The sequence below is a fragment of the Dreissena polymorpha genome, chromosome 10 (assembly GCF_020536995.1).
Source record: "Dreissena polymorpha isolate Duluth1 chromosome 10, UMN_Dpol_1.0, whole genome shotgun sequence".
NCBI lineage: Eukaryota > Metazoa > Mollusca > Bivalvia > Myida > Dreissenidae > Dreissena > Dreissena polymorpha.
This window is the reverse complement of record NC_068364.1, coordinates 5,447,870-5,519,958: the sequence shown is the minus strand read 5'-3', so window position 1 is coordinate 5,519,958 and position 72,089 is coordinate 5,447,870. Positions and strand designations below refer to the sequence as shown.

The window sequence follows — 72,089 nt, the reverse complement described above, 5'->3', positions numbered from 1 at the left end:
AAATCTGTGATACTAAATTGGCGTTTAAAACGTGAGATTCAGAATAATGGTTTTAAATTGACAATTTACTCCCAAGTTCGTACCACTTTCAGCGAAAGCGGGGTTGGGGGAGGGGGTTAAAATATACATTTGCCCTTCATTTTACGATCGTTTATCCTTTAAGTATTTTGTGTCGCGCGTTATTGGTTAAATACTGGTCCGTTGTTTTATTTTTTCGACATTACCGCGGTGATGGTCCTTTTTAGCACAAAATACCATTTTGAACTTCTATTGAATGTAACTCGAAAGATATTGCTGCATGACTGATGCAAGCTTCACAAAAGATGTTAACTAGCATGGGAAATTTCACACCTCGGTATTTTTATGCTCTCTGATAGAATGATCGGGGGTATATTGTTTTTGGCCTGTCTGTCATTTTATGTATGTGTCTATGTGTCTGTTTGTCTGTGTGTCTGTCCCAAAACTTTAACCTTGGTAACAACTTTTGTAATATTAAAGATAACAACTTGATATTTGGCATGCATGTGTATCTCATGGAGCTGCACATTTTGTGTGATGAAAGGTCAAGGTCATCATTCAAGGTCAAAGGTCAAATATATGGCTTCAAGACGGCGCAGTAGGGGGCATTGTGTTTCACGAACACAGCTCTTGTTTATATATTTCATACAGCGACTGTGGAGTTTTAAAACAAAAGTGAAATGTGGAGTCAACGATGTCCTACGGAGTTACGTCTTACTATTCGTTTTATTTTCGGATGGTTCAAAATGTTAGGCAAATATTTATTTGTGATCACATGTGGGGCTGGAATTAAGATGTATCTTGTTATCCTTGTGGAGTTTCACGTAGTTCATATGCACTTACGGATAAAAACTGTGGATCAATCTAAGCTTTATTTGCAGAATGTGTGCTTTTTGGTGCAATTATATGTATTTTGTAATATTTAGCATGTTTTAATTCAAAATAACAATAATATGAGAAGATAGATAAAATCTAAATTCTGGGTTTATTTGGGATGCCCGAACACGCACAACATATTACCGAGCCTCTGTAAATAAACATATTTTTTAAACCTAAACCTTATCTCTAACTTCACATAAAACCTTAGTGAACTAAAACGAGAATAAGGATAACAAAACAATCTATATATCACTTTTTTTTTCTTTTCTATAAGAACTGATGAACCAGCTGAACATGAATATTGTGAAGGTGTTGAATGAATGAACGAGGAAAAAACCTTTTAGAGATAAAGCAAAAAATAATATTTACTTTTATGTTACTCACAATTGTAACGCCCTACTCTTTGCATAGTGTAGGATGTCTGGATGTCGTTCGTTTAACGTACAAGGCCATAATCGAAGTAACATAAACATTTCTTGGAATGTTTTGTATGCGTCAGTAATGGACGGGATGATCTTTATGATAAAATAGGTTGAAATTGCGGAAGTGTGAACTTTCCGTCAATCGTTGTGTTGCTTTGTATATTAATCTTCCTAATAACAAACAGTTTTACATATTCTTCCGTAAAGGAAAATGGGAAGTTTATGCAAATAAACTGGGATTCCTTGAATCAACCTCGATTTCGCAACAGCATCACCATGTATTGTATTTTTTAATTGTCTACGTCATAAGTGCGTATATTTGATTTGAATTGATACGGTTTTTTCATTTCATTTTATTGGGATGCTTTGTTTCGATTCTCGAAAGCTGTTATTCTGAATATTGGTCAAATTGGATGCTTTAAACCGCTTTATTTAGAAATTGTTATCAGTAAAATAGTATAACTCAAAGTATATTTTACTTTTCAGGTTTTTACATAAATATACCGGAAATACGGTCAATACGTCTGCATAGTTACATGATGCCATAAACACACCTTTGTATTGATATAAAGATTGGTTATTAATATAAGAATACGACTGTTTATGAAGAAATAATAGATACGGATACTTCAATAAAGTGTGTTAAAATATGTGGAATGAAATCCGATATAGAAATCTATGATATTAGCGTTGAAACACGATTGATATCCAAAGTTATATACATATGTTGATCTGTTTAAAACCTCTGATAATTAATTGTATAAATAAATACAAAAGTTAACAATCAGTAGTGAAAAGTATTTGTAGAAATAAGTGTTATTTCAAACCTTTCTAAGAGCAAACAAGTGTTTGAACTTACCAGAATAAACATTGTTAAAAAATATATATATAGTGAACAAAAAAACGCTTCAAATGGCTGAAAGTGACAAGCCGTTTGCCGAAATAGACAGTATTCGGATTAGAATCGAACATTTAAATCTTAAGTTTAAAAAACTTAACTTAGAGGCGTTAAAGGTGTTTCAAAAAATAAAATCTATGGACACGGAACTTAATGAAGCAGAGCTGGATGATGCGCTGAAAGCTTTGGATAAGGTAAGAATTGTCTTCATAATCTATGCATATAAAGCGGATAGTTGTAGGTCTATTAACTTGTAAAATTTGCAGGATTTTTAATGAAACTGAGTATATACAGAATATTAAGAATACGAATAGAAAGTTGTTTTGGTAACCCGACTAATACTTATCTGGACCATGAGTCGTGTGTTAAATACGTCAGTAGTTTTTGATGCCCTCGAAAGAAGGTCTGTAGTATTCGCATAGTTCGTCCTTCAGTTCTACGCCCTCTTCTTATGAAACTTCCAATAATGAAATAAGTATTTAATGGAAAGTTTAGAGTAAAGTACATGTTCATTACTCTTTCCTTATGAGTTAACGAGTAAATGACATAAAGCTTTTTGTGTTGTCGATTACTATTACTATCGAATGTATTTTAATAAAACAATTTGTAAACAATAATTGCGCACATTAAAGGAAAGTACAGGGAAAAAAAAGAACTACGAATATATATTATATCAGTATACTGGGACGTTTGTTCCTTAGCTTTTTTGCATTCACAATCTGTTTGTTGTGTGGAGCTTATCTTTATATTTAGTACATGTTTTAAATGAACGATAGCCGAATTTAACAGAAAATGATAAGTACACGGACAATACTTCTCTCTCTCTCTCTTCAAGTTTTGCAGAGCTTTTGTCATTCGTTCATTTTGATGGTGATGGCGATGGAGATGAACATTGCCTGATTGTGTTTTTTTTTTATTTATTTTTTGTGTGTTTTTCAATGCAAATCGCATTTATCCGCAAAAATATGTAATTACTAGCTTTCTATGCTTTATGCAACGAAGTGTTTCAGATTAATTGAATTTATTTTGCTATGATAAATGATTATTTACACGTAAATGTCTTAGTGCAAAACATCTTGACTAGGTGTGAGGCGCCTTAACGCCGGTTTAAAACCACATGGCCACTTTTTGCAATGCATGAAGGCGAACGTGGATTTGTGGATTTGTGTTTGCCTTTGGCTTATTTCTAATTACATGACACTGGGTCACTTGCCTTTAACAAAAGACCTCGCAAAAAAATTACCTCGGAGTGATTACACAAATAATTTTCCGTTAATGCTATCGGAATTAAACTTGTTTTATACTTATAGTACCAAGCGGCCCAAGATGATATAAGCAATGAGGCCAAGAAGTATATGGACGGTGTCAAAGATCTGAAAATAAAACTCCTTCAAGAGCATCGACAAGTCCAAATTCGCGAACAGACAGGGAGAAAAAAAGGTAAAAAAAAAAACACAAGTTATGCACCTTCTTTAAGAGTAATTATGAGCATGTATATTTGCCCTTATCCGTCGTTCGAGTTTTCGTATTCTTTTGCTAGATGTAGGGTATTTAACAACTTAAAATGCGCATAGCTCTTACAGGATTGCTGTTAAAATGATGCAATTTAAAACAGCATATACAATAAGTTTCGTCGGTATATTGCTGAAATAAATCGACACCTTTGGAGAATTGAAACAAACAATAATACTGCACTATGGACAAATCTTATATTGTCTGTGTTATCATTAATTAAAATATCCTTCAAATATATATAAATATATATAGATATTGATATAATTCTATAATTACACAAAAACAACACACGAATACTATTACATTTCAGTAACTGACAGTGGCATTGGATCAGCAGGTAACATTTTGCTCATATCAATATTTATTGGAACTTCAGGTCATAGATTGCGCATATATATATGTATTGGACTTAAAGATAATACATTGCACACATCCAATACTAAAACAAAATCCTAATCTGCAATTTCGTGGGATGATTTTCTTCGTGAATTAGGCCTTGTTATAATGTATTTATTTTATTTTTTATAGCGAAATAAAGGAAATTTCATTGTCAACGCATGATTTTTGAAGTTATTGCAATATCACATTTATATCGACAAATATCTTTTCAGGATTTGTCGGTTCAGTTGGGATTAGTGCGGAGGTAAGGTTTATGCTTTTAATTAGCCAAATTAAATGAATATGAAAATGCGAAATCGAACATTAAATTTCAAGTTCTCAAAGAGACTAAGATTTGATTGAGGTCTACCTTTTTTGCTTGTTTGCATTAATTGCATGTAAATATATTTTCATGCCTAAAAAAACCGTGGTAACGTGATTGGTTTTAGCTACTTGTAAAGTATTTTGTTATATTGAAAAGGAAAGTTAAAGTTCGTTTATAATTTTCCATTAGTATGATTCAATTCTCAGTACCACTTATTCTAATAAATCATTTATGTTTTTGCATACACAAGTAGTGTATGCTATGAAAATATTCACATGGTAAATGCTTTTTTGCGTTGTCATATCGCGTTTAATCATACATTCAGACGTACATAATTCTTCCAAATATGCGTGATGTCTGGTTCGAATAGATTTATTAATATTAAAATAGTCTCCCTCACAAACCATATAAGCCTTCATACATAAAAACCAAAAAAAACAATATGTCATTGTATTCTTGCGGCATCTTGTCGCATATTTTCACTTAAAATAATAAATATACTATCAGCTAGCTTATTCTCATACAACGTGTTTTTATATTGAACTTTTTTGCACTGTGTCCTCAGCGCCTATCTGTACCGGTTCAAACGACAGATGAAGGTCAGCAACCGAGTCTTATCAGCTTGTCAGGACCATCGGGCTTGTCCCTGACTTCCCTGGTAAGTTGTGCAATGTTTGTTGCCTTACAATGTGCGACAAATAAGTTGATAATACCAACGACCCGATAAGTTCACTCTAGCTTGAATAGAATGTTATTGTTTGACCATTTCCATTTGACTTTATGCAAGATATATTAATATTATTTTATTCACAAAAGATTTATAACCTTAAACACTAGAAACAAATATAACCAGTCGTTATAAACAGATGGGGTAATCACGTGATAGTCAATATGGCGACGTCAACGCCGTTTTATACTTTTTATTACTTGCATTAAACGTTTAAATGCCGCTCACTTTCTAGCCATATCAGCAAGTTAGTAAAGAGCGTTTATTTCGTGTTGATATTCGCTCTTTATCTGGACTTTTCACGCTGCGAAATTTCTTAGCGGGGTGACCTTATAAAAGCTACATTAAGAACATTGTGGGGAGTAAAGTCGAAACACAAAGCGAATGTTAATATGAAATCAACGCTAATCACATGTTTATTGATATGGCTGGAAAGTGAGCGTCATTTAAAAAATAAACAACAGCAATACATGGTATAAAACGGCGAAAAGTAACTGTCTCGGCGTGGACGTCGCCATCTTGACTATCACGTGATTGTTCCCTCTGACAAAGCTACAACATTTCCGATACCAAAGTTCTGTTTTAAACTATAGCAACAAGCAACCGCCACTCGTTTCATATGATGTAAAGATCATACTTTCTTAAACTCAATCAACAAATATCGTTTATGTATTTATATTAACAATAATATTGTTAAGTTGCAACAACGAATGACGCACAAAAGAAGGCAAAAACAATAGTAAATATATCTTTGTTTTTTCTGTAGATGAAAAAACAACACACTGTTCGTTCAAAGGATTTATTGTTTTAACATTTTGTCAATCAAAAATAAATCAAAATTCCATGTTATCTGTCAAGTTGTTGTTTTTATTTGAACTACTTCATACTTTTCAGAATAGTAATGCAATTTAAAATGCTTGTTCCTTGCAGAATCTAAATCGAAATGGTGATGATGACTACACTTGTTAACCTGGAGTCGATTTGCGTGTTTTTTATTTGGCTTCTTGAACACTTGAAAGAAACAAGATAGTCAACATAATGATATGGATAAAGGCAGTGTTTGCATTAATTAATGGTTTTGCATTATTGACTCATAATAAGTGCCTCGAAACTTACAAAAATGCCGCCATTGAAACATATTTCAGGCTTCCAGTATCCAACACTTGGAAGTGATTTCTTCTAAACGTTTCAACAGTACAGATAACACTTGTTTTATAAATCAAAGGTGACAGGACATCTGGAAAGAAACAATATTGTTGGGAGAAACAATATTGCCATACTGATTCAAGAAATTATGTTGTTTGTGATATATGTAATCTAGTGTTTTGTTTTGCGAAATTTGTAAAAACTTCCAGGAGGTTTGAGCCAAACTTCTAGAGCATAGGCCAAGAAGTTATGACTGTCAGTTTGCAAAAAGAATGAAAATCCCGTAAGTGACGTGGTGGATCAAGATATTTGTGTCCTAATTTGTGTTTCTATGCAATTAAAAATTGTGAAATACATTACGATATACAATATGACTTCATTATTACAACATACACTACAGGATAAAACAATTGTAGCCTTTATGTATAGTGTTTTTGACTGCGCTAATTTAAATATTTATTTTGAATGCTATTAGTATCAACAACATGTATAACAAACAACAAGAACGGCTGTATTTGGTATATATCGCACTTCTTCCATAATTTGCGTATAATGAAAATGTGTTAATAGATTTTACATATGTTACTTAAATATATCAACACATATACTAGTATGTACTTCATGTCACCAACATGAAAATATTAATTAAAGTTAATTTGTGGTTATTTTACTCAGATATAGATTTGTTCCTACCTCTACAGTTATAGCGCTGCAAAGATTTGTGAATGACACGATTGTATTTCGATTGATCACTTAAGTTACTTGATTATTTTTTACATTATATTTTTTTACGAGCGTTCATATTTGGTTTTTGGGCAGTCGTGACTAGAAATATAAGATTAACGTTAACATAGGAATAGTATTAATGATTATTGCATATGTTACTATATTTTGTAAAAAAAATTGGCCGTTTTGTCGCGAATAACTCGTGAAAATCTCGGTATTGAGCAAGTGTGCAAATAACCGGTTACTGGCACACTGTGCCAAAATCGGTTATTTTCAAACTTCCGGTTATCTCGCAGCAACGGCGGATCGTCGGCACGCGTTCACGTTACGCAATTTGCCAACAGAGCGCTAAAACAAAATGGCGTCTGAACGGGTTTTGGAATCGCTTTTTTTTTCTCAAAACCGGCTTTCCATACTTGTATTTTTTCATGCAACTGATAGCGCAATTTATGACGTATGTTGTATGACGTAATTTCTCTGGTGAAACACACTAGTGTGAGTTAAACTATCTTGATTTTAAGGACATGTTGGAGGTGTTGTTTTTTAACAGTAAAATATTTGTTTAAATCATCGAACAAATGCAAAACGTATTTCGCATTGCGTGTTGATCATGCATAATTGTAAACTTCGATAGGAATACAATAAAACAGTTTGGTTTAAAATAAGTTTCGATAAAGAAATGGAATAATACAAAATGTAAGTGCAACTCATTACAAAATGTAAGTGCAACTCCTATCAAATTCATTGTTATAAATATTGATTTAAAGTTGTCATTGAGGTACTAAGCGTGTCGTTTATATTAAATTATGTTTTTATTCCGATATTAATTATTAATTTCGATATATACAATATTAATTATTAATTTCGATATACACGACATATGTATACACATGATGAACAGCTTCAATAAACAGGTCATTATATGGAGCAAGTGTGCCTTTAGTGGTTATTGGCACACTTGGTGTTTATTTGCACTCGGGCTAATAACTCACCAAGTGTGCCAATAACCACTAAAGGCACACTTTCTCCATATAATAATCTATACATATTTATTCATTGGTGTGTCTATTAGGACGCAGTGATATTCCTCCATTCGGAACGGAAACAAATAATATTTTATTTTAGGGCCCAACTGTGAAACAAAAACAAACAATTTCATTATTAAAAAAAAAACATTGTCTCTTTATTAAAATAAACTTTTCTACTTGCTAAATTTACTGACCCCATTGGTTACCAGAATGATTAACATCAATATAATATAAAAAGGACACATTATTAAGAACACAAATTTTCCCATCAATTTACCCGCAACTTATAAATGTTGTTGTATATCAACCTTGTTAATAATAATGTTGTTGCTAATATAGTGACATGCTGTTTATGACCATGCTGTGTTTTTTTGTTTAAGTGATTTTAGCCAATTAAGTTTGTTGATTTATAATGAAGACATACAATTGTGGAAACGATGGGTAAAATATAATTTCAGGTAATGGTCAAAATGGGTAAAATATAATATCAGGTAATGATCAAATAAAGATAAGTTTGTTTGCTGGACACTAATATATAATTTTCACTCCATGGCTCGTGGTTTTGGCTGTCTAACTCTCGAAAAACAAATGTATCTGAATTAATATAATATTATAATTCATTTCATCCTGGCATAATATATAAAATATTTCGTGTTTTTATTGTAATAATATCCGACCTTCAAAATGATTGTATATTTCTTATCGTATTTGACCGTTCGGTGTGTCATGTTGGCTTTGTGTGAGTGAATTGTGTTCATTTTATGTGTCTTCCATTTTTGTAAGATTTGTACTTTGACATAACTACATTTTGCAAATAGGTTGACTTCAGTTTCTATATGCAGTATGTACCCTAATGAAATTTCAATTTCGTACACATAGTTTTGATATTTTGTAAGATTCACATATAAGATTTTCAACAAATTGTTTATGCGATCTCTGACTTCAATATATTGCCACAACACCACGAAGGATTAAATTTCAACCTTCCTAAGGGCGACTGCACAAATATAGCTATGCATTTTTGGTTTTATCAGTACATATTGCGCGTTTCTTTGATTCATATTGAACAGCGAGGACTTATCCCAATATTGTGGACAATTCGAAACCAAATCGTTAAAAAAACATTTTTTGCACCTGATATTTGTATGTCAATAAATAATAGGTATGATGTACAAGTGCAAGTGACAAAAACAATTTTATAAAAATTAATGAAGATTATATCAGAAATTTATAAAAATAATTAATTGGAAAAATATCATATACAGTCATGTCGAGACATGTGAAGTCTAACCATTTTTATGTCCGAATCCATTTGTGTTAAGATTTTGATCAAGGTCTAGTGTTATTGTTGATATTCTGTGACAGCTCTTGTATGTTTTTGCTTCATTGGTTTCACACTTCTTTATGACATTCATCATCGTAATTTGAAGTATTCGAATTAGCAAGGCGTCCTGTGTCTGTATTATCGGTATCAAATTACGTGTTCAGTACTCTATAATGTTTTGTGATGTGCGACTGCCAATGTCATTAGTTGTACAGGGTCATTACTACAATTGTTCAAGTTTTTTTAATTACAATTGTAATTTGTACCTCTATTAGTCGGTGTTTAGTTATGTTGTATTGATGACAATTTGTTTGTAAAACTATTGAAATGTGGTGCTAATATTGGGAAGCATAATGAGGATATTTTTTACGTATATAGGTAGAAATCCGATCCTTTTGTGTCATATCCCATTCAATTCATATTTGTGAATGATGTTTATTTTAAATGTTCACGTTGTATTACATTTCGAACATTGAAGAATGTAGTCTGGAAAGTGTTTTACATTCAAATATCTTAGTGTGTATACATATTGTTTATATCGTTTCCAACATCGTTGGTGCATTGTAACTTCTTTGCGACGTACAGCTTGCCAAACTAGAATTGATATTCGTGAACTCAATGTACATTCATTACAGACTGTACTTGTATCCTCTATTTTGTGTATGCTTTATTTTGCGTTTTATTTTTGTTCATGTGTTTGGCAGTTTTAAGTATGTCATTACAGACAATTTACTGCGATGGGCTTTTTTTTAAGGACCTTATTATAATCCAGTACGAACAAACTCATATATTAATCGTTACTGTATATCTGTACATTAAACTATCTAAAATAACATTCAAATTCAAGAGGCATTAGCATGATAGAACTTCATTTTACCTCCGGTATTTTTGTGTGTTTAAGGTCAGTAACCATTCGTTATACATAATAAGATAATACAACACAACATAAACCATACTTTAAACAAGGTAAAGGACAGTAATATAAACCTGTCGTTAAAATGGACCAGATGGGATGCATTTTTAGGGTGGGGGGGGGGGGGGGGCTGATTTTCGAAATCGACTCACATTTTATGCCAACAAGAAGTTAAGAGAGCTGAAACGGCGAATTTATTATTATTATTATATTTGTTTGTTTGTTTAACAATTAGTAATCACTCTGCTATGCCTGGATTTTGTTTGGCTGTTCATCGAACTTGACCTTGATGTTATGTCAACAAACATCCGCAGAAAATTTAATGAAAACTGTATGAGTTAGATCGCGGAAATCGAAAATTTCATAAACATTGTGCAATATAATTATATATGCCCGGTGCGAATTAATCGGTTATAAAACCATGTTTATATTTAATGTCATTTAAAATTACTACAAGTTTGATGAAGATTCATTGACAAATAAACAACTTGCAGAGTAAAAAGCCGCCCAATGATCCATCCAACCATTCACCGCCAAGGGTATTCCAATACAATACACTTCGAGCGACGGGCGTATCGAAATGAAATGAACTGCGATCATCGCCTCGAAATGTTGGAGGAAAAGAATCGGATGTTCTATTATACTAAACTATCGACACCTGTAGGACTTATTTTTTAAACTTATCATCCCATTTTTCCCGAAGGCTTGTTATACAATTTAGACTGTTGTTCTGTTTTTTCTTGTGGATGTATAAATAGAGTAAACATTGGTGTTCACTGCTAAATCCCTGAAATATGATCAAGTAAGAGAAATAAATGCTGGGAAAGGTTTCATTTCACTAGAAAACGGCCGAAAAGAGAAGGTGCAAAAACAGTCGATTTTGATTTGTGTCGAGATTTTTCTTTGTTTGGACATAACATGTTTTTGTATTTTGTTTAACAATTCAGCTTAGAATTCCCTTTAAGCCAATGTATGTAAATGAGGGTCTCTATGTGCAAATAGTGGATTTATATTTGTTAACACTTTCCGTTTCATATTGAATTATATACGGCAAAATATGTTTAGTATATTGTGACCTGAAGATTTAAACCGTTTGATGGTTAGTTTTACAACGCTCTTGTCCATAATACATGTACCTATATTATTATCTGAATATTGCTAAGCTATACGTGTATTGCGCTGTTTGATAATGTTGAATGTGTTGCATGTTCTTATAAATTATTCAGGTGTCATTGTTTTTGCTTTTCATCGAAGTGCATGTTACCTTATGGATGGAAATTGATATTTAATAATATATGGTAAATATTTGTCCATATCGCATAAACGTTGCTTGATTATGAGAATATGTGTAGCTGTTGAAAGCATATGTAATATATACGATGCATATATTGTTTGGTATTAGTTATATACCGTTGACTGTTGTTATTATCTTGGGTACATCTGTGATTTGTTCGGAAGTTTGTTTCTGTTACAAATAAAAACTATACATGACTAAATAAAGTTGTGTGTTCTTTAACAGTTTTCAAGTTCTATTGCTTTTGCTTCTTTTAACTGCATGTTACATTATGAATGAACACCAATATTTGATAATATGTGGTGTCTGTTGGTGCAAATTTTACACAGATTGTTTGATAATTGGAACATATCTTTCAATACAAATTGTGCACTTATTTGTATGAATCAAGTGTTCCATATCATTTTAATGCATACATTTATATCAATATGCAGCAGAGTGGTATAGTGAATAGTGCACAGAGGTGAGTGATGCCAACCGAGTCTAAAATTACTCACCGTTGCTAGGGAGATATTTTATTGTTTTACCGAACAAGAGGACTGACTACTCGCAAGGGTACGAATTATACAAGCGCTCATTGACGTGGATTTCATACTTCTATATGTTTATCAGCGCCTACTGTTTGTTAGCGTGAAGTGATTTTTCTGACACTCAGTGTTACTTATGTCAATTAAAATCCTTTACAATAAATCTATATCTAGTGCAGCATTGCTCGGATAAAACTGTCACGCGCCGTAAAACAATGCTATTTTGTTTATTTCCATGAGTTTATTTTGATGTTATAAAACCACAACGGCAAAATAACAGGAAAAACAAAATACAAAGGAAGTGTGGAAACAGTGGCGTTTATTTATTCGGCACGAAATTTGAACGTTGTTTGTTTCACGTGTGAGTAGGACAAAGGAGAATTACTCTTTAAGTATTTACCAAACGTTCAGGCAGAGTTGTCGTTCTTAAAACGCAACCTTGCATGATAAATGGTATTTCATCAACATTTAATTTTATTTCATTCCCACATACTTAAGATGTCGTGATTAAAATCTAAGCAGCATTTGTATCATGCCAGGAATGCACTTTTATGACGCGCGTCTCTAGATTTCAAAGTCGTATATATCTCCTTTAAACGTAGATATTTCGACATATAAAAGCTGCATATAGATTAAAGGGACTTTTCACAGATTTCGGCATGTATTGAAGTGTGTCATCACATGCTTTATATTGAGAAATGTAACCATTTGATCTTAAAAGCTCCAGTAAAAAAACAAGAATGAAATTAAAGAAAGTAATCCTCAACTGGGCTCGAACCTATGACCGCTGGAGTAAAAGTCCATAGGTTAGACCACTAGGCCATCCGTGCTGATACAATGAGTGTATTTAATATTTTATATAAGCAATCCTAAAGTATCACAAAATATAACGACAACAACAGAACTCTCCAAATTATTCAATCATTTCGCGTTCCAACGCTTAATGATTTCAGGGTTTTAAATTGTCATAAGATGCATATGATAAATATTTTCGAGAATGATAAATGTTCAGTATTACTGTTTCCTCACAAATATCATAACTACAACAAAAAATTGCGAATCTAAAACATTAAAATTTGTGTCAATTTACCAAAACGTGAAATGGCCCCTTCAAGTGTCAAAAAATATCAACTAAAACATTCCTCATTTTATTAAATTTGAGTGTTTAACTTTAAAATTACGGTATTCATCCCATATTTAAATATGCAAATGGCAGGTTTCTTATTTTTTACTACAAAAAAGTATCGTTATTAACCAATCTTATATTTAACGAAAAATGTAGATCTCATTTTCTGATTTAAATTACTTAATTGTTTGTCAAGCATGGGCAAATTGAATTTTAAAGTTCGTATGGTCTATTCCTTCGTTTCAGAACTTATAACTTTTTATTGAGCGATAATCAACGACAAATCATTTACGTATTTCAATATTTGCAATATATGTTTGGTTTCTCTTTTTCTGGATATATACCTTTACATTACGAACTCGATCCGTTTATCTATGATCTGAACGTTGTGATCAAATAAATAGGCTACTTTGAACTTGTAATCGCTCGACTTCATAATATGCGATTAGGGCTACTTAAACTAGTATTTGTTAAATCGGAAATAAGACAGCCGAAAGTAAGAAGGATTAAGTCGCCACTTTCCTCACTTGCGGATCCTAATAGCGTTATTTATATCTAAGCTTTACAGCAGATTAAGCATATCACAATGGTTACTTTTCGTGTAACGTTTTGTATACGGGCATTTGCTTTTAAAATCATTTTACGCCGGTGCACATTTATTCAACGTTAAATGTCACCCGCAGAGTTGTATATGAAATATCACTTTTAATAAGTAAAATAAAAAATACATTCGATAAACTGCCTTATTGTATACATATACATGTGATTGTAAACACAATAAAAGCAATCCGATGTTGTAATTGCGCCTTATATCTTTTGTCCTTATATTGATGAGTTTTTCTTTCTCAAATAATACGAGTAATGGGCACTTAACCACAATGATTGTGTATTTTCAACCATTTAGTTTTTCATGTAATTGTTATGATATATTTGACATTATCGATACGACATTAGCGACAGCAGTTATACCCACACACAAATTAGCACAATTAACAACAACTGCATACATAACGAATTGTGAGGCATCAATACAACACATAAATTTACAAAAAGTGAGATCAAAACATTTCGCTGGATATAATTGTCTAGAGTGTTGAGCACGAGATTTCTTTACAACGATAAATAGAATAAATCTTTAACACACACACTAATATAGCAGATGTTTACCTTTTAAGCTATATATTTGAACGTACGCAATTTAGGGCAATTAAAATAAGAACGTAAATAGTTGTAAAATGCATTCGCATTTGACTTTGATGTTTAGCTTTGTGTCTGTACAGCAATATCTATAAATGTAATAAAAAAAAACTTTATATATGAAAATTCTATCTATTTATTTTTATTATGAATAAAAAATAGTATTTTTACATACCAATAAGCAGATGGCAGGTGATGCTATGTATAATACACGAAAATACACTACAATAAAATATATAAAATACAACACTTAAAGGGTCCTTTTCACAGATTTGTGGCATGTATTGAAGCTTGTCATTAAATGCTTAATATTGAAGAAAAAAATTGGACCTACAAATCTCTAGTAAAAAAACAAGAATACAATTAAAAAAGGGAAAAAAGTAACCCTCAACAGGGCTCAAACCACTGACCCCTGGAGTCCTGGAGAAAAAAGTCTCCGCTTAGACCACTCGACCATTCCATGCTCATGCTATGAGCGGATGTATTTTTTTCCAAATTATTCAATCGTTTCGCGTTGCAACGTTTTATAATTTTCAGGTTTTCAAATCGTCAAAAGATGCATATAATGGATATCTTAGAGCACGGTAAATATTCAGTATTACTATTTCCTCACAAATATCATAACTAACACGAAACTTTGCGAATCTGAAACTTTTTTTTATTTTGTCAATTTACCAAAACGTGAAACATCGCCTTGGAACAATTACTTAGTAATCCAGAATATTTGAAAGTTAGACAGGTTATCGCTAGAAATAAAAATATTATAACACATATGTAGGAGATTTTGGGAGATTTTGCTCTTCCCAAATATGTTTATCTATAAAATAATTCTTTTCTCAGTCCGATTTTATGATTACAGTTGGTGTCAAATCGACAGGTCAAGCCAAGGGCGTTGTGTTTGTCATTTATACGATAATTACCATAAAGAGAGCGATATAATTACTGGACAGTTAGAAAAAGTCATAAATTGACCACTCTCACATCTGGACAATAGGCGCACACAGGGCATTGGGACATTTGTATTAAAGGGACAATCATCTTAAAAGTAGTTATAAGTAGAAACTGGCTAACATTCGAATTGTGCATACACAATATATTAAAGTATCATAACAATTTCAAAGCGGAAAAGGTGAATACATAAAAATGATTAAAAGAGCATAGGAATTGGTTTAATACAATTCGGGAAATTAGAATTTATGTATTTTGTCCAGTTAAGTCTATAATATATGTGCATTATTTGAAAATCGAAAAAAAGTAAACCAGTGATATAGTAACCTGAACGTGCTTGGCAAATTAATTATTTTATTTTTGTCTACCAATATGTACTAAATCAATTGTAAATGTGTTGGGTGGTGTACCTTTAAGTCATGCTTCGAACATCGAATGTGTTAAAAGCGATATTGACGCAGCTTTAATTGGATATGCATTAGGCCAGAGTTTATAAAATGTAGTTACTCGAAATCGCCGGTATACATTCATTTTTATGACTTACAGTGGTTTAATTGAATGCCGTATTGCCAATAAACTTTGAAATTGGACTACATGTAACAATGGTTAAAACCTGGTTTCATTGTTAAATTTGGTGAAAAAATAACAATCTGGCATTTTCTCTGTTTAATTAAAAACACACCATTATTTCCTTTTCGAGAAATTCGCCGACACACCTATTCAAAATGTTAACACAAAAACAGATAATGAAAGAATTGAATAAAAGAAATATATATTTCGTTATATAATTTCATTTCTAATCATTTATTATCTTAAAAAGAATGCGTCTCTGAGGAAAATATCGAATTCTCTGAGTAATTGAGGATTACATAGACTAACAAATATCTTATTTTTGTATTCATACAAGAAAATACATAGGCCGAAACACTCAAGATAAAATATCCCACGCCTTAAATTGATATGCTTTATTGTTCAGAGGATCATGAGAAAATCCAGGATAAGTCGAGATCGTGATACGATCAACAGGAGAGAATACGTAGAGTTTGAACAATTATTGTGGAAACAGAAAGCGAAACACGCGGTTGCTTGTTTAAATGGACTTTGGGTTGCAACGTAAAAGGTAATCGAATATTTGTATCTATAATAATTGGGACGTTACAAATATAAAAAAAGATGGAGTGCTGTTCGATAAAAAAAAGTACTGAATCAAATTAAAACGTCGTCATTATTTTTCTATACAATAACGACAAAACTTGAATGAATGACATCAGTGGTTATAATCCAATTTCAACAACCGTTATGTAAAAGGTGTCAATGCATATGGGTGTCATAGAAACATAAAACAAATATTCATAATATTATGAAAAATCAATATCAAAATTATATACTTTCATAAAATGTATAAATATTTATCCGAATCAGAAGTGAAGTTTTTCGTCACGGAAGCCTAAATATTATTAACAGATGAACAATTCCGTTAAGTAAAAACATATATTATTGATTATTGAATTCATTATTTATTCAGCCAAGTGGTATCGATTGCAAACAATAGTTTACATTTGTTAAGCAATTAGCGATCATTGAACTCCCTGATCTCGATTCAAATCGCTTGATCAATTATACTGTGATATAAACTGCAAATACATACACATGATTTAACCGCTTCTTGAGCTTTCTTTACAACAATTTTTTTTGAGTTTAGTCGTATTTTCATAAACTCACTTGAAAGCCCGGTGATTCAGACTTAAGTTCATTTCAGGGTAAAGCCTATTTTCAGTGTCTAAAGACGAAAACGATGAATGTAACCTACCCTGTATTAAGATAAGATAAGATAAGTTTAATTTAAAGTCAGCAAGACATTAACATATACAAACATAAGCTCATGTGAGCTTTTGAACCGACTATTGTACAACAAGGGTATATAATAAAACAAGTGTAACTCAGCAACAATGTTAAGAATGTAAGTTACACAATGGATACACAAGCTGAGACACAAAAATGGGGAAAGCAATACACAAAGTACAGACATGAAACAAAAATATAAATATACAAGCAAATAAATATTAAGATGGCTGGAAAAACATGCGGCAAGAAAAACAACATACATATAAGCACATAAAAGCACGTTAAGTATGAACTCCAAGAACAGCTCGTCGGTGCTGGTGGTGCTCACCTACCCAGAATCACAGGCTATACATTTGCAGTCTTTGTCGCTCCAGGTAGAGATCAGGGTCTTAAACTGACCAAAGCTGGAGCAGGTTCTGAAGTGATCCGGGAGTGAGTTTCACAGCACCGGCGCAGCGTACTTGAAGGAGTTCTTACCATCAGCTGTGGTTCTAACCGCTGGTACCTTCAATAAATTCGAATATCTAAAATGAATACCTGTAGACTTTTTTACAACAAGGTCTCATAACACAGGAGGGGCAATGTTGTTGACTATTTTAAAAGTTTCTAGAGGTATGCTTCTCATCCGGCGGACATGCAGTGATGGTAAGTTTGCCCTTAAAAGTAACATTGTAATACTTGAGGTTTAATCATTGTAAACAAATCTACGTATTGGGCATGAACACAATGTTATCTTTAAATAATTACAACTTCCGTCACATTCATATGAATACTGCATTCTGATTGGATAATTTGATCACGTGACCGGTTTTTCATTTTCCGATGAACCCTTTTCGTATGCAAATTTTAACATGAATATTCATGGCGCTACTTTCTGGTCATAAACAAGTTGCAAAAATGACGTTATGTTTTGCGCGAAACGTAATGCCGTTGTTTTCATTGGTTAATAGCGAAATGACGTTATATTTTTTGCGCGAACTTTAACAATATACCCGTTTGACGGAGATGGATCCGAAACTAAAAATAGATTCATACGCTAGATTAAAAAGGACTTTTATGACCCTTACCACGATATAATTTCAGCTTTAAGATCATTTTGTGTTGTAATTATAAGAATTGAATAGCATTTTTCTGCATTTCATCGGTGTATGAACTGTCGGGAAAAATACACCTAATTTATGCATAAACGCCGTTGGCGTTTATGCAAATCAGGCGTAATTTTCCCGACAGTTCATACACCGATGAAATGCAGAAAAATGCTATTCAATTCTTAATTGAACGCATGCGGCATTCATTTTGTCGTCACTTAAGAAATTGTTAAACGCTTCACAATAATTTGGGACAATCGATTTAAGCAATATAAGTATTGTACAAATCGACAACACGTACAAATTTCATCTTTCATAATAAATTATTTTTGTGTTGAAGGTTTTATGAATTCAACAGCATCATCTGATGTAGTGAATCTTGTGAAGAATTGGAAGCGGAACCCGTGAAGGACTTGAAACACAAATCAGCTGAACTGATGGAAACACAAATCAGCTTATGGAATACGGTTTTAGGATTGAATTGTGCCCGTAATAATAAAGCTATGACACAAAAAATGACATTATTTAGTCAAAGAGTTTAAAACGTCTTGTATCATTCGAAATAATTATTGAATGACATAAATAATAATATAGTAATCGTCTAGACTGCAGAATAAATTGTGTCAACGTAAATGTGTCATTAATCGGTTAGTTTAGATGAATAAATAAATATTATTCATAATTTAAAAATAATATATGCAAATGTCTACTTAACAGATTGAGTATCGGAGGAATAAAGTACAGCGCCTTATAAAATAAATGATTATTGTATTCGCAAAACAATTATTGCGATAATGTAACACAATAACTCATTAATAGTGCCGAAAAAGCTTTAGAACATCCTACAAAAAGACAATTAAGACAAACACTTTCATAGCTGAATCATCAAAGGTTGAATAAACGACGGCCAAAGAAGTAACGAATGGATGAATTGAATAGGGCAGCGGACTACGGTCTACACGCGGCCAAAGAATGTTTTCAAATGTTGAAATACTCAGAAGGGCTCGTGAGACGTGACATTGACCTCGCTAGGATCCAGCTTGAAATAAGGTAACTACCACTACTACTGTTTCTGCCGTTTATGTTGTTTGTGCTTCATACACTGCTGCTTTTGTGACTGGATGTGCTATTTCTATTTCTAAACTGGTGCTACTACTGCTTAACATAATTTTTTATCGGCGCTAATGACTATGATAATTATCATATTTTGAAGCTTTTTATCCGAATGCATGCTCATGCAATTTCTTTTGCCGAGGTGTTTGGTACATGATGACGTTGACGACGATAATGATTGTGGTGTTGTTGTTGAAGATGATGATTGTGATGTTGTTGATTATGATAATTGTGATGTTGTTGATTGTGATGATTATGATGTTGTTGTTGATGATTGTGATGTTGTTGATGATGTTTGTGATGTTGTTGTTGATGATGATGATTGTGATGTTGTTGATGATGATGATTGTGATGTTGTTGATGATGATTGTGATGTTGTTGATGATTGTGATGATGATGATGATGATGATGATGATGATGATGATGATGATGTGATGATGATGATGATGATGATGATGATGATGATGATGATGATGATGATGATGATGATGATGATGATGATGATGATGATGATGATGATGGTGATGATGATGGTGATGATGATGATGATGATGATGATGATGATGATGATGATGATGATGATGATGATGATGATGATGATGATGATGATGATGATGATGATGATGATGATGATGATTGTGATGTTGTTTTTGATGATGATAATGATGATGTTGATGACGATTATTATTATCAGTATTAATATGATTAGTAGTAGCAGTAATAGTATTATTATTATTCAAACTTTGATGACGAGAATGAAGAAAATAAAGAGGAAGCAAGGTTATTGACGTTTTCTAGCATTCCAACACGTTCATTGTATTCATGTATGTATTCACAGGTTAAAGAAGCTGGAAGCACGATTACAAGCAGAGTTGCGGGATTTGGTAGAAACCGAAACATTTAAAATTGAAGAAGTGATTGCGGATATTAACGACACATTGCAAAGGTACTCGCATCGATAAAGTTAATAGTCCATAGCAATTAAAGCGACATTTCAAGATTATTGAAAGACAGTTCAAGAACATAATTTACAGATTCATGTAACCGGAGATAAATGTTCTAGTACTATAACAAGATATGAAGAACCCCTTCAGCTACAGCTATTTTTAGAAACACACTTAACATTATCGTATCATTTTTAGTTTAAAACTGTCCCGAATAGATGAATCCATATTAACAATAACTATGTCACCGTAGGTCATGGTATGTACAGTATGTGTCTATGTCTAAATGTTGAGAGGGTTCAGATTTAACTTCGTTTTATTTCACTGCATTCTTTACGTAAATATTTTTTTCTTCTTATGTGTGGCTACAACATGTCAACGTGTCAATGTTTGCAATGGTTACTTAAACCAAATGGGTAGGTCGCTTTCCGTACTATTTTCGTAAGGTGGAGCTTATTGTCGACTATTAAAACTATTTCTTACGCCTTAAGTATATATGTTGTCCAATAGTTCAATAAATTATAAATGAAAAATGAATGCAAAGAAAGCTGTAAAGGATAAGTGATGTGCCTTGAGCGTGCTGTGTTACAATAAACGTTTTTGAATATGTAACTTTTCTACATGTGTGTATTAGGACAACAAAATGAAACGCTATATTCGCTTTCACTATAAATAAAACATGTTCTCCTCATCCATTTCCACTATTGCATACCAAACGTCTTGCATATGTTTGTTTATTTCAGTGCAAGAGATATCAGTGGTGGTAAACAATACCAACATCACATTCAACGTCATACGCAAAGACTAAAGAAGGTTCGTCTGAAGTTTGAACAAAACCTCACCCTGTCCACACTTCTGGATAACGTGAATAGCATAGGATACATTTCATTCGTTCCAATTTGTGTGGAAGATAGGAACGGTGATGTATGGGAAAACAGCGCACAAGATACTGATGGACCTGACTCTAAACGAAACGCTGACATACAGTTACAGAAAGATGACCATAGAGCGAGGAATGGAATAGAAAGTAAACATACAAATGGCTTTTCAGACCATTCTTCGGACACAACAGACACTGATACAAAACAAGAAGACATAAATTGCGTTACAAAAAACTCCAAGTCTTTAGAAGTTGCAAATATTACAAATAAACCTGTACGATCTAGCCCAGAGGGCTCAAATTGTGACTTGGAGTCCAAAAACGACACGGCTGTTCATAATGTAGGTGAAGTCGATGATGAAATTTCTATTCCGTTCGAACCTTCTGCAGCATCAAATACATGTTCTGACAACACTCAACAGATCTTCAATGGATCTACAAATACGAACAATTCAACTAAAGGAAAAACCGACTTTGTGTTTAATACAAAATCTATTCACCAATATGCAACCAACCAAACAATGTCGTCTAAAAATACGTCAGGAAATACGACAACTGACATGGACAAATTGCTGGCAGATTTGAAAGCTACGGACCAGATTTTGTCACCTCAAAATAAACCAATATATGTTCTAGGTCTGTCAAGTGAACACAATAGATCAATTATACATTCTAAGGTTCCAGTAGCGCAACCAAAAAGCCCAGTGTCACGCAGAAGGACAAATGTAGGTGCGTCGTCAATTAGGAAAGACGCGCCAGACATAGGCATTTTTAGCAATACTTGTGAAGAAAATGTTGATAGGGAATATGCCAGCAAAGTCTTAACAGAGGATTTCGATCGTGAGATAGATGCAACTGTCACTAGTTTGGAACGAGTTGCAAAGGCAAATGAATTATGGTTTGGGAAGGTAAGGTCAAGACAAAGTAGGATAAAATCATATGATGACCACAAGACGTTTAGGGTAAGATCCCGAAGTGCTGATTCTAGAGTAAATGACGATAATGTTGAAGAAAAATACAATCGCAGTTGTGATTTCCAAAGTTCTCAAAACAAGACAAACAAAACTACATCGTCAGGTTTTGAATCCAATACGGGGAGACAAAACACTGCACGTGAGTATTCAGGTGGTACAAATGAAATCTCGAGAGAAATAAGTCAGTTACCGATTGCAAATTCAAAATGCAAATACAGTGTACAGACAAAGAGTATAAATGAATCAGACAATGTCATCGCAGAAAACTCTAGAACGTCCGAAAGGCCTAATCGCGATCGAAGAATCATAATCAGTAACAGTGTCCACACTAGGGAGGTAAAGAGAGATATTAAGGATAAGCGTCGAAGGAATCGAACAATATCTGGGGATGTTTCTTCCATTCTTCATGCTGCTCGATCGCCCAGTATTGACAATAGCAAAAGCTACAGCAGCGAATTATCGAAACCGATCGACGCAGAACATTCATCAAAGTTTGGTTCATTAAACAGATCGCAACGCAAGCCTTCCGGGGCAAGTGAAATATTGAAAACGTCCAGAAGCCGAACTGCAAGTGACTTGTTATATGACCTTCAGAAATGAAAAAAGAAACTATTTTGTCGTGCTTTACGGATGAGCTTTTTACTGTTATTTTGCATGACTCCCTTGATGTATTGATGATCTTATGTCAACATATTTACGTATAAATAAAATGGTTTGTATTTGATGTTTGCTATGCATGGTGTTTTAAAAAATAATATATGTGCGCTTGCATGAATTCACTACTCTTAAAAGATATGTCTTCCTGCTTGTATGATATTTTTATTTCATATGCCTTCTTTTTATGTTGTTCTTTTAGGGATGCTTTGTTTACTTTTGATGTGTATGGCTTCCTTAGTGGTTTGATGACTCAGTTGAAAGTGTTCACCACTCTATAAATACAGCATGGTGCCGATGTAGTCGGTCATAGCATAATACACCAGATGGTTGTGGGTCAAATAAAGAAAGATAAAACAATACATTTAACAAACAAGATGTGTTTGTCAAACACTATTTCCCTTCCATATATATTGACCTTTGACCTTGAAGGATGACCTTGACCCTTCACCACTCAAAATGTGCAACTCCATGAGATACACATGCATGCCAAAATCGAGTTGCTATCTTCAATATTGCAAACGTTATGGCAAATGTTAATGTTTTAAGCAAACGAAACAACAAACAGACAGGGCAAAAACAATATGTCCCCTTGTATAGACTGGGGGGACATAAAAATATTTCTGTATGCACTTGATACACTTTCCGAGTTAACGAATTGATTAAAATGGTGCGGATATTATTGGTTTAGTCATTAAAAGAAGTTTGTCTTGATGCAGCAATTCGGTAATCGTTTCATAAAAACAAGGGATGTAAAATATTCAATTGCATCTCCATCAACGAGTCTGACGCATTTCCATCAAAGAGTTTGCGTTGACACGAAATAGTCCGTCCACGTCATGCATTGACACGAAAAAGTTCGTCCAAACCATGCATTGACATACACTAGTTCGTCCTAATATTTACGTGTAATAGCCCATGCAAATATTTTATCAACATAATTTAGTCCGTCCAAAGTTTTTACTGATTGGACACGTTCAGCGGATAGTTCCGGTTGCTTGTGAGCTATTATACTCATATTAAGAACAGTCTATATATGATTTTATGTCAAACAAAATTTTGATTTAATTGTTTGTATCCATCTACGGGCGTCCTTTCGCTGGTTTGTCCCAAATGTAATCCGCAAAAACTGAACAACGTATCCAACTAATAAAATACTTCGTCGAACATTTGCATAGTGATAAAAGAGTCGGCTAATATATTGGCATTGACATTAAAAGTCCGGCCAAATGTTTCAATTTGACATAAAATAGTAGCACTTCCAATGACCGTGTACTGTTATTTACATTAAAAGATCCCGCCAAAGGTTGGGCCGATCAGAAAATGGAAATCAAGTCTTCTAATACATGCGTCTGATTTTTTAGGAAAACAAAACATTCCTTCATTCAGCACTTAACTTTATTACAATAAATTTTAACACGTTTCGACACCCAAAGTTCGCAATTGTATCATAGATACATGCGTCCAAACCATCAGAGGACTCAGAAGTTGCAATGCACGTGGTTGCCCTCGTCCTGGCCAAGCGCGGCCCCACTGGACTTACAGAAGCTCACCATGTATGCTCTCTGATCTGGAGGATTGTGTATGTCCGTAGCGGTTCCTGCAGAGAGAGAAATTATTTTATTTCGAAGTTAATTAGAGGCTTCTGAGCCAACGGCTGATTTGTATTGTATCCAAGGGATTATAAATATTGCTGATACTAAACTTGCATTTGTGAATAAACATTTACACCAACCAAACTTTAATATTTTGGATGGTTTAAAATAATTAGCAACACCAGAAAAAAAGTTTTGCCTTCCTAGAGACTCTGACCTAGGACATCTAGCAGCAAAAGCAAATGCACTACCACAACCCATATCAGACAAGCCTTAAAATCAGGGTCATTTAAACACTTGGTTAGTCATACGTGTGTTTTCAACATTATCGACGAACAGCGTAAAAACTCTTTATTACTTTACTGTTTTCTTTATTACTTTACTGTTTTCTTTATTACTTTACTGTTTTCTTTATTACTTTACTGTTTTCGATTGGTGCTCAATACAGAAACCGATATTTCTCTTGTTTTCATTATTTCAATGCATATTACAAACATTTGAGTCTGAGACAAATATTTTGAAAAGTGTCAGCGAACTAGTATTTTTGTAGTAATTGGACTGAATGATGCAACACTATGCCACTAGCTACCAATAAAGTATAAATCAAGAGTCATACAGCTCAATTCTTAATAGAGCTGCGGTGGGTTAATCGGCCGAATTATGTCACATAAATGATACAACAACAACAAACACAATCCCCTTGTACAAATAAATCTTTCCATTTGCAACATTCAACTGTATTTTCTAGTCGTACCTGCGTAATGTGCGGAGTGACAGCTGTGACAGCCTCCTGAGAGCTCGTTGATCTGAAACATAGTTTGTATATACACAGACTACTACGTTCGAGTTTAGAGAGACTATAAGATTAGAAAGAAAACCTGGAGCCCTACAGCACTTTTTAATTTACGAAAACACATTTATTAAGTTAATCAAATACAGTAGAAAACAAAATGCGAAATTTGATATGAATAAAAACGGTAAAAACAATATACACCAAGTGAATTTCGATCACATTACGTAAGAACCATGCAAAGAATTAAAAGTAAACATCGGTTTAACAAACTGCGCAACCATGATTCGTAAATAAACCAGTCCAACCTAGGGATATATAGTATGCTCACAATAAAGAACTAAACATGTAAAATTAAAAAGGATAAGAAATATTCCTTATTTGAAGAAATGTTTTATGTCAATGCATAAACTATTTTCGTTTTACATATAGCGAGATGTAGCCCTTAGTTTATGCTAAAATTAGTGTATTACTTAAGCTGCACCAGCAGGAGCGAAACATTATGTTAGCATGTTTCTTTTATTCCTGGCAAAAAACTTAATTGCGAAACAATGAGATATAAACCAAATTTACTTGAAAAGACATGCAAATACATCATATACATCAAAACACAAACACGAATGAAACTGTGGTCGACGACTTAGAACAATCTTAAAGCTCTAGAGATATAGTGCATCATATAATTAGGAATGCAGATCATCGACATCAATATCAAAAAGAAGCCGTGATAATGATCATTCAGGGTGCATACTAACATGGATGTATCCAAAGTGACTGTGGAGATCCCAGAGGTATTTCAAGATTTTGGCGCTCAAACACACGTGGCCACCAGGGGCGTGGCAAGGGCATCCTGAGTCCTGGTAGCTGTAGAAAACAATAACCGAATGTAACATTTAGTTTAAATGTTCAAGTGGTTTGACTTATCATCATCATCGGTGTATTTCTTATGATAAGCATGCATTGTATTTATCAGCCACTACATTGACCACTTTATCAGTAGATTGAATGACCTACTTCTGTAACATTTGACGTAATTATATTACACACACACATACCTAGATCTAGCAGCGGCACGGCCCGCGCATGCGTCCTGGAGGTTGTTATAAGGGTATGCATTGTCATGCATTCCAGAAGCATGAGCCTTGGCGGCTGCCATGGACCCTGAGTTGACGGCTGCAAGCAGCTTGCAAGCATAATCCTTGGCGGTTGCATCACTGCAAGCACTGCCACCTGTTTAATCATAACGTCACAATCAAGATACTATATACTAGATAGGACTTAATAATGTACAGAAACGTATGAATAATGACGTCGCATGCGAAACATAAAAATTAATAAAGACGCCACTATGAAGATATATAATATAGATAATGGAATAATATATGACGACACAATTTATAAAGAAATAACTTCACCATGTTTTCATAGAGTTGTGACATCATTTCAACTAGCTCATTACATTTTATGATAGTTAAATAAAAATAGTTATCGGTTTACAACAGAGTTGTTATATATATCACAATTGATAATACAACCTTCATTGTGATCCAATGAAAACCTTCGATTGAACCTAGTTGAAATGCTCAATAATTAAGAATGCGGACTAAATTTTTTTTTTTTTGGCCTTTGAATGGTTGTTTTAAATAGAGCCTCCTCGGAATCTATCGTGTATATAATCCTATGTGTACTAAATCTTGAAACATATTCAAGTGATGCACATTTGCAAAATATCAAAGTGTTGGTCATATTCTTACTTATCTAAAACATTGTCGCTGCGCTCGTTCCGCCCTTCTCACCTAATATGATTTTACTAAATATGTTGTAAATTTTACACGAGTCATGTTAATACAACACCATCGTCGGCATCGTCGGATACCCACGTTCGACCCATTCCGCTACTCTCCATTCATCGTCGGATACCCACGTTCGACCCATTCCGTTTATCGACCGTGGGACATTACGAACTCGTTTCACCGTTTTAGGGTGTGTCAAATCCAGTAATTTCATTGGTTCCCTCATGGTTGCATGAGGATATTTTTTACCAATGATAAACCTCGTACTTTAGAGACTTCGGGTTTGTTGTCAAAATGGCGTCGTCCGTAGAAATGGAATTTCGTCGTGCATGTGAATACTTTAAAATTGAGAATTTAAACGAGTTTCAGAGTAAAAGTATCTCTAGTCTCTTACATGGGCGCGATGTGTTTGATGAAAGATTTCTGTAATTTTTCCCTTTTATAATGATACAACAAAACACACATTTATTTTCTATGGCGGCCGCCATTATCCAGGCGAAGCATTGACACCTCTAAAGCGAAGAGTATTTTTTTATAAACTGCGATTTTATTGGTCTACTGAATGGTTAGAGTTAAGGTCAAAACGGCGTGTATTGCTTACATTGTCCCACGACTAATGCTGGAGAGTAACGGAATAAATTAGTCGTGGGTATCCGACGATGATACAACACAGACAGACAGCACATCACCTTGTTTATTATGACGTCACAGTTTATGCCAGGATAAAGCAATATAATATAGACATGACGTCGCAGTATATGGCAATAAATTTGCATTGTTGTTATTGTGCTTTAACGTCACAGTATGTGTCATTTGTAATACCATAGAAAGATATGACGTCACCTCTACCTTTTCCCAATCAAGTTATGTTGGTAATGCAATCTGAAACACAAATATATTCACGACTAACCTGTTGACCCTCCTGTCGAGGACGTGGTGCATTGCGCTGCCGTGCCAATGCTCAGGAATGTTCCGGCAACCCATCCTTTCTAAACAAAAAGATAAAGAAAAAAAAATATTTATTCAAAATTACATTCTGATAAAAGCTAAGAATATCGTAATTTAAAACTGACTTTGTATCTAAATATCTAAATATTATGAAAAAGACCTTTCTCTGTGTTTGGTTTAACTCGTGATTTTTGTTAAAGCGTTAACAAAACTTGCAGTACTTCGATCATGTATGTAACGAATTGCATAGCGTGTTCGGTAATACCGTATTATATATGTCCTTACACATTGGCGAATCCGTTAAACGCATTCTTACGAATTATGGATGTATGCGTCACCTCGGTGCATTTGTACCGACAACCGTGCTGAATTGTTTCGCATATAAATAATCGTAAACGTATGAAACAATGTGTTATGTCTAATGAATTATAACCAATTTGACGAGCTGTGAATGTTATACGTCAGGATGCGGGGGAGGGGGGGGGGGGTGGGAGGAGGGACAAAAATATGTGTTTTTCCCGTAAGCGATTTATAGCGCTAAGATGCGAACTTCTTCCCGTAAGCGATTTATAGCGCTAAGATGCGAACTTCTTCCCGTAAGCGATTTATAGCGCTAAGATGCGAATTTCTTCCCGTAGGCGATTTATAGCACTAAGATGCGAACTTTAAATGCAATGCACAAGGAGTACTGTATGTCTTTGTATTAGGTAAAAGAATTAGAGCGGCAGCTAACTTGTGGAATGGGTCCATTGTCCGCTCTACCAAGAGTGCTGCTTCAAGAAGCGATCACGGATAATCTCAAGTGTTTCATCACATTTCAGTTGGCTTGCAAATGAATTTATTGAAGGTGCCTTGATATTTTCTTCTGAGCTGAATCAAGAGCTGAATAGAAGATGGACACGTCCTGGCACCTCTTCTTTCGTTAAACGATGTCTCTTAAAATGTTGGATGTTAAGGTGAAGCTTTTTGAAAGGCCATAGCAGCCTCATACTGCAACATCAGACGCTGCGTTTCTTCCACTTGGCGATGGAATACAATTTACAAACAATATGAACTCGTCTCCTCTTTTATATGTGCAATGCGGCATGTCTAAAGCCGAAACGGTACTAAAACAGTTTTAAAATAATATACATGTACATGCGCTGTGATTCGCCTTGTGTGCTGCGTGGATGCAGTAGCGTGTATCCCCGTACATATCTTCGATGTTGTTATATTTTCAGCCTTCAGAGGCTGGTAGCGGTATTGTGTTTTTATTATTTTTTAAGAAACCTTGTTTAAGACCTTTCTTATACTTAGATTCTTATACATTCTCTGTACTTATAAAGTAAACGTGTATGTTCATCAATTGAGAGTTCTGCAGGTTATACTGAATTTTTACAGACCATTATCTGACAAGCTGCCTCTTACTCTTTTATGTATGTTGACTTGGCAATGTGTATTAATGTGATTATAAGATTGGTGGTTTCGCCAAATAAATAACCTATGGACAGATTGATTACAAAAAACCCGAAAGTTGTTCTCTCACCATTGAGAATTCCGATTACACGTAGTATTCATTTGCCGTTAAATTATAGACAATTACTTTTTTCTAAACCTACAGTCAAATTAAGTTTACTTCGAACTTCTTTCATTGGAGGTACAATGCGGCTGGGTTCTAGTTCGCAGCGTAATTTAGCTCCGTGTAATCGGTATCCTACAATAAATAAGTGCAACTCCAGGAAGTGTTTATGTTGCAAGTTTTTACATATGTCCTCTTTTATTCTTTCATCGGTTAATAACCGCAAATTTTCAGTTAATATTGAATCCGATGTCTCATGAAATTCTATGCATGTGGTTTATGTTATTACTTGAAATGTACCCTGTTGTGGTGCGCAATACGTTGGGCAGACGGGTAGATCACTTAAAACACGTTTTAGGGAACATTTTTTTAAAATTAAAAATAACAATAAATTTTATAACTTCATTTACCAGCACTTTAATAAAACAGGTCATAGCGTAACTAATATTTCAATTCAACCTGTGGAGCAACTTATTTTTAATAATAGTACTTCAAGTCAGTGCCAATTAAAAGCAAGGTGCATGTCAGAATTTGAATGGATTAAACGTTTGCAATCAGCTTACCCACTTGGATTAAATGATAATATTCTAAATGTTGGAACAATTTCTAAAAATAAATCGATTAATTCATTTTCTCTGTTTAGTAAACGTCTAAGAAATAAACGTTCACATGGCATTAGGAAAAATGGTAACTTAAGGCGTAAATTTAAACGTCTGCTTTCTTTAAATGATTGCTACACAGTATTACAAAATGGGGGTAAACATAAATTACTAAGTGCACTTTGCTCTCTTTCTGTTTCTTCGTTGGCGCATATTGATAAGGAATGTAAACTTATTTTACTTCAATCTGACCCTCTATATGAATGTGCTTGTATTATTGAATCTTTCACTGACTACTATCTTAAACCTTTTATTGAAAATGTACTTAACAAAACTAGAAATCGTATCAAAATTGAGTTTTGTAACAAAGGTCTTGATTTAATTGACCTTCCTAAAATATTCAATGATAAAAATGTACGTCGGTTGATTCCCCCTTATTTCCGCAATACTGAATCACCACTTATTTGCTACAAATATAGTAAACCTGTAAGAAGTATCGTTTTTAATTATAATTCTATTTCCACAGATTTAAATGTAATAAGAAATTGTCCTACATTATGTGACTGTACTAGTTCTAAATATATATATGGTCCAGTTGGACATGTCATTACTGGGGACCTTAATTTCATTCAAAATAAAAACCTTAGAAATTTGCTACGCAGAGGCCCTAAGTACAGACTGCCTATTCCTGTTGATTTTGATGACTGCATTAAGAATATCGTAACTTCCTTACATGATTATTGCACTAAATGGTGCAGGAAGGAAAATGCTGAAATTACTGCACTCAATGATTGGAAAACAAAAGTATTTAGTATGGCCATGAATAAAATATGTTTTTATGATACACATCCTTTGGCCCTACCACATTCACCTAAATTTAATAAACAAAATCTCTGTAAATTGCTTGAAGACTTAAAATCTAAATTCGTCTTAGTTCCTGCTGATAAGGCTGCTAATAATGTTATCATAATATGACGAGTGTTTTATGTTCAAACTATTTCACAAGAACTTTCACAAACTACATCATATTGTGAGTACAATAAGCTACCTAATGAAATTATTACCGACCATATTGCCCAATGCATAAAGTTAAATGTAATAGTCAATATTACTGACAAGAAATTGCCATCACTTTACTGGATACCTAAATTACATAAGACGCCATATAAAAGTCGTTTTATCGCTAATTCAGTGTCTTGTACCACCAAACAATTATCAGTGTATCTTACATCTGCATTGAGTGCTATTAGATATCATATAGCTAAATTTTGTAATAAAGTTTATGAAAATAGTAATATTAACCTATTTTGGTCAATAAAAAACACCTTAGAAGTTATTGATAAAATTGAAAATAAAAAATATAAGGTGTCGCAGGTAAGTACTTATGATTTTTCGACACTATATACAACGCTTCCTCACGCTTTAATAAAATCCAAACTTGTTTCTTTGATTGAAAAAACTTTTGCTAGAGAGAAATGTTTGTATCTAGCTTTAAACACTAAAACAGCTTTTTTTACTAATCAGATATTAGATAATTACATCATTTGGACTGGTCTTGACTTTTGTGCAGCACTTACTTTTCTTTTGGATAACTTGTTTGTTGAATTTAATGGTAAAATATTTAAACAAATTATTGGCGTTCCTATGGGTACTAATTGTGCGCCACTTATAGCTGACCTTTTTTATATTGTTATGAAAGCGAATTTATGTTAGAATTATCTAAAACTAAGCAAGTAGATTTGATTAATTGTTTTAACCTTACTAGTAGGTACATTGATGACATACTTAATTTAGATAATCCATTATTTGAACAATATATTCACAAAATCTACCCAAAAGAACTAGTCTTAAATAGATCGTGTATATCCAATACAGACGCTGCGTATTTAGACTTACATTTAACTATTAATAATAATTTGATCAAAACTAGTTTATACGACAAACGGGACGATTTTAACTTTGAAATTGTGAATTTTCCGTTTCTAGATGGCAACATCCCTAAAGGACCTTCCTATGGTATTTACATTTCGCAGTTGGTACGTTATGCCAGAGCATGTTCGTGTATTAAAGATTTTAATGATCGTAATCTAATATTAACTAAAAAATTGCTAAAACAAGGCTTTTTGTATCATAACTTAAGAAATAAATTTGCTAGATTTTACTCTAAGTATGGTGATTTAATTTCAAAATATAATGTTTCTTTAAAATGGCATTTAAATAATGGAATCTCCCATCCATCATTTTACGGAGATGTTTTGAAGCGTGTCCGCAAATTAAAATATGTTAAACCAAATGTTCATATTAAACTTTTCAATTTAATTAACTTGTTTTTATCAAAAGGATACGATGCTTATGTACTTAAAAACACGTGTTTGATGGTTTTCGATTCACTATATCTTTCTTCCCTTAAAATTTGGAATCATTAGTGATATTATAGGCATTTTTCACTGTTGAATAAAATTGTGTCATTGTGTCGTATGTCGTATGAACAAATCTGCATGAATACTACATTATAGGCATTTGTCACTGTTTAATAAAATTGTGTCATTGTGTCGTATGAACAAATCTGCATGTAAACTACATTTGGACTCAAATCGTACATCAAATCATTTCTGTCTTCAGTTGTCAAAACACCTATATACTGTTTGATTCCAATAATGTCGCTTTAATGGAATTTCCATTTGTATTCATTTGCTTCTTAATATTAAATCACGTAAACTTGTTTTATTAGTAGCACAGCCCGATTAATATTTTTATTTAGTACTGCCCTTGGAATTTGTTCACGTCATTATGTCATTATGGATTTTGTGACGTCATACGACCGACTTTCCCAGTTGTAATCTACATGCATAGGTCATTGGGTTTATAACGTTCCATTTTATTTATATTTTCTCTCTGATAGGCATTTCTTGTTTGATTTAATTATTTTTAATTTGTTTAGCAGTCACATAAACAACCAAGCTATGTAATATGGAATTTTTACACCCATTATTGCTGCTTCTTCCTGTATTTGCGCGATGATTATCTGAGATATTAACTCTATGATTCTACATTCTCAAATCTTTTCTATAAAGAAGGAATGTAGTTGACAATTGTTAATAGTTTTATTTGATCGTTCGTCAAAAAGTTGTAATTCTGTTACTCTTGTATCTTCAATGCAATTGAGTAATTAAATAGTAATTAAATTGAATGCGTTTTAATTCCCTTTTATTATTGTTTAATTTGAGTTACAATGCTATGACGTTAAATTTTATTTACACTTGAATGTATTATGAATATTGCTGGGCCAAGTGTGAGGTTGAGCGCTCTATAACCAGGTTTAAACCCCCAATGCTTTGCATTGACCGTTCCAAGGCGGTGACCCCAGCTTTATTCATATTTTGTGTTTATGTTGGTTTGTATTGTGCTGTATTGTGCTGTTTTGTACTGTTTGGGCAATCGGTCACTTGCCTTAAATAAAGGACCAACTAATTGTTTTTAATGAAAATTCAATACTGCTCCAGCAGCTGGAGTTTCACTTCTTTATATTGATTCGCATATCGGACTTATTGTTCGCAATTATTCGTATACAAGCGTATGTCGTTCGTTTTCTATACGTAAACAAACCGTTGAAATAGGCTTTCATTCGTTCTGGAATGTTGATGTCATAAGTTAAAATACGCAACTATTCGTTACGTGTCGTACTAGTCCGTACACCATTGCACAGATTCGTTGCGTGTCGCACTAGTTCATACATCATTGCAAAGATTCGTTACATGTCGTACTAGTTCGTACACAATTGCAAAGATTCGTTTTGGGACCATTCTAAATTGCCTGATATGCAAAAAAAGAGCAAATTAGCTTATCACAAACCAATAGCTTTGCGTAATCTTAACGCCAGTTGACGAACGCTTATCGATTTTGATCCGATCTGTTAACGTTTTGAAACGACGAAACACGAGTTCGTAACACATTTATTTTAAATATGTTCAAAATCTTCCGACGAACAAACCTTATTGCGGCCTTCGGAAAATGCCACACACACATCTACGCGAACACCACAAAGTGTACGCAACTATATTTACTAACGAGGATAAGGATTTCTCAATTTCGACATTTGAAAGTATTCGCCAGATAAGTCGGGGTTCCGTGTATGTTTGAAGACGCCTAAAATGAACTTTAAGAATACTTCGCCCCGCCCACATGGTTTCCTTATCCATCCCTTATATTAAATAGATGAGCCTCACTCTGTGAAAAGAGCACACTGCATGTGTATTAAGTGTCGTCTCAGATTAGCCTGTGCGGACAGGGACGACACTCTCCGCTTTTATTATATTTGTTCGCTTAAAGAAAGACTCTTCCTAAAGCAAATCCGGTTTAGGCGGATATGCTAATCTAAGACGACGCTTTGCGCACATGTATGTAGCCCCGTGGTATCAAAGCACGACTAATGCAAATACTCACATGACCGTTGACGTTCTGCAGCTCGTACCACGTGTACCCGTCGGCGGTCACGATTCCGCCGTTGAGTTTGTAGCATTCTGGTGTGCTCACAGTTCCGACGACGGCAGCGTGTGAAGATCCTTACAATAGGAACGTGAATAGACTTTAAAATAAGAAACGCCTTTGAATTCTAAACAAATGAATGAATATAGATTATATAAATAGGAATGTATAAACGCATTAATGAAAACAAGTGCATAGATCTCAAACGTAGAAACATAGGAGCGTGTACAGATCTTAAACATTAAAGTGTTAATAGATTATAAAACTAGAAACGAGAAAAGATTTTTATGTTGTCAATATAAGTGCCAAATGCCTCCGGAGTATCGTTTTTAGTTTTGAACCAATAGCGTTATCTTAAACTATACAATTGGTGAAAACTGACAAGTTCTATTTGATAAGGGAACAACGGAAAGTTTATAAAAAAAGGTCAGCAAATAAGGAAGTAATAAAGACTCGGCGATGACGTTTAAATAAACTCTGACATACACACAAGTTCAAAAAACTCTCATAAGAAATGCGATGAGACATTTACAAAGTTTGCGATATTAGTAACACTTAAAGTTAAAAGAATATTGGTTATGCTACACAACAATTCAGTTTCATAAAACATCACTTCCTAAGTACAGAGACTTTATTGGTATCGTGTATACCTTTTTATTGATAGGAGAGAGAGTCGCTAAGAGGTTTCCTGAAAAGTTTATGAATAATTACCGGAAGCTCTTGCATTCACATTGGTTCCCGTCACACAAAGACAGGTGCCCGAAGCCGGACGCTGACCGGTGATGTCGGCATACGACACTGTTGCCAAAGAGACGGCGATTGCAAAAAATAGCATCTTGGTTGTTGCTATGGACAAATTTAAAGAAGACACACGGCGTTGATTTTTTTTAATATAAAAAGTTACAATTCAGTAAAAGTCATATGTCGCACAGGTAAATATAAGATAAAATAACCAATCAACCGAAGATGTTTGGTTTGCTTAACTAAAAAAACACAAAAATTAACATGTTTATCATGTTATGTTAAGCCTCCATTGGCGTAATTAACATGTTATACGCATGGGTCGAGCTAGCCGACCTATGAAATAAGCAAGAATGCCACTGTGAGCACTTTTGGTTGCGTGTTAAAGTACGGTTAAGGGTATGTTCAAGATTTTTTTGTATTTGAAATTATTCGAGAAATTGAATAAAGACCACAGTTGCAAACATGGCGAGTCTTGCCGAGTACATTCTAAACTGTTTGAAGTAAATGTATACACAATTTATGTCACCGGTTATTTTGAAGTTATTACTCAAATCAAGTTGATGTCAATTAAGGCTTATAAAAATAAGTTTAATGCATAAATATCATAGAATGAAAAATTGTGTTCGATTGTGTTTAAAAATAGCTACAAACCCGTGTCAACACAGACAGAATAATGGTATCATCAAGTAAAATATTGCATTGTACCTTACTTAACGGTTATGTTCTTAAAACTAAATATGTTTGTAAAATATATTTCTCCTCTGATTCTTAAACATGTATATGCTCATGCAAAAACATGATATGCTTCACAAATAAATGCCGCTGAAGAAGACCGAGAGGTCGAAAGCTACGGCAAATTTAATAAAAGCGTTTTATTTTATATAAACGGCTAAAAGCGACTTATTATATATATATATATATATATATATATATATATATATATATATATATATATATATATATATATATATATATATATATATATATATATATATATATATATATATATATATATATATATACATGTGTCTTGAATGTATGTTATATTTAGCACACGTATTCTTACCGGATCTAAAAATAATGCAACGCGACTATAACGATGACACATGAGTATAAATAAGCGAATTAATGTATGTATATTCATGCAAAAACTAGGATTTCAAAATGTTAAGGACATTTACAGAACGCAAAAGTTGATAGCAAAGATTAACATTCATTTTTTTTCTATCGATTTTATTTGTACAATAGTTAAATAATAAGTCAGCAAAAAGTACCGGAATAACACATAACAAATATAAATAAATAATAATTGAACTAACCATATACCGATTTTTAAAGAAAGAGTCGGTAAATTAACCAACGGTAAAGTTTCTTTTTAATAATATATTTTAATTATTGTTTAGACTTTTGCAATCGCTTTCGAAAATACTAACAAATAATGTTTCAATTGTAAATTTGTTAAACTAGCATAGTGGCTACGAAATAAAACAACAATAAATAAGCAAGTTAATTAACAACGCATATTAGGTATGCAAGTGTCAGCAATGAAACAACTTAAATTACAAATTCAAGAAATGCAATTTATTTTAACATATTTGAAGACGTCTCTTACCTGTGAACGTCGTCTAATGACTGACCGAGTTGCTTCTTAATAACGTTCTTATTTATAATTGTCTAGATAAATTTCCAATCGCACTTCGTTGACGTAATATTTAAATAGAACTCACTTAAAGGTCCATACGAAAATAATTTAGTACATCATAAAAGGAAATCAGCTGTGATGATGAAAATGAACATGCTTAAACATGTTTATTGTATAAAAAGCTTTTACTTTTGTCAAAATATTTTTTTAATATCTTAATATTCAAAACCACTTTGAGCAAATTGAATATATTTTGTACATGTAGAACGAAAGTAGTTTAATTACTGGACATAACAAGGATGAAGCTATCGCGTTGTAAGACATACATGTACTTCGATAAATTATTGTCCAAGAGCTATTATTTAAGCCGCTTTAATACATGTGTGAATAATTTGGCGATATTTGAAATATCCGTTAAAAGGGATATATGCACAGATTATTTAGAAAGTATTGGGAAGTGGGGCTTTTAGTCGCTTCTTGTAGTTATAATGTATTCCGTTGGTAGCCGAACAATTCCGAATTCATTATAAAAATAGCCGATTGAAAATTCATCCTTTTAAAATCTGATGCATGCATGTATATATTTTTCGTTCGTATTGTTCTCATTAAATGCTGGTTTCAACATGTTTCGCTATGAAATGATGACGAAAATGTTGATGAAAATAATGATGAATGTGGTGGTGAAAATGACGATGCTGTTAGTGATGGTGATTAGGATTATGCTATTTATGACACAGAAGACGATGATGATGATGATGATGATGATGAGTGTGATGATGATGAGTGTGATGATGATGAGTGTGATCATGATGATGATCATCATAATGATAATTAGGAGGAGGACAAGAGGGAGGATACAGAGAAAGAGGAGGATGACGACGATGATGACCGTGACGAGGAGAAGGAAAAACGTTAATGTGAAATTAATAGACATGTGATAGCATTATTTGAAATTTTATTAGACAGTATTGGCCCTTTAACGATACCGCACATTAATTAAAAAAAACTTGAGATATTTGGCAGATGTCATATTCGTGGTGTTCAGATTTGGTTCAATCAGGGTTATAAATAAGAATTTCCACGCTCCGAATTTAAGTAAGTTCAAGTAAGTTCTTCGACAAAAGTTCCCCTTAACATAGACGTAATGAAGTATAGAATACACGTGAAAAGAGTTGATTAACTTAAAAAGAAAGATTGAACTATTTTAATCCATAACGTTGTCTATTTTTTAATCTGGTTCCCGATTTTTTTCTATACTGTAGTGAAGGCCTGGCATAAAAAATAAGGTAACACTTGTTTACATATTGGGTAATCACGCGACAATCTAAAAGAAGTCAAGATGGGGACGTAGGTGTCGAACAGGTACTTTTCGACGTTTATACTCCCTATTACTTTTGTTTTGATAACACAATGATAGCTCCCGCTAAGAAAATTCGTAGCGAATAAAGTCCAAATAAAAAGCGAATATTTATACGAAATAACGTTTATCACTTTCTTACTGATATGATTGGAAAGTTAGCGGCATTTTGAAATTAAACAAAAGTAACATGGGGTACACAACGGCGAAAAATACCTGTTTCGACACAAACTCCGCGATTTGACGTGTCATGCTCTCACATGCAATCTGTGCCATCACAAGAAGATCCTTCCAGATTTGGTAGGATTTTTTTAAAAGTATTATATTATGAAAAGTAGTATCTTTATTTTCAATATTGTATAATTTGAGGTTCATTATACATAAAAAATAACCTAAATTTAAAAAAGTAAACATACCAACGGGCTCGGCTATCATCGCGTGGTTGGTTATAACGGCAGGGATTTTATCGCTCTGCTGGTTCCAGTCAAATCTCAGCGCGGAGTTTCGTTTCTGCACGGAATTTGCCATTTACTCATAGTTATGAGTAAATTTATTATTCTCTATTCTCAAAATACTATTAAAATCTCATCATCTTTATAATCCATATAATCATTATCATTATCATACAAATAATAAAATAGGAGTGAGTGCTTGTATTTGACAGGACTTTCAACATATAAATGCAAAAAACAATTCTTCTGACGCCCGTATGTGTTATATGTGCAATGGATATAGACCTCAACGGCACCGCTCAGTTGATGAGTCTCGAGACGACTGGAAACGGTGTAACATCTCTGTTCAAGTGTATAAAGAACTGAAACGATACTATTTAAATGCTGTAGGGCATGTAATTATGAATACTTCACATAAAATAAAGAGTTACTGTTTAAATAAACTGATCCCCGCCGATGCCCAAAGTGCACACAGGATGCCCCCAATGCCCATCAATCACGCTAACTTGCTTAAATATTATAAATTAACAAATGTGAAACATTAATTTGTTCAAAGAAGCTGCTAATATCTGCAAGATTCATCCACCACCACCAATCAAGAGAAGTGTACATGGCTTCACGTACACCCGATACAATAATCAGTAGTAATAAACGATTCAGGTAAAACCGCGAGCGGGATACGCATCCCTACTGTTATTTTTGTTTTCTTATTTTTTTCTTTTAATGGCAGGGGGGCGTATGAGGACCCATCATGGCTCGAGACCGGTTTCTAGGTGCCTTCATCACCTCACGAAACCTCCAATTTTAGAGAAATCTACAAATAAGCAGGTATTATTATACTGTAAACATTAAGTATTCTTTATTAAAAAATGTAATTAAATCATTATCAATTTCATTGCGCAAATTAACATAACAAACAAACATCAAAAGCATCCCGCACACATCCCCGGACATCAACAAGAAACAAACAAGTCACTGAAACCATAAAATCCATAAAGCACCTAAAAAGAATGTTGATAAATCATAAGTATTCCGAGAAAAATATAAATGCAAATGACGATTTTTTTATTATTTTTTTAACAGCTATATTAAACCGACTTCAACATCTAACCAGTCACACCAAAATGAAAATCTTAAGTAATCGTACAATACGAATGTCTTTAAAATTAAACGTTCATTACGAAAGAGAACACAAAATAATAACACTGACATTTAAACATACCAATATTTCAATAAATATGCTGGAGGTACTATCTCCAGGAAGTGAGAGTCTCGAAAAACATGACACATAAAAAACCTCATTTAAACACAATATTAAGTAAAAAATGAGTCAAAATAATCAAGAAAACTTAGCTGCTTCAGACTTAAATGAAAATACACCCATCGTCTTTCCCAGTAAAGGAAACGGTTCGTGTTAAGATCCCATCTCACATGGACTAAAAACCGAACTGAAAATATACTAAATATAGACTTTATAATTGCAAAATTATAACATAAAAGCAATGTAACCAATTATTTAACCATACATATGTTCATTAAGGGCGGGCGGGCGGGGTTATCACCCTTTCGTTTTCTTGTTCCACAACGTTTGCCTGTCAAATACACCCTCGAATGGCGACTCAATAGATGTGCAAATCATATATACCCCAAAACGAAAAACTCGTGCGCTTTCGCGCTAAAACATGCACACAAAACCCGTGCATTATTTGCGCTAAACCATTTCCATAATCTCTCTTCTAAATAACACGTATTAAACCATACTATACCGTATTTATCAAACCGAGAATAATTTCATTTTGATCATCACGTGATTCCCCCCTAAGGTAAAACACGGCATGTCGACATTACGTTATGTTGAATGGGGATAATGTATACGAGTTAACAAACACGTGTCCTGTGCTGGGCATTTTGAGTTTTTTTTTTAAAATTGCGCGTCATAGCACTATATTGTGATGTGTTTTAAATCGCTCACTAACATATGAGTAAGGTGGTATTTACATGAATCTACACATTAACATCTTACACAAAATTGATATATTTCATGATTTTTAAAACTCGTCTGTTTAGCTTCACCACACAACCGCTTGGCCATGGTTGGAAGACATACAAGTAAAGTTTGTAGGTACATTTGTTGTTTACTATATTGTAACCGCTCGCACTTAACTTATGGAAAAACCTTTACTGATTAACATATTTACTCCCGATTCATATCCTTTAGCCCGGGTGCATGGGAGGAAGGCAATAGTTACCCCTTGATGTACCAATCTGCTGGGTCGACAACCGACCATATAAGATCTTGTCCCAAGTTGGGCTTAAACCTTCAAACTCCCGCTCCGAGGAAAAAATAGTATTATCTAATAACCGGGAGGATAGCCTTCAAAGACCTTTGCTTGTGCACATAAATATACGTTCTTTGGTTTAGATCGATGAATGAAAAACACAGATACATTCTCATACTTAATTAAGTTTATTCCGTATCATACACAACATAATTAAAGCAATACAATTATTCCATTTTATTCAATAATTTGTTTCAGCATACATATTGGTCATATTTATTAATCTTCCGTTGTCTCTGTAACTAACAATAACAAAATATTGCCTCCCCATTTGTGATTATGGCCATGGTAAAAAACTAATGGTAAAAGAGAGCTAAATAGATATTTGCGCTTTACCAACATGTGTTCTGACATTGCAATTATTATTATAGAAATTAGTAATTGCATTTAATACGAAAATCAAAAGAAATCTCACACACAATGAAACATAACGCACGGAAGATAACGTACATAATATCAGAGAATCATTTAATATCGCTGTTTTAAAGTTGTAAAAAATTAATCATTACACAAAATATTAAGAGTTTAAAGTGTTTTGGGAGGTTCTTCAAAAAAAATAGTGTTCGTACTTGACATGCTCAATAATGACAAAATGTGCGAATGCACATATAGCATAAGCACCTTTTTCGCATGACGCGGGTCATATAATAAGTGAAAACAAATCAGAATTGACATCTCGTTCATGAGTATTGAAATTTCACAATAATGATATGCCCCCAATAACAAAGGGAAATATTTAGAAAAAGAAGAAAAACATTAGTCAAAATCAAAATGCCTTAACCTGAAATAAATCTGACGAAAAATCATTGCACATAATATGTCAACAAAATACGTTGAATTTATAACAAAACAATTTCTTATATAAAATTGTAATATAATAGGCTAAACACGGCACCAACAATTATTTAAGTACAAAAAGTAATACTCGTGTACCAAAAGCAAAAATAAACAGTTGCGAAAATTGTCATTAAACATGCCTGGTACTGAAATCAATCAAACATAAAATCAACCATTCTTAACATGCAAATATAAACTAAGAATTAAGTACCGTTTTCAGAGTTTTGTAAGTACATCAAAAGTAAGAGTATCGGTTTCGAAATAAACAGGTTTAAAGGATTTATTTACCGTTAGAGACATTTTTCGAAGTGTGTCAATAAATACCTTAAATTTATGTAGTTTAACCACGGAAAAGTAGAGCAATATTTCAACACCAAACTATTTATTTTTTTGCGTTTGTAACGCTTTTTTATTTAATCAATTTCAACTGATGATAATTCATTAATACAGCTCCATTGTCCTTATGAGTCTACGCCTTAAGTGACATAGCTATCCCTGATGTATACTGTTCTTTTATTGTTCTATTATATGACACACAATTTTACCGAAAGTCATAGCGACAGTCTAGGAACAAGTCCTTTTAAAAAGTAACCATACGTTTCGGTATATTGTTCGGCTTGTTAGTTTCTTATAGTTACTGATTATGTTCTTTATTTGTTAACATACTAACTAACCATATTTTACTAAAAAGCACCTTCAAGAAAAGTAAAGTAAACAGAGCACATCGACGGCGAATGTGGCATTATATTTTCAAATTTATTTTGACGTGTATTTATTTATTAATAAAAAAATGCAATACGCATAAGTGTTTTTCATGAAAAAATGACTATTTTCTCAAATATAAAAATCGTTTATCTGTTAGTTTTATACGCTAAAATGAGGGATCGCGCATCGAGTTATTTATGCATTTAAAAAATAGCAGAAAAAAGAAAATGGAAACAAAATCCGTCATGAGATAATAAAGGGCCATAAGTCAACGAACTTCTGGCTCTTAGACGGCAAATAAGTAATCTAAGTAAAAATAGTATTATCTAATAACCGGTATTCCAGAGGTTTTCTTCTCAGTAAAAAAGCTGCGCAAAACCAAAACCTGCCCGATGCCTATTAAAAGGACAGTGCAAGATTCCAGCATGGACCAGTACATAACTCGTGCATTCAAGTCCTCTGCGAATGCTCTCCCTTGGGTCTCGCGTAGTTTAAAGTGCGTCTGGTAATCGATGACGTCACTCATGCTCTCGTGGATGGCGTGACTGGCAGTTTCCATCTGAAAGAGAACAGAAATGCACAAATATTACAAGAAATCAGATTTCCCCTTTTTATACGCCCGTTTTTAAAAACGGGACGTATTATAGTTACACCATTGGCGGGCGGCGTCCACAGCAGTGTCCGCTTTCTAATTCAAATAGTTTTCACCCGATCTTTACCAAACTTGGTCAGAAGTAGTGTCTAGACAATATCTAGGTCAAGTTCGAATATAGGTCAAGTTCGAATATGGGTCATGCCAGGTCAAAAACTAGGTCACGGGGGTCACTTAGTGCATTTCAAGGATTAAGCATGGTGTCCGCTCTCTAATTGAACTAGTTTTCACCTGATCTTCACCAAATTTGGTCAGAAGTTGTGTCTAGTTAGGTCAATTTCAAATATGGGTACTGTCGGGTCAGAACTAGTTCACGAGGTTACTTAGTGCATTTCAAGCATTTAGCATGATGTCCGCTCTCTAATTGAAGTAGAGGTCATCTGATCGTCACCTTATATGGTCAGAAGTTGTGTCTAGTTGATATGTAGGTCAAGTTCGAATGTGGGTCATGCCGGGTCAAAAACGAGGTCACATAGTGCATTTTAAGCATTTAGCATGGTGTCCGCTCTCTAATTGAAGTAGTTTTCATCTGATCTTTCCCAAATTTAGTCAGATGTTACATCTAAATGATATCTAGGTCAAGTTCAAATATGGGTCATGCCGGGTCAATAACTAGGTCGCGAGGTCACTTAGTGCATTTCAAGCATTGAGCATGGTGTCCAAAACCTTCGAACGGGCGTATCTTGTGACAGTTTGGCACTCTTGTTACCAATATATTAAATTGAAATTAACTGTGCAGCACAAAGCTATGCATGCGCGTAAGCTACTTGTACTACCTTAACACAAAATTCCAGCCTCTAGCATAAACAGAGTGCAGGAAAACGTGACTTTGTGAGGTTCCCACTTTTTAAAACATTTTTTTTTTGCAGAATTTCAACTAGTACACACACGACAGTTTCTTATGCTGATTATGGAAATGTGAAATACATCAGAATTAGTTTATATAATAGGCATGTGTTCTTGTTTAAAAATTCGATGTGTTCTGCATTCATTTACAAAAAGTATTCGGTTATGCTTCACGAAACGTGACATTTTGTCACCGATTTCAGACATATTCCAGGATTTAAACTTATACCTTAAGACATCGGCGCAAACTGCACTTCAGATTTTTTGAAAATGAATTTCAATAACTTGAGATATTTTAAAAATAAATTTCGGTGTGTTTACATTATGTCCAGCCCGTGTGCAAACCCCTGAAAAACCCGTTGATTCTGCACCCTGATAAATCACTTTCATGAACTGATGCATTTCGGACCATTTAAGAATCATTGACCTTTACCTACTGGCCCAAAATTCAATCCCAAGCTAGGTTTCAATGCCTACTTCTTACGTAAGAATTCAACGCTCCATAAGGGTTGGTCAATTCAACACGCTTTTTACCGGCAGCCCCATGCAAGAATGACAGACCGCCACCAATCTAATAACTTTAGATTAAAAACTTGGTGCAAATTGCAACCTTTTAAATAAGTCAATTAAATGTGAGTCTCTTCACTGCGACAACGTGCTATATCGTCATAGAAAAAGGGGACGATTAAAATGTATGAACAAGAGCACTGCATAACCTTGACCTTTGACCTAGTGACCCAAAATGCTTGTGGCGTGTAGAACTCACCAAGGTGCATCTACATATGACGTTTCAAAGGTGAGATGGAAGCACTTTGATTTTAGAGCCAATGTAAAGGTTTCAGCACTACGCCGGCGGACGGCGGACGACGAGCAGGCTATGACAATACCTCGAGTTTTCTCCGAAAACAGCCTCGCTAAAAATGGTTATTTCTCTCCCTGCTATTTCTGTGCTACATATAGCGTGAAGTTTTTCTTTTTGTATCGAGTATTTATATTTAAAAAAAAATGAAAACGTCTAAGAGAACCGCCAGTTGAATAGCTGCTTAATTCACTAATATATGTTCTATGAAAATAATTTTATAAGCCAAACAAAAACACATTAAGTGTTCAGTCCGCAATGTAGCGTCTAAAGGAAACCGAAATACAAATTACATGTACGGTCTGTATAACACCAAAGCTATTTGTAATGCATGTGATCCAACCCAAATTCCGAAAAACGAGATGTGTTTGTCAGAAACACAATGCCCCCTACTGCGCCGCTTTGAAACCATATATTTGACTTTGACCTTGAAGGATGACCTTGACCTTTCACCACTCAAAATGTGCAGCTTCATGAGATACACATGCATGCCAAATACCAAGTTGCTATGTTCTATATTTCAAAAGTTATGACGAAGGTTAAAGTTTTGGTTAAAGTTTTGGGAAACACACAAACACACACACACACAGACACATACAATGACAGACAGGCCAAAAACAATATACCCCCATCTTTCGATCCGGGGGCATAAAAACTCTTCAGCATATAAGGCATCTATTTCAGGGTCAAACATGACAATCCTTTCCCGTAAAGCGTTGTAGTAGGAATGGGGTGGAAAACAGATAGTACCCCGAGGGGAAGGGAAGGTTAGTAACACTAGTGGAGGGGTACGAGATTATCATGCAAAGAACAAATTGTTCGCTTAATTTTATTATTTGTTATCATATATCATATTATTAAAATCTTTGTGCAAATCGTATAGTACAGCCCCAAAATTAATGACACAATTAATGAAACAATACAAAATGTTGAAACGTGTTTAAACTTAATCAAATTTGATTCAACACAAGCAAAAACCCATGCTTTAAAAACAAACATCGAGTCTTTAACGGTTGGAATCGAGCGACATATTCAACATTTGTATATATCTCATCGTAAAAAAATGGCAGTTCCTTGATAATACACCTAGTAAACTTATCGTAACTGTTATGAGATGTCTTGTCTTAAGGTATGCTATATTTCGATCGGACAGAACATAATTCACAAAGGGAGGCAATTCATGCAAATGCAATCAATATTGAGCTACCTCGCTTTGTCGATATTAAACTTGAAAACCACATTACATCTTCATCAACGAAGACCCGTTCTTTCAAGAAAACAAGAACAAATAAACTGGTGTTTCTTCCTTAATAAAACAGGTTTATACGAAATAAACTGAATGAGCCAATTATGGGAACTGGGGATACATAAATGTCTTTTTAGTTAAAACAAACGGAAGAGAAAGCCTGACTCCTATTCAAAAATCTTCATAAGGTTTGTGATAAACATATAGGAGCATGCGTTAGTCTCTTTGACTCTGATTTTGGACGTTATTACGTACTTCGAGACACAAGTTTCATCCTAACTTCCACCATCACTGTCATCTTGACTTCCTTCCCGATCAGCATTATAACCACATCTATCATCATCATTATCATCATCACTATCACCATCATCATCATCATAACCATCACCACCACAGTTCAACACCACCACATGTACTCTACCAACACCACAACCATCATAAATATCATCGTCATCATCAGTATCACCATAATCACCACTGCAACTGCTTCAATCATAGGGAACAAACACTTACAGTGGTAGAAAATAATTTAATTCATTTACAATAATGTTGTGACAATAAGTGACAAAGTATAATGAACAAGTATCCGTAATCTAGACTCAACTATATGTACAAAATAAGTGACAAAGGGAAAACAACAGCACTGCATAACGAGTGCCACGCTGGGCTGCGGGTGCCGTTTTGAATAAATGAAAGCTTGACAGATTTTTTTTTTTCAGAGGTCACAGTGGCCTTGACTTTTGACCTAGTGACCCAAAAATGGGTGTGGCATGTATAACTCATCAAGGTGCAGCTACATATGAAGTTTCAAAGTTGTAGGTCGGTGCACTTTGATTTTAGAGTCAATGTTCAAAACCTTGACAAAATATTAAGGTTTTAGCATGACGCGGACGGCACGACGGCGGACATGACAGGACGAGCTGGCTATGGCAAAACCTGGGGTTTTCTCAGAAAACAGCCGAGCTAAAAATGAAAAACACATTTCACAACAGCAAGTGAAAAACCTGTCAATAAGTTCAAGAATATACATTTAACAATAATTACATGTATGTGTTAATGGGAAAAGGATAAAAAACATAATTAACATAACATTTTAATTGAACATTTTTTTAAATTCTTAAATGTGAATTGAAAACTTGTTTTAACTTCTTCTAATATAGTAAACATCATCACACATTACATATAAATTCATTTAAAAGTCTCTCTTTTTTAATTATCAGTAATTTCCACTAATGATACAAATCACCCCCCCCCCCCCCCCCAATTTTACCAACCACGGTACTGATAAGGCCAAAAAAAAATAGTCTTGGTTCAGGGAACCCGACCGACCCTATTTTTTGCCCCCGACCCTAACGATTTTTTTGGTCCATGGAAAAAAATCTGATGGCGAAAATGCTAAAATCTCGTAAAATTTCATTGAAAACAGCCACCAATTAAACCTGGATTGGTTTTCTATATTTTTCTCTTTGTTTCAATGAAAGTGTTCGCAATTTGAACAGTGAACAATAACCGGTCTGCACGTGTATACGAGACATCGCTTGACCTTATTGTTATTGAAGTGCGCATGCTAGCTGGCCAATCAACATTGAGCTCGCTTACACATGAAATGACGTTGTTAAATGAAATGTAAAAATGGGTGGAGCTATGGAGTAATATTCGGTCATTCATGCGCAGACACTGTGCACTTTGAATACACAGTTAATATTGTCGTCTGCAAACAAAATAGCGGCCGGTCGCAAATGTCGTATTATTAAAGATTAAAAATGAAAAGAAGCGTGACAATATTTTAATTATTTCCAAGCTGTCTATTGATCTGAATTTAAAAGTGATAATTAAATAATTAGTTCTATGTCGATGATGTTACAACTTTCTGCCAATTTCCGATCGAAATGAAAAGATGATAATTAATTAATTTGTTTGTTTTACTCGCACACTATGCTAACTGACAGCAGCGTATTTTAATCAAATAAAAATGTGAAAAACACGCGCGGTTTAATTTTAATTAACATTTCAAATTTTTAACACATAGGAAGAGTCATTCATCTACACTACTATAAAAATGGAAGTAACCACTTTGTCTCTAAAGTCGCTAACATGGCGTCTTTAACCTTAAAGCGTTGTTGGACGAAAAAGAGTCATAACAAAAAAAAATAATTAAAACACAAAACACTAGAACATTCAAAGAGTCATGGAAACTTGATAACAATTGGCTTCGCTTTGATAATGAATCAAAATCAATGTACTGTGACGCCCTTAGCCTGTACAAACCAATAGCAACATTCAAATTTATGTACACTGCTCACTTCCTGTGCGATGCGCTCAAACCCATTGCCATTTTATCAAAAAATGTACCAGAAGAAAGACTTGTGCTATTCTGAGGTTACCCTCCTTTTTACAGCCACTATTCAGACTCTTGAGCACCTGTCGGAGACTAGTTCAGGTCTCATGATGAAAAAAATTCTGAAGGTCACACCCCAAACACCAGAGACTCATACAGATGGCTTGTTCACTTTTGAATATGAAGGTCACACTATCACAGACAGACAAAGAAAAAATGGTTGGCTAAAAGAAATTTTGGGCCAGCGCTAGCCCTGAAGAAGTGCATAAAGAGCTAGGAATATTGAATAATATACAACGACTAAATACCACATGTGCAATATTAATCATTTGGTCAGTGTTTAAACAATCATGGGTGCATTAACTGACCCTTTTTCACCCTGAAATCAGTCGACTGGTAAAAAAAAAAAAAAAAAAAAAAAAAAAAGAAAAAACCTACCTACCCTCCTACATTTTTCTGGCCATGTTCCCTGAACCAAGACTATTTTTTTTTTTGGCCTAAACATAACATATTATGCATAGTAGCACAAATTTGATTTTAATACTAGCTAACTAATATTTATGTACTTATTCAATCACAATTATGTAATGGATTAAAATAGCAATAAATATATACTTGCATATCAGACACAAACAATAAGCAAAACTTTCAAAATGAAACACTCAAATGAAAAACAATAACATCAAAATCAAGGTGTATAACATTCATTACACTGGTTACATAATTTTGCCTAAACAAATAATAATTCAAATCTGATCCATTTTTAAGTTCTCTAAATTCATTGAAACATCAAAACATTTTAACTGAATGAGTATTATCATTCAACATTTATTATTAATTTGGTTTAGGCACTTATAACTGTATTATTTTAAAAGTGTATAACCTTATTGTTCATAAATAGTTATTTGTTAAGGGTAATTCGTGTCTGTGTGTATAGCACAATTGAAATATATCTGTGAGCTTTAAAAGAAGATACATACGATTGTAATTTACACAGAAATAAATAATTTTATACATATTTATATCATCCATGCAGCTCAATTTATTGTCCGATATATATATGTATTAATTTGAAAACAAAGAAAAAGTTGTAAAATGAAAGAGAAAGAGAAACTTATTATTTACTATTTGAATCAGTGAATTACAAAGTTTTTGCATCCATGATATTTTTCATATTAAAATAAAGAACTAAACAAATCAACTTTAAAAAAAAAAGAAGAAAACAAACGGAATGTATTTCACATACAAACTAATTTGGGGTAAACAGAAGATTTATCATTCTTTCATATGATTATGTCTTCATAAAAATATAATGTTTTCACTTTATTCACACATTTTAATAGAATTCCTCTTTACTTACATTTCATTTTGAACTTTTACAATCAGTTCTTTGTTCTTATAAAAAGGTAACATACCGTTATTGTCTACTACATTCACTAGTGTAATAAGATATGTGTTTGTCAGAAACACTATGTCCCCTTCTGCGCCGCTTTGAAGCTATATAATTGACCTTTGACCTTGACCTTTCACCACTCAAAATGTGCAGCTCCATGAGATACACATGCATGCCAAATATGAAGTTGCTATCTTCAATATTGCAAAAGTTATGGCAAAATGTTAAAGTTGGAGCAAACAAACACACAAACCATCAACCAACAGACAGCGCAAAAACAATGTCCCCCATTATAGTGGTGGGGGACATTAAAATCCAAACAACCCATGTTAAACACACAAAACATTTACAGTTGATTTCAATTTTGTTAACAAATGCTGCATTAAATCGATATTTTTAAAGTCTTAACTTTCAATTTTAACTTAAACCTAATGCACAATTTACCAATGGGATCCTGGGATTCATGAGTAAAATTCTTAAAATGATTCATTGTTAGTCTGGTGTATTACCTCATGGAAGATTGCAATGTATATTGAATTTCAAAAGATATGAAGCATTTGCATACTGAGGGGCAGCAGTGGAGAACGATAAATGAGTAGGCTGCAGTTGCTGCTCATTTGCTTCAGATCTTTCCATAATTATATCTGTATCAAAGCTACTTGAAAGAAATTACCTCTATAATCTACTGCAATGTTTTCCCATTCAACCAGAACAAGACTTAACCTGAGCATTTTAAAACACCCATTCAAAAACGCTTGCATCTAATCAATAATTTGTTAAAACATACCCTAGACTTCTTCACTTTCTAAACAAACATTCAAAGTCAAACACTAAAAATGAATATTTTTGAAAAATACATTTTTAATATAGCCTCGATAACCCTCAACTACTTTTCCAGCAAATTAAACGGCAAACAACTTAAAAATGTATGGATGTTTCGGCATCAAAAAGGGGTCTAAGTGTACTACATATACACTCCACAGAAATGATATATTTTAATTGTCAATTTAATCACTTGAGAAACTAGGGATTAGATCACTCCACAAACTTATCATATTTTAAACTGATAGACAGATCAACAAACTGACAAATCAACTGACAGAGTGAGTCCAATATAAACCTAATTACAGATTGTTCATTGTGGGCATAAAAAATCATCTGAACAAAAAACACACACACAATTAATATAAACTAAGGCCCTCGTCGCAACTTTTTGTCAGTGAAGAAACTTCTTAGCACCAAAACTTGTCCGACCCCAGTGATGACAATAACCACTGTCAAAATGATGGACCAAAGCTGAACTCGTTGGTTTAAATCTTCCGCGAAGGCCCGTCCCTGGTTTTCACGAAGTCTATGATGGGTTTGGTAGTCGAGCACCTCTGCCAGGGCTTCGTGGGCATTGTGGGCTGACGTCTCCAGCTATAGAAAGATTTACACACAGCATTGGTATGATATCTTAAAGTTTGATATTTGGTGATCACTTACGGGGGACTTGACTACTTAAGTTGAGATAAAAACTAACTTTTCAGCCATGGTAGCACAGATTGATATGAGCACAAGCTTGCAAGCTGTGCAATATTACATTTTGAACTTTTAAAAAAAAAAGCGCCAAAAGCCCTGAAATTGGGAAAATTTGCATCATGCAGTCGTGATATTGAGATATTGGTGTATTTTATTTTTTGCTCCTAAATACTTAAAAATTGATAACTAAGTGTTGTCAAGTTGTCAATATTATATTTACTTAGGTTCAAGCCATAGAGATGCATAGGGAAACTAAATGTTGCATTTTATTTAAAAAAGCAAGAGATGTGTTTGTCATAAACACAATGCTCCCTATTGCCCCGATTTGAAATAAAATTTCCATATATCATTTGGCAGGTTTAAAAATTATTTTCCTTTTAAAGCTTATTAGTTCCCTGGGATTGTATTTTTTTACTTTTGACCTTGAAGGATGACCTTGACCTTTCACCACTCAAAATGTGCAGCTCCATGAGATACACATACATGCCAAATATCAAGTTTCTATTTCAATATTGCAAAAGTTATGGCCAATGTTAAAGTTTTCGGACGGACGGAGAGACAGTTCAAATGCTATATGCCACCCTACCGGGGGCATAAAAAGGAAACCTTTCGTTGGAAATATTTTGACAGCAATTGGGAAATTTGTAGGTTTTTCCTAATTGTGTAAGTGCCGTTTAAGGGTACTTTATAAAGAAAAAAAGCACTGTTACCTATTATAATTATTAATATATTAGCACAAACACCATATATACTAGTTTAATTTTGAATACAATGTAATAGTTTTGCATACTTTGGCTTAGATTGGTGGCATTTGATTAATTTAATATCCCCCAGACCCCCCAATAGTGTAACACTTAAAGCTCCCAAATTATAATGCTGAAAGCCCCCCCACTGTGGAGTTTAGGGGGGTGGGGGTGGGCATAACAATAGCTGTAAATTTTCCATTAAATTCTTGTGAAGGTGTTTGAGGAAACATTATATGTCTTAAAATTGAGTAAATTCATATTGATGCCATGAACATGTTATGTATCATACCAATGCTGTATTGTATTTCTTTCTCAGCAGACTTACACCCATCATATTTTAATTGAAAAAACAAATATTTCACTCGCCATCTTCACTTTTTCCAACATCATATTACAACACACATGAGTCGTAAAATCGGCCATGAAATAAGGCATGGTAACACTTAGACAAATGACGGCAAATTGAAATTCAACACCGAAATTTTTTTCCTGATAATGTGTGTGTAGAACATTTTGTACATTCTACTTTCTTGTTTGTTTTACTTTATCGTTAGCAAGGTACTTATTTTTTTTTTCCTGAAATCTAACCATTTTAATTTGGATCATCATTATAACTGCAGAATTAGCAAATTTAACCATGTTTTACCATGGTCCATACTTTTTGGTTGTTTACTGTATGTCTTTTAGCGTGTTTTACCATGTTCAACTTGATAATGGATTATGCATTGTTGTGTTTCATCTATACAGTTATCTTTGTTATACTGCTTTTTAATTATGTTTTGTTCACACTGTCAGACCAATTTTTCAATGGATTACTATTTTTAACCATGTTTAACCATGGTTTTAAAGTTCCTAACAAATTTAATTATGTTTAACCATGGTTAACCACAATCTACAGATTGACAATTTTTAATCATGGGTAACATATGATGATAATAATTATGTGTTTCTAAGACTATGAAGTATGTTACCCTGTTTACCAAACAATACACCAAAGTAACTGGTCAATCTAATTGTCTTACTATATCCAACACCACCAAACTTTACCAAAGCATGCAAGAGTAGCGCTATATACAAAGCATACATATAAAATATATATACATGTACATGCATAAATATAATATTGCTGCAAAGCTAATGTAAATTTTGCTATTCATTTTAGTTATCATTTACAGTAGTTTCCCCACTAGTCCATACTTATTATAACAGATTGATTGTATACTAAATATGGACAAAACCTATTAACTTCCCCGGGCAAACATCTTACCACCTATCAAATATCAGTTTTGTACTTACAAAGGTCATTGCCGTCGCCTGGGAATCTATGGACTTAAACAGCTTGTCATCGTCATCTCCCACCTCTAGGTCAAAGTACACAACCTGAAAAAGTATGTCAAGAAAAAGGTCAAAGTTTAAGACAATAAGGATAGAGATACAGCTTGTTTGATTGGAAATACCTGTACATTTAGACAAAATGTAAATCAAACATTATTTGTGATCGAATTTTGTGAAAATGAACGACAAAACTTTTAACCAAAATAAAAAGATCTTGATTTTCTGTGTGCTACAAAGTTTTTATACAAGAATCAATACATCCACGCTTTCCATGTGGATGACGTAACAGTGTACATAAGCAGCATACTTTTCATGCGCTTTTTATCACGACAAGGATCATCACAAAAACATGAGAACTGCTTGCGTGCAGCTCGAATTTTTTAATGTTGCATTATTAACAAGGGACAAAATTGTCACAAAACCAGGTTTTCATTGTGAAAAAAAATCTGATAAAGGGAGACAACTGAAACTGAACTTTTGAAATGAACAAACAAAATTAACCCCCTTTGTAAGTGTGTTTTAAAATAAATCTATTTTTAGTCGTGGCGACCTTGACATTGGAGATATTGACGTGATTCTTTCGTGCGACACACCGTCCCATGATGGTGAACAAATGTGCCAAATGATTTTAAAATCTCATAATGAATGACATAGTTATAGCCCAGACAAGCTCATTTATGGCTATTTTTTACCTTTGAACTCAAAGTGTGACCTTGACCTTGGAGATATTGACATAATTTTTTCGCGCGACACACCGTCTAATGATGGTTAACAAATGTGCCAAATGATTTTAAAATCTCACAATGAACGACAAAGTTATGGCCCTGACAAGCTTGTTACACCAGCCCGCCAGCCAGCCAGCCAGCCCACCAGCCAGCCAGCCCACCAGCCAGCCAGCCAGCCAGCCCGCCCGCATTCGCCAATCTTATAACCAGTTTTTTTCTTCGGAAAACCTGGTTAAAAATTGGAAGTGTGTTTCGTATTACACATTTAACTATTTATGCTCATTTGAGCTTCAACAAAACATTTTCTGTTTTGTGTAATGATTTCAATCAAAATTTGTTATAACACTTAAAGTGTTGACCACATGTTTTTACAAAATTATATTAATATTATGCATGAAAGCACAATTTCCACAAGGACTACACCCATCAATAGTCTCTTAAGTTACTGGCCACAATAAGTGCAGTAGGTAAAACAAAGTCACCAAATCACTGTTGCAAATAATAAAACCACTTAAATTATAGAATAATATTTAATAGTGACAAGGTTATTAAACCAACTGATTCACGGCTATTCCCATCTTCAGTTCCTTGGACTGCAAAAGGGACCCTTACTTCAACAAGCGAATTCGTTGAATTGATATCCCCCCGCAAAATAATTTTAGTTTCTTTATTGATGGGTGCAAATCCCTTGATACATGGTATAATCCTAAAAAAATATTCAAGTATTGGGTAATTGTTTTTATGATTTGCAATTTTCCTCATTGATATCTATACATCCATGCAGTTTCATATTGAAATCTGTGTAACATAAAGAATATTTGAACATTATCTATTGAACATTAGAAAAAAAAATAGTGAAACCTTATGTTTACAAAAACAATGATTTAATGGCGTGGCCTTATTACAAGTCATTAATTTATTTACGTAGCAGACTTCCCCATGTAGTGTCAATCAGATAGGCCAAAATTTCATTTATTAGTTACACTCCTTTGGTAACAAGCAAATTTTTTGAATTGATATCCCCCGCTAATATGCTTCTGGACACAAAAGTGTTATATTTGACACTCAAACAAGCATTTTTTCAAGATACAAAGGGCCATAACTCCGTTATTAACAGATGGTGTACAATGCCATTTGGCATGCATCATCCTCTTATCCATATAATTATATACTCATACCAAGTTTCAATTAAATCTGCCAAAGCACTTCCAAGATATGAGGGACAGAAAGACGGACGGACAGAAAGACGGACCGACGGAAAAACGGACAAAGCCAAAACAATATCCCTCCACCAATGACGGGGGATAATTAGCTGAACTTTTCCTGGATACTATCGTCTTGTGTTTCATGGGTATTAAACCAGTCACTGTTTGTGTTAAAGCAGGAAGACAGTCCACGATAAACCATTGTACAGAGCGGTCATAATTTATTGTCGAGGACGAGGCCTGTTAATGGTCTTGCTGTTATTTTGTACATTACGAACATTAGAAAGCATTTGTATTTAAGATCTATCGCAATGAATTAATTAATAAATCACAACGTTAACAGACACGGGCATGTCTACGTTTATTGAAATCCACAGAGTGTACTTTGTGTTTGAACAACTATGGAACATCTTGTAGCATACATTTATCTGAGATAAAGCCCTAAAAATTTAAACAATACAAAAACAACGAAGGGCCACAACTTTTATCTAAGAAAGTGTACATGTAGGGTTATGATTCATGTTCATGTCACTTCTCATCATTGATATCAATACATGTATGAAGATTCTTGTTGAAGTCTTGTATTGTATCTGAGAGTATAGCCCTGAACAGTTACATATTATAAACAACAAAACAAAGGACAATAACTCTTATTTAAGAAAGTGTAGGGCTATGGCTCATGTCCATGGCACTTCTCATCAATATATATACACCCATGAACTTTGATGTTGATATCTATATAGTTTCTGAGATACAGCCATCAAAAGTTTTGTGACAGACGGACTGACGGACAGACAGACTGACCCTGACGGACAGACAGACTGACCCTGACGGACAGACTACACCAAATCTTTATCTCTAATAATATCAGATTGTTAAGTTTTTGTAAATTTGTTCAAGCAGAATGCTTAGTGGCATATGTTTAGGATGTGCAAAAGTTGAAAAGTCTGATCTCGCTAAACGAATACATACAAGAGCTTGTCACAGTAGTGCCAAATCCCCACCGAAATGTGTTTGCTTGTATGAGAACATTTGTTTTAGAGAGTAGAATATTTGTAAAACATGGCACCTGTGTCATCTATTTATATTTAAAGGATCAATAAGTTATACAGTGTTGGAGTTATGCTGTAGAGAATAAAATATATGGAAATGAAAAAAGGGAGGTAATTGAAAAAACTACGGCCGATAGAGTTATGGCTCATGTTCACTGCACTTCTCCTAGTTGCCATCTGTTTATATTTCTAGTTTCAAGTAAATCCCTTCAGTAGATTTAGAGTTATGCTGCAGACAATAATTTACTTTGAAATTAAATAAAGGGAAATAATGAAAAAAACAAGGTAGATAGAGTTACGGTTCTTAGTCACTGCACTTCTCCTACTTGCTATCTGTTTATATTTAAAGTTTCAAGTAAATCCCTTCGTATATTTAGAGTTTATGCTACGGACAAATATTTACTATGAAATTAAATAAAGGGAGATAAATAAAAAAACTAAGGTAGATAGAGTTATGGTTCTAGGTCACTGCACTTCTCCTACTTGCCATCTGTTTATATTTAAAGTAAATCCCTTCAGTAGATTTATAGTTATGCTCCGGACAAGAATTAACTTTGAAATTAAACAAGGGCTGTTTGTAAAACATGCATGCCCCCCATATGGGCTGTCCGTTGTACTGGCAGCCATTGTGTGAATACGACTTTTGTCACTGTGACCTTGACCTTTGACCTATTGACCTGAAAATCAATAAGGGTCATCTGCAAGTCACAATCAATGTACCTATGAAGTGTCATGATCCTAGGCATAAGCGTTCTTGAGTTATCATCAGAAAATCATTTTACTATTTCGGGTCACCGTGACCTTGACCTTTGACCTTGTGACCTCAAAATCAATAGGGGTCATCTGCGAGTCATGATCAATCTACCTATGAAGTTTCATGATCCTAGGCATATGCGTTCTTGAGTTATCATCCGAAAATCATTTTACTATTTCGGGTCACCGTGACCTTGACCTTTGACCTAGTGACCTGAAAATCAATAGGGGTCATCTGCGAGTCATGATCAATCTACCTATAAAGTTTCATGATCCTAGGCATATGCCTTCTTGCATCATCCGAAAATCATTTTTCTATTTCGGGTCACCGTGACCTTGACCTTTGACCTAGTGACCTCAAAATCAATAGGGGTCATCTGCAAGTCATGATCAATCTACCCATGAAGTTTCATGATCCTAGGCGTATGCGTTCTTTAGTTATCATCCGGAAACCATTTTACTATTTCGGGTCACCGTGACCTTGACCTTTGACCTAGTGACCTCAAAATCAATAGCGGTCATCTGCGAGTCATGATCAATCTACCCATGAAGTTTCATGATCCTAGGCGTATGTGTTCTTGAGTTATCATCCGGAAACCATTTTACTATTTCGGGTCACCGTGACCTTGACCTTTGACCTAGTGACCTCAAAATCAATAGGGGTCATCTGCAAGTCATGATCAATGTACCTATGAAGTTTCATGATCCTAGGCCCAAGCGTTCTTGAGTTATCGTCTTGACAACCACCTGGTGGACGGACGGACCGACCGACCTACCGACCGACCAACATGAGCAAAGCAATATACCCCCTCTTCTTCGAAGGGGGGCATAATAATGGGATATAATTGAAAAACTAAGGTAGATATAGTTATGGTTCTTAATCACTGCACTTCTCCTTCTTGCCATCTGTTTATATTTAAAGTTTCAAGTAAATCCCTTCAGTAGTTTAAGAGTTAAAAGTTTTGGACGGACGGATGGACAGACAGATGGACGGAGACTTTTACTATATCCCCTCCGAAAATTTTTCGGAGTGGATAAAAATGGTTCAAAACACAGTGAGAATTAAACAAGAGCACCGCATAACGGGTGCCAATGCTTGGCTGCGGGTGCAGTTTTGAATAAATTAAAGCTTGTCAGATTTTTGTGATTTTTTTTATAGGTCAGTGACCTTGACCTTTGACCTAGTGACCCAAAAATGGGTGTGGCGTGTAGAACTCATCTAGGTGCATCAACATATGAAGTTTCAAAGTTGTAGTTGGAAGCCCTTTGATTTTAGAGCCAATGTAAAGGTTTCAGCACAACACCGGCGGACGGCGGACGACACGATGAGCTGGCTATGACAATACCTCGGGTTTTCTCCGAAAACAGCAGAGCTAAAAATCATCATATCTAGAAAGGTAAAAATAGGATTAGTTGTAATTGCTATTTTCTTTGCAAACTGATTCAAATGGTAACTCAATTACAGGAATGACTCGCATAGAAAAATATCGATATTTTCGTACACCAGTTGAACGTGCTCTGATTGGACATCCCAATGGGCTGACACCTGTGATGACGTATATTGCCGCTATTTTGATTGGTTGATACGACAGGGAAAATTGTGTTGTTTCTTTTAAAAACATTCCAAACTTCGTGGTTGTTCATTAATTCCCTAGTCAGCAATGAATGATCGACGAATCTCGAAAGACCCGGGCAAGTTCGTAATCATGCCAAATAAGACCTGGCCGATTTGGGATTTCGGCCGAGTTGAGCCTGGTTACACATGTACATTTTTTATAGTTTATAAGTTTCAAATCCAGATGAAACCCTGCCTGGTTGTTCATTTGATCAAGGGTCCTGTGTTTTGCATAATTCCAAAAGCATTCAATTGATGCTTTCCCGAGGTATCCGAGTAGAAAATGATGGTTCAATCAATTGAAACAAAGACACTTTCCAACAAGAGATGTGTTCGTCAGAAACACAATGCCCCCTATTGCGCCGCTTTAAAATTTAAAAAATTTCACCTTTGACATTGAAGAATGACCTTGACCTTGAACTTCCACCATTCAAAATGTGCAGCTTAATGAAAACGCCGCTTTGAATTATTTTTTTTAGACCTTTGACACTGAAGGATGACCTTGACCTTGAATTTCCACCACTCAAAATGTGCAGCTTCATGAGAACGCCGCTTTGAAATTATTAAATTTTTTGGTTGACCTTTGACCTTGAAGGATGACCTTGACCTTCACCTTTCACCACTCAAAATGTGCTGCTCCGTGAGATGCACATGCATGCCATATATCAAGTTGCTATCTTCATTATTGAAAAAGTTATGGCCAATGTTAAAGTTTTCGTACGGACAGACACCATAAATTTGACATTTGACCTTGAAGGATGACCTTGTCTTTCACCTTTCACCACTCAAAATGTTCAGCTCCATGAGATACACATGCATGCCAAATATCAAGTTGCTATCTTCAATAGTGAAAAAGTTATGGCCAATGTTAAAGTTTTTGGACGGACGGACAGGCGCCATATATTAGACATTGAAGGATGACCTTGACCTTCACCTTTCACCACTCAAAATGTGCAGCTTCGTGAGATGCACATGCATGCCAAATATCAAGTTGCTATCTTCAATATTGAAAAAGTCATGGCCATTAAAGTTTTCGGACGGATGGACAGACTGACTGACATACTGACACACTGACGGACAGTTCAACTGCTATATGCCACCCTACTGGGGGCATAAAAATAGTAGGCATACAGTTTCTTAAAATAATATAATGCACAGTTTGTACAAGTATTTAACTCATTCCATTAACATACCTTATGAGTGAAGGTAGAAAACTCATTGCTAAAACAGAATTTAAATATGCCGGTTTCCTCCGCCTTCCATGTGACACTGTCGTATTGTTTCTTGACACCCTTGTACAAAACTTTCCCATTAGGTGAGACCAGTTCCATGTCTACATCATATTGACCACCGGTTATAACCTGAAAAAAGATAAAAAGAACAGATAAAAGTTAAGAAAAAGACATTTAGAGCAAAAAAACATACTTTGTGATTCAGTGTTTTTTTCCACCATTTTGGGAATATGCTGGGTCTCTTTGAATTGGGAAAATTTGCGATGTCTTGACTAAAATTGGGGAAATATTGTTCTTGTTGATTTGCTAAAAAATGCTTCAAAATTGAGAAGACAAGTGTTTTCAGTATTATATTTACTAAGGTTAAACTTAAATGGAATGGAGTTGAACAAAATATTGAGAAAAAAAAACGAAAAAACTTTTTCTTTTAAACTTTCCATTTGGAATTTTAAACTTCTTTTGGGTAAAAAAATATTATCTTTTTTTTCCATTGGGAATGGGGCTGATTACCTGATTTTGAATGAAAAAAGCACTGTGATTTGCCCTACATTTGTACTCCTTTATACTTCCTTAACTGCTCCACATCCTGGAATGGTCAGCACAAATAGTGTATATATATCTATTAAAAGTTTATATATATATTTGTGCTAATCTCAATGGCAATTTAATGGCTACACTTAAAAACCTTACCTACATTGTACAACTGTTTTTTTTTCAAACTTACTTCCCTTAAGTTTCCTTCTGAATCTGAATCCATGACTTTTCTTAAATTCTACTCAACTTTGAAGGTTTAAAATCACAAATAACCAAGAATATTGTCATCAAGGAACCATAATCAATGCTATATCATGCTTCTTGTCTTAATATATTTTTTTCAAATGTTACTTGTCTGTAATAATAATAAACAAGCGATGTGTTTGTGAAACACTATGTCCCCATATATTTGACCTTTGACCTTGACCTTTCACCACTAAAAATGTGCAGCTCCATGAGATACACATGCATGCCAAATATCAAGTTGCTATCTTCAATATTGCAAGTGTACATTAAATGAGTGATTTTGACCCATATGTAGACCTTTGACCTTGAATGATGACCATGACCTTTCACGACTCCAAATGTGCAGATCCATTAGATACACATGCATGCTAAATATGAAGTTGCTATCTTCAATATTGAAAAAGTTATTGCAAATTTTAAAGTTTGCACAAACAAACAAACAAAGCAACAAACAAACAGACAGGGCAAAAACAATATGTCTCCTACTATAGTGGTGGGGGACATAACAATCGATTGTGTTGATGGTGTCAAAGATCACTGTGGTGTAGTGGATATGGTGTCAGCCTAGCGATCAGGAGGTCACTGGTTCGATCCCCAGAGTGGGAGCGTTCTTTTGAGCGTTCTTTTGATATCCCCCAATGACACCAAGTACTGGTTCTAACCAGGCCCAAGACTCCTTGATTGGTCAAATTGCGACGATGCTCCAGAGTAGACCAGCAATTACTGGGAAGGAGAAGAAGAAACCCGATCTTGAAAATAGTTTCTTAATGATCGGTGCATTCTGATAATATATTGACCTGTATTTGATCAGCAAAACAATGGTGACCGAGTCAGAACATTTGTGCATTGAACTGCATTATATGGGAACGTTCTATCAAAGGATTTTACCTGATCTCCATACCCATGACTCAAAAAGAACCTACCATATGTGTAATTTAAATTTTACCTCAAAGGTTTTTTTTTTACAGTTTATCTATTTTAATTTATTCTTAAAGTCATTTTATGGAAAGAGATAAAATTCCAATTCTCACTTAAAAAACAACAGAAACTTTCACACTGACAGGTACCAATATAATTCACACAGAAGTGAGAAAAAAATACTGAAAGAATAAGACAAGGAAGTTTCTTAGATTTACCAAATTATTTCATAATAATAAACAAGTCTGACTTTCCTTACTTTGTCCCTATTTAACCCTGCATTGTGCAGTCATCTTGTAGGCTCTCAGACAAAGCCACACACAAAATCCAGAATACTGACCTTTACGGCTTTATGGTCGGGTGGGGTATGACGCAAACACAAATGTATATATTTTGAAAATATCACAGATTAACGAACAAACGATCGATGGTGAAACATGAAAAACCATGCTTGGTTTAAATATCCTTTATGACGAAAATAAATGTAAAAATGATCAAAACAAAATGTGTTCCAACCTGAAATTCCAGTGTACTTTCAACTCCTTTCTCCACCGATTCAAAGAAACATTGTTTTTCGTTGTCAGGCAGCTCAAAAGTCATTTCACCTCCGAGAGAAACGGATAAATACACCGCGAACGTGAAATAAGCTAACAAATGCATGATTTAGATTGTTAATTTGTATCGGAAACTCAATAAAAGGCGAATTTCGTGTTTCTACCGGTTGTTGTTTTCCAAGATGGCCGCCTCCAGCGTGGCAACCGGTGTTAAGTTAAAATGTTCCCTTTCCTACACCGTACTGTATTTTGGTTGACGTGTCTTTCATTGTAAAACGTACTCTTATTGACGTCACAATATAGACGTTCATTTTCGTAACATTTTACCCTCACTTAAGAGCTAAAAGCGAGTCTAATAATAAACTGATTTAAATGTGAACACATACGAGACATTTGATGACAGTTTCTATGCATTTACATATCTGATAATATTATAATAGGTGCTACCTAATTTACGGGCAAAATAAAGCTTAGATATTTGATTACCATGTATGGTAATAAAAAAAAATAAAAAAAATATGTGGATATTATTGTGTACAAAACATTACAAGACTTCCAATAGAAAAGTAATGCATCCAAAAAATTAAATCTTATTCTTTGCTGCATCAAAAAAGTGTTCATATCTGCCAAGCTTTATGTGGAACTGAAGGACAACGTACTAATTGTTTTGCAATTGAAATATGTCATAAATGCAGGTATCTCAAAAGGTTTTAATTTCCTTTGGCAAAGTAGTGTCGCTTAGTTGAAATTCTGTTGCCACTAAAAAAACAGTATTTTTGTAGCAATTCATAAATTACAGTCTAAATTGCACTTAGATTGTGGCTGTATAATAAATATTTGATTGTAAACAAACAAAATGTTATATTATCCATATTTTTTATGTATACATTTTAATAACAAATCAAACTAGAAATGGCGCGGCAGAGGCCGACGCGTATCCCCACGCCAAATGTTTGACCTTGGTGTGCCCCAGGGTTGGTAATGGGGCCATGCATAGCTGAGATTGGCCGTATTGTCATAAGAGAAGTTCATCATCAATTAGAAGTGAATTGGTGTAGAAATAAAGAAGTTATAGTAAAAGGCAATTTTGGGTGGGTGTGACATATGTGGGCAGGGCGGTAATTACCAAAGGGTTGGTAATTGTGCCATGCATAGTTGAGATTGACCGTATTGTCATAAGAGAAGTTCAGTATCAATTTGAAGTGAATCGGTGTAGAAAAGAAGAAATTATAGTAAAAGGCAATTTTGAGTGGGTGTGGTCTATGTGGGCGGGGCCCCAGGGTTGGTAATGGGGCCATGCATAGTTGAGATTGACCGTATTGTCATAAGAGAGGTTCAGTATCAATTTGAAGTGAATCGGTGTAGAAATGAAGAAATTATAGTAAAAGGCAATTTTGGGTGGGTGTGGTCTATGTGGGCGGGGCGCCCCAGGGTTGGTAATGGGGCCATGCATAGTGAGATTGACTGTATTGTCATAAGAGAAGTTCAATATCCATTTGAAGTGAATCCGTGTAGAAATGAAGAAATTATAGTAAAGGCAATTTTGGGTGGGTGTGGTCTATGTGGGCGGGGCCCCAGGGTTGGTTATGGGGCCATGCATAGTTGAGATTGACCCTAATGTCATAAGAGAAGTTCAGTATCAATTTGAAGTGAATCCGTGTAGAAATGAAAAATTATAGTAAATGGAATTTTTTGGTGGGTGTGGCCTATGTGGGCGGGCGCCCCAGGGTTGGGATTGGGGCCATGCATAGTTGAGATTGACCCTAATGTCATAACAAAAGTTCATTATCAATTTGAAGTGAATCCGTGTAGAAATGAAACAATTATAGTAAATGGAAATTTTTGGTGGGTGTGGCCTATGTGGGCGGGGCGCCCCAGGGTTGGGAATGGGGCCATGCATGGTTGAGATTGACCGTATTGTCATAAGAGAGGTCCAGTATCAATTTGAAGTGAATCGGTGTAGAAATAAAGAAGTAAATGTAAAATAACCTAAAAAAATGAGTGATAATTTCTGACGCGGCCCCACCCCAACCGCTATAACTTTTGACCCAGGGGTCAGATCAAAATTCCAAATAGTGCAGGGTCGCACATATGCTCATAGCTACAATGTGTGTAAGTTTCAAGGTTCTAGTGCTTTTAGTGTAGGAGGAGATAGTGGCCAGGACGGACGGACAGACAGACGGACGGACGGACGGACGGCGGAGATAACCACAATATCCCCACCTTTTTTTCAAAATGCGTGGGGATAACAAACATAGCTGTATCAATAATCATATGAGCTTATTTACATGTTAGTGATTCTCTTTCTAGGCTTAGCCGCTAGCTGAAGCATGAAAAAGATGTTCATATATTTAGCGCATATTTAAAAAGGTGTATGGTAATGTATGGCGATTTAAAACAGTCCAGTCACTTATGTGCATGTATAAGAATAGTAACACAATAAAAAATACTAAAACACTGTCATTAAATTACGCTATTTACGTACATGTACTAATAAAATGATGTTATCTTTTGAAAAACTGTGAAATCAAAGGTTTATGTATCACAAACCATATAATGCATCTATGAAAAACAAGTATAATACAGCACAGTATTCAGTTTGTTCAAAACAATATATTAAATGTAAATTGTGTTACCTTTAAAAAAAATATGGTGGTGAACAAGCGTATAAAACATATATCATTGAGCAACAAGTTACAGTCAATTGATAAATTACAAAATAAAACAGGAAATCATCTTAAACAAGCTTGTTGCTACTGAATAGAATTACACTGTCTTACTAAAGAAATGATCACAACACAGTGGTCTAGGTAGTGAGTGCTTTAACATACTTAGTTTTTTATTACTAGTTTAACATTTATATGAATGCACTGGTCGACATGCAGACTACACATGATTCGAATTTCTCCACATGTTAATTGCCTTCTAATTGTTAATTTTACATTACGCTGACAAATTTTGCACATCTGATCTTTATCATACCATGGCTTATTTTGGTTTACAGACAGACATATATAGAATCTTCACAGTTCTATAAAATTTCATATATGTTCCATCCAAGTAAACCAAGAGAACCAATGAACAGGAGCACGATGGTTTGTAATGTATTCCTTGGAAAATGATAGTTCAGGAATCACTCATTTGTTGATTTCTGAAAACCAAAAACTGTCAGTTTTGCTCTATGTAATGGCTTGTGTGATGCCCAGCGCTTGGCAGAACAGCATCAAAAAATGGAAAAGCAACAAAAAAGAACATTTTATAAATAAAAGAGACATTTTGTAAATATGCTGGTTCCAATCAAATGTACGCGCGGAGGTTGCATGTAACCTGGGGAAGTGCGAGCTGACGACGTCAAAATAAGTTAACAATACTGAAAAGTTTAATCTGAATTACGTTAAATTTGGTGAATAATCGTGTTCCTGGTGGATAACGACCGCAACTCACCAAACTATTGCGCATGATCACAGGTAAAACTGCTTTCTGAGAGAGAATGAAAAATGGATCTCGAATTCTGACATGTAAACTGCCCTTAAGGGCAGAATACCTCGATAGTTCAGATGCCGACTATAATGTTTTGAACATATATTTTTTAAACAAGCGTTTATGATATATCAGGATAAAAAGAACAATAAGATATCGAATTGATCGAACAAAATTAATTAGAAAGAAATCGGTATTCAGGCTTTTTAGACGGGTTGTATTTACCAAAATTATGTTTAGAAAAAAGTATCGCGATTTGTGGTAAATCAATCTGTGGCAATAAGCTTGTTCCATTAACACCGGGAAACAGAAAACAGGAAGCAAAACAATTTAGAGCAAAATAATCGTATTTTAGCGGTGAAAAATATATAATTCAGGAACATAGAGAACGATTCGCTACATAATAATGACTTTCCTGTTTTATTTATTATTGAGGTACGCATATACGTGTAAAATAGAATTTGTCGAAGTGTCTATGTAGATCAAGTTGTCTATGATTTTGCATCGCGAATAAATATGCTGCGGGCATTTGTTTTTTAGTTTAATAGGCAGGTAAAATACTACGTAAACATATATGTTTGTCAGAAATGTGATACGAATAGCGGTTAACGTCCACCGCTGCGCGGCGGGCTTTTGCCCGTTTTTTTGAATAACAGGTTTATTCTAGGAAGGCACCCTAGCAACACGGATTTGTTTATACCTTTTCTATAAATCTGTTAATTCATCATGTGAAAAAAAAGTGAAGTGTTGTCATAATGTTGATATAAATCATTTAATTAATAATCTTAATTATAAACTAATTAACTGCAAAATACTGTTTAAAGGTGATGATTTTCAAATGTATTTACCTTTACCAAACGTATGCAGCACATTTGAAGATTTTTCTAACAGATAAATAATTGTTTACGATAAAAATATAAATTTAACACGTTTTGAACTTAAAAATAATTATATATGGGATACATATGTTTTTTTCTAAATAAAGATAAGCAACTCAAGTTTTGCCAGAAATAAGTGCTATTTTCCAAAATATGGGGGAGGCCGAATCTTTAGGAATGGATGAAACTTTAGGAAAGAATGACTCTTAACGTACCAATCGTTTCGGACGTGTATTTTTTTAATCAACCCTTTAATACTGTAAGATCGTCAAAAATCAATTCATCAATAATCTCAATTAATTCATCATAATTTGGGGATGATTGTTTAACTTTCTTGTGTGGGAAGTATTGTAATGTTCATCATCATCATCATCATCATCATCATCATCATCATCATCATCATCATCATCATCATCATCATCATCAATATCCTCCTCTTCCTCCTCATCATCATAATCATCATCATAATCATAATCATTATATTTCATTTGACCTGCCTGGCGGTACGGGAGATATTCTTACAGTAAGGTCTATACTTGGCTTCTGTAAGTACCACCATCTATGGGGAGGGACGTCCGCTCTTTCCCATTTTCCATCCATATATATTTCTGACGGTCTTGACGGCGACCTCCCTCTAGCGTGCCTAGGAGTAGAGTCTTGCAGAGAGAGAAATGTCTGGTTAAGTTAAAAAATCAAGCTAGCTTTTGTCTTTTGACGGTCGCGAGGATGGGTTCTTGTGGGCCAACACGGATTGCTGTCATGTTCCGGACGTACGCGTTGGTATTGTGCTCCATGTAGGATATGTTGGTCAGTCTTCGGAGACACACGTGTTCGAAGGCCTCCATCATTCGTTCTGTGTCCGCGTGAAGCGTTCATTTTTATTAATACTATTCTGCTGTGCAAATAGTATTAATCCCAAGCGTAAACAGAAGGGGATTGTCTTTTGTCTGCAGCTGATAAAGATAGAGCTGTATTGTTCTTGGAGCGTCTCGTGCATTATCTTCGTAAAACATAAATTGTTTATCATAAGCACCATCATTTGTATTAATAATGTCCTGCTACGCAAATTGTATGAATACCAGGTGTAAACAGAAGTGGATAGTGTTTTGCATGCGTTTGAATGATAATGAGATAATATATAAACGTCACATGCTACAAAGTTAAATGGAATAAATTTACTCTGGAATGGTGGAGATAAGGAAAAACCACACTAATCTGTGAGTGAAAGCGAAGCTAACCTATCAAAATCCTTTCACTATTACATTACGTATCACGCGTCAGTAAAGTCACGTATTAGTATAAAGCAACTATCATTAATGGAATAATTTATTGGCCAACATTCATTTTAAATACGCATTAGGTATGTTTTTCAAAAGATGCGGATATCCGGATAACACTTAGCGTTTGGTAAGTGCAGAGGCTTGGAAACTCGCCTTTGACCTACGTGACATGGTTTGAATTCCCAAACCCAGTGCATGATAGTTTGGTTGGTGGTTACCATATACCGAGGACTGGGTTTGATGTCTCACTGCTAAAACCCACCATATAACAATACCACACCACATGATATTGATTTCTTTTAGTAAAAACTAAAATAACTGAAAATTGCAGCCACAATTCAAAACCACCATTTTCGTGTAATAAGTTAATCAACTACAGTATAAGTTAATCAACTACAGTACGAGTGCCGAGATTAGTCAGGGTTTACACATCATGTAGACGTCGTCGCTCAAACTTAAAATCGTAGGTCGTGATGGCTTACTGGGAATCATGCCAATCGATAGATGAGGATGTCCCTGTTTCGATACCCTCCCAGCGTGCGTCTTCAAGATCTTCTCCAAGGCACCGAGTACTGGTTCTGCCCAGGAAACAGACTTGAGAGAGTTTCTCAATACGCTTTAGACTGTCGGTGCAATCGAGCTTTTATTATTGGTTAAATATAAATTAAACTAAACACACAATTAATCTAAATGAAATGTAGCCGTTGTGTAGGATTTTTTTTTTGCTGACAAAGTGTTGTATCGTTTCGAAGTTCATGTTCTTGTTCACACACATGCGTTTGTCCGCAGAACTAGTACGCACGATCGCACATACGCACATGATAATTAAGGTTAACTACACTTACATATATTTGTGTCATACATTTATTTTGTTTAAGTAAATACATTGACAAACGAACTATAATTTCAAAAGTGAAATGCATCTTGAAGTATCACACTATATAACAAGTTGATAGCTTAAAGTAAGAGTGATGACGCCGTTTCTATCAAATATTCAATTCATAATTATAGTACAAAGAGTGACCTTGAGTGAATTTTGGGCCTTGTAAACATAAGCTATATATACCATATGTGACCATCCGATGATCGTATCATTCTCAAAGTCTGGCAAGGAGCTAACTTCTCTGCTAAATAGTCACGCACGATTTCGTTCGTTCATGAGCTGACAGGGTAGCCCCAGGCCAGACTGTCTGCATATGGCATATGAACCATTTTCACATGACGCGATACTTTTATAAATGACGTGATAATCAAATCAATTGAAAATAACAAATTTGTTATGAAGAAAATTTTATCTGGTTAGTGAAGACTACTCCCAGATGTCTCGGATACAAACAGTAATGATTGATTAATAAGACCCTTTTTTATGCCAAGATAAACAAAATGGAAAACGATTTTCAATACTATTCAATAACAGTAAAATTTGAACCTACCATCATCACCTGGTAGAAACGACAGATTAGAAATGATACAAGCTTTGTTTGGAACAAGTTATATTTCTGCACGTTTTTTGGGACTTAAACGACTAAAATAATGTTCAACACTTCCTCTCCGTAATTCGTGAATTCGTATTGGCACAGAAACTAACGGGTAATCGTTCGAATCGTGGTATAATCTGCGTAATAAAATACTCAACACTGATTGGTCATATCTATGACACTGTCCATCACTTGGTCGCGAAATGTGATGACATGATAACTTTGCATCCCGCGGATTCATGCACTGATCGAGCGATGCGCATGCGCTCCATTTGTCTACAACCAAACTGCTGACGCTATCAAAATGGAAGAGCACAAAACTTGCTTCGATCTCGCCAAAATAACGAAATTTGCAATAATCTTCTTCCAGAATCGACATCGTCCCTTTGTGAGTATGTCTAGCAACCGCTAAAGTTTCTCCGTAAGTGAAAAACAAGATAGAGTTTTCTTTACTATATTGAAGGGCACGGTCGAGTTCCGTATCGTTTCGCAGAATCCGAGCCGACGAATCCATCCACCAAACCCAGCTGTAATTTTGCATGACTTCCTGAATTTAAAAAAGCAAAAACAATGATTTCTTAGACATGTATAGAGTGGGTTAAATATAAGTGATCTTTATGTTAAGCGGCACAATATGGCGACATGATCATGTGACAATTGCGTCTATGTATCTCTGTGCTGGATAACATTTCTGAAAATGCTTTTTTTCAAAGACACTTACATCTTCATTATTTCATAGTTAATGTGACGAAAATCCCGAACAAACATTTTTTATCATAATTGGCAAAGAGGGAAATTAATGTTTTATGCGCGCTTGTGCGAATGCCAATATATTAATAGTCTCCATTTCTAGTGAGAATAAACCCGAAATCATAAGGGAAGCAAACGTTCTTTTACTTTTGTATGCTTGACACTTTCGGTTATTGTTTGTGGGCAGTTTTCGGGGAGAATATTTGGGGACTTATTACGTGCCGGTGTCAAAATAAATCCGTCGTAAGTTTAATAGCTCGCAGACAGGCCCTTTTAAGGTCCTTTTCATTTTATGTAAAAAAAATCAAGAAGCGAAACGCAGCGTAAGATACCTAATGTAATAATGTTATAAATATTGATATTTCAGACAGTACAAACAGGATTTTGGTTTTTGGTCGTATGTTTTGTATGTGTCCTTTTCGAAAACGATGATGTTGTTGTCGCTGTTCTTGATAATAAAATGATGAATGAATTTTATTTATTATTATAACTTTTATTATAATTAGTATGATTATGTTGTTGTTGTTGCTGGTGCTGTTGTTCTTTTTGTTGTTAAATAACGACGAAAACAAAATAATACCATACCCTCACAATCAATGGTTTCCATGCGTAAAATTTCAAATGTTGAACATGTTGTGGATATTTTTGGAAATCGAATTTGATGACTGTGCAAAATTTGCAACCAGATTCAATCTGAAAAGCGATGAAAATAAAATAAATATCTAGTTTTTTTTGCTTAAAATTTGTTAGAGTATTTGCTTTTCACTCACATCGTTACCAAATTTGTAGAAGAACAAATAAACATTTTGGCTGTCGCCAATGTAATTTCTGATCCGCATGATGTACATTCATTTTTTTAATCGCATCTGTTATGCGTAAGACGTCTTAAATAGATACGTCCATACTTAGTGTTATGTTTATCGAAAATTCAATCTTACTTAAACAGAAAAAAAATCTGATTCCAGATCAGTTTTAAGATATGAGCATAATACTGTACTATATGATACATTCGTTTAAAAGAGAAACATGAAATAACACAAACAAAAGTCTAAACGAAAAATTGCATCTAAAATTTACCGTTTTTATGTCTTGCTCGTGTAATCCAAGGTCATAGTAGAATAATTTCAAATCCGGGTATTTTGGAAGTATTAGGTTGTCGATACTTTTAAGTAGACCCTCGCTTACATGAAAGAAGTCGTGACTACAAGCAGTCACTATAACAGGAAATGACATCATTTCCATTGTTGGCCTGTTCATTGGCGGAAATGTTGTCATGTGTTTGCTGAGGTAGCCAGAAATGACGCGGAGGTTGTCTTCAAATGTCGCTTCAAACCACTTCGAACACTTGTGTTTTATTGGCACTGAAGAAATTACAAATATATGCATGATTGTTAAATTAGTTTTCATCGCCTCTTTTAATACTGATTAAAAATATCTGATAATCAATATAGGGATAATACATGTTTTCGAGGGCATGATAATCTGCGGGCGCTCGAAAAATCCGTTCCTTCCCGAGTGCGCAATAAAAACGATTCCAATATCAAAGGGTGTGGATTTTTTTTCATGGCTCTTTGTCAATTGTTCTCTCATTAAACATGATTTTATATATGTATTTGAATATACTGGGCTGCTTGGCCCATATACTATCCAGGGTACATTACTTCCACCTGTGTCTTAGATTCGTTCCTACTAAATTTTCTAAAAATTAATACTGCCAACA

General features: G+C 34.4%; 5 protein-coding genes across 11 annotated transcripts in view; 2 read left to right on the top strand and 3 right to left on the bottom strand.

Moving 5' to 3' along the window:
* LOC127848588 (uncharacterized) overlaps window positions 1-11,815 on the top strand; it is a 13,584-nt gene extending 1,769 nt beyond the window's left edge. Inside the window, exons 2-7 of the mRNA XM_052381135.1 lie at window positions 1,806-2,411; window positions 3,528-3,657; window positions 4,043-4,069; window positions 4,344-4,375; window positions 5,001-5,093; window positions 6,093-11,815. Coding sequence (XP_052237095.1) covers window positions 2,232-2,411; window positions 3,528-3,657; window positions 4,043-4,069; window positions 4,344-4,375; window positions 5,001-5,093; window positions 6,093-6,131 — 501 coding nt within the window. The 5' untranslated portion in view covers window positions 1,806-2,231 and the 3' untranslated portion in view covers window positions 6,132-11,815. The remainder of the gene's footprint in view (window positions 1-1,805; window positions 2,412-3,527; window positions 3,658-4,042; window positions 4,070-4,343; window positions 4,376-5,000; window positions 5,094-6,092) is intronic.
* Window positions 11,816-16,364: 4,549 nt separating this feature from the next.
* On the top strand, window positions 16,365-22,959 carry LOC127847861 (uncharacterized). The gene is made up of 4 exons (XM_052380065.1): window positions 16,365-16,511; window positions 18,665-19,374; window positions 20,276-20,383; window positions 21,125-22,959. The coding sequence occupies exons 2-4, from the start codon at window positions 19,247-19,249 to the stop codon at window positions 22,833-22,835; spliced, it is 1,947 nt and encodes a 648-aa protein (XP_052236025.1). The 5' UTR covers window positions 16,365-16,511; window positions 18,665-19,246; the 3' UTR covers window positions 22,836-22,959.
* Window positions 22,960-24,269: 1,310 nt separating this feature from the next.
* Window positions 24,270-37,166, bottom strand: LOC127847862 (uncharacterized). The gene is made up of 8 exons (XM_052380066.1): window positions 37,014-37,166; window positions 35,369-35,503; window positions 34,616-34,734; window positions 27,978-28,056; window positions 26,330-26,504; window positions 26,030-26,138; window positions 25,239-25,290; window positions 24,270-24,489 (listed from the first exon to the last, which is right to left on the bottom strand). Exons 2-8 carry the CDS (start codon window positions 35,490-35,492, stop codon window positions 24,371-24,373), a joined length of 777 nt encoding a protein of 258 aa, XP_052236026.1. The 5' UTR covers window positions 35,493-35,503; window positions 37,014-37,166; the 3' UTR covers window positions 24,270-24,370.
* Window positions 37,167-41,300: 4,134 nt separating this feature from the next.
* LOC127847393 (transmembrane emp24 domain-containing protein 7-like) lies at window positions 41,301-62,726 on the bottom strand. Of its 2 annotated transcripts, none has more exons than XM_052379261.1 (4): window positions 62,466-62,726; window positions 60,213-60,380; window positions 53,631-53,714; window positions 41,301-43,292 (listed from the first exon to the last, which is right to left on the bottom strand). In XM_052379261.1, the coding sequence occupies exons 1-4, from the start codon at window positions 62,607-62,609 to the stop codon at window positions 43,056-43,058; spliced, it is 633 nt and encodes a 210-aa protein (XP_052235221.1). In that variant the 5' UTR covers window positions 62,610-62,726; the 3' UTR covers window positions 41,301-43,055. The 2 variants fall into 2 exon arrangements, with proteins under 2 accessions (XP_052235221.1, XP_052235222.1); XM_052379262.1 differs by lacking the exon at window positions 41,301-43,292 and adding an exon at window positions 50,504-51,486.
* A 6,348-nt stretch (window positions 62,727-69,074) lies between these two features.
* Window positions 69,075-72,089, bottom strand: part of LOC127848454 (uncharacterized) — a 47,065-nt gene continuing 44,050 nt past the window's right edge. For 2 of the 6 annotated variants that reach the window (XM_052380921.1, XM_052380920.1), the window contains exon 8: window positions 69,092-70,166. In XM_052380921.1, the coding sequence (XP_052236881.1) occupies window positions 69,633-70,166 (534 nt within the window). In that variant the 3' untranslated portion in view covers window positions 69,092-69,632. Of the gene's footprint in view, window positions 70,167-70,954; window positions 71,063-71,446; window positions 71,731-72,089 lie in introns of all 6 variants that reach the window. The other 4 variants (XM_052380923.1, XM_052380925.1, XM_052380922.1 and 1 more) reach the window with 4 other exon arrangements.

Coding starts and splice junctions, on each gene's coding strand:
- LOC127847862 (XM_052380066.1), bottom strand. CDS start 35,492: ATGCTATTTTTTGCAATCGCCGTCTCTTTGGCAACAGTGTCGTATGCC. Junction 28,057..34,615: donor TGCAGAACGTCAACGGTCAT/GTGAGTATTTGC, acceptor CTTTTTGTTTAG/AAAGGATGGGTTGCCGGAAC. Junction 25,291..26,029: donor GTCACTTTGGATACATCCAT/GTTAGTATGCAC, acceptor ACTATGTTTCAG/ATCAACGAGCTCTCAGGAGG.
- LOC127847861 (XM_052380065.1), top strand. CDS start 19,247: ATGGATGAATTGAATAGGGCAGCGGACTACGGTCTACACGCGGCCAAA. Junction 19,375..20,275: donor AGGATCCAGCTTGAAATAAG/GTAACTACCACT, acceptor ATGTATTCACAG/GTTAAAGAAGCTGGAAGCAC. Junction 20,384..21,124: donor ATTAACGACACATTGCAAAG/GTACTCGCATCG, acceptor TGTTTATTTCAG/TGCAAGAGATATCAGTGGTG.
- LOC127847393 (XM_052379261.1), bottom strand. CDS start 62,609: ATGCATTTGTTAGCTTATTTCACGTTCGCGGTGTATTTATCCGTTTCT. Junction 60,381..62,465: donor AAAGTACACTGGAATTTCAG/GTTGGAACACAT, acceptor ATCTTTTTTCAG/GTTATAACCGGTGGTCAATA. Junction 53,715..60,212: donor TTTCTACCTTCACTCATAAG/GTATGTTAATGG, acceptor ATACTTTTTCAG/GTTGTGTACTTTGACCTAGA.